The 72,089-nt window shown below is 37.5% G+C and overlaps 2 protein-coding genes across 2 annotated transcripts; both read left to right on the forward strand.

Annotated features, from left to right (window-relative positions):
• The first annotated feature begins 4,752 nt into the window (after window positions 1-4,752).
• Window positions 4,753-18,053, forward strand: CD5L (CD5 molecule like). The gene is made up of 6 exons (XM_069062851.1): window positions 4,753-4,897; window positions 5,954-5,980; window positions 10,184-10,495; window positions 13,122-13,448; window positions 16,059-16,379; window positions 17,628-18,053. The coding sequence occupies exons 1-6, from the start codon at window positions 4,870-4,872 to the stop codon at window positions 17,633-17,635; spliced, it is 1,023 nt and encodes a 340-aa protein (XP_068918952.1). The 5' UTR covers window positions 4,753-4,869; the 3' UTR covers window positions 17,636-18,053.
• A 7,566-nt stretch (window positions 18,054-25,619) lies between these two features.
• On the forward strand, window positions 25,620-53,450 carry LOC138141998 (olfactory receptor 10R2-like). The gene is given in 5 exon segments (XM_069062920.1): window positions 25,620-25,635; window positions 32,730-32,829; window positions 44,134-44,197; window positions 44,200-44,232; window positions 52,479-53,450. Coding segments are annotated over 5 exon segments (1,185 nt in total).
• Window positions 53,451-72,089: the final 18,639 nt, after the last annotated feature.

Genomic DNA, 72,089 nt, shown 5'->3' on the forward strand with positions numbered 1-72,089 from the left:
TTCTTATCTTCAGATCATCAAAATGGAACAAAATCCCTCTTAGGCCTTCTATACTATTAGACTCACTCTGTGATCCCTAATGTTAGGATTCTGAGGGGACTCTTATATCATATCCCCCTATTGGAATATAAATGTTTCTTCTTTATTTGGACCCTTATTTACTCTGATAGTTGCTTCATAAGTGAAGTCTTCCTTCCATGATTCTTTCACTCACAAGATCTGTTCTCTGTATTCAGACTGGCCTCCTTTCCCAAGGCATTTATCCCTAGAACAGAAATTATTATAGGTTTTTCATTATGTGTCCATCTCCCCTGATAAACAGTAAGATCGATGAAGTCTTTCTAATTAGTTTGCAAATCTTTGTATTTCCTCTTCTAATAATAATATCAATTCGCATTTATTTGAATTTATTCACTGATTCAGTCATTCCTTCATTAAGCAATGATCATCAAGTGTCTTACTCTATGTTTCCTCCCCCGAAGTCCTACATTCTACATCTTAGCCTGCCAGTGACCTTGAGATCCTCAGAGTGATACCAGTGGCTATGACAGATTCAGTTCTGGCAAATTTTATCAAACCAGAAAGATTTGACTAAAGGTTAGGGATACTCTAATATAGCAGTGCTCCTGTGAGGTATTAATAAAAAGATGACCACAAAAATAATTGTAGCTTTTATCCCAACATTCATTGTATAGTATGAAGAGGTAGAGAAATTCTATACAAAACTGCATAAGGTTCTATGAATGAAGTCGACACATGTAAAGGCTTCAGTGAAAAGTTAGACCCAGGAAAATATCACTCAAATGCAAGAAATAAAAGAGGTGATACTTTTAAACATCATAGAAGCACCTTATACCTATATATCATGAAAACTTTCTTTAAGAAAAGTATCAGAGGGTAGTAGACCTGGCAAGGACCAAACAAAATTAAGAAAATGAAGTTGATAATATTTTAAAAGATGGGACAAAATGCATTAGTGATGTGGGAAATATTCCTGAATCAGCTGCCTGGATACATAGTCCACCAACTTGCTGCAGCTAAGAGAAAAAGGAACAGAATGCTGAAAGAAAAAATAAAATTGTGGCAAATATATAGCATGTAACTAAAGTAGTCTAGTTAAATGAGTTATTAATGACCCAAAGTGGGAAATGGATAAAGGAAATCATAATCAGCATCAATCACAGTTTTTACAGAAGTTTTACTAACATACCTCAGTTTCCATAAAAAGAAGCCTGGAAGAGATGAAAGATTGCCATGTGGAGAGATGTAGCAGCCAAGGGACATACCGATTTCTTATATAAACTTGGCTTAACATTTTTTGCAGAAGGATAGTGAAAGATTAAAAGCATTTTTGACTTCTTAAAGCCCTGAGAGGTTTTAAGGAGAGTTTGGCGAGAGAATTAACTATGCAGTGTCATTCTGAGGGCATTTAGGGATGAATGGAATAGAAGGAAAGAAGGGCAAATGGGAAGATATGTAAAGATTTTTATAACAGTTTCCCCCTCACATTTAGAACCTAACATCATAGCCCCAGACATACTTCTAGAACAAAGATTCTTAACCTCTTTTGTTTCATGGATTCCTTTGGTATCTTGGTGAAGCCTATGGATACATTCTCAGAATAATGGTTTTAAATCCATAAAATAAAATACATTAGATTACAAAGAAAGACAAAGGCTTTAAGTGAAATAAAGATTTTTTTCCCCTTTCAAGTTCCCAAATAGTCTGAAATCTATCTATAGACCTCTTAAGGGACTTGAGGTTGAGAACCTCTGTACCAGAGGAAGTGAAAATAGCATTGAACACCAAAATGGGAAAATAAACTAGATGAGAACAAATATATACAGAAAAGGTCCTTGTTGAAGGCAACACAAATTTTAAGGCATTGAGAGATCAATTCTCAAGGTATCTGAAAGAGGAAAAGACACAATAGCATGGGGGAAAATGCTTAGACCTTATTGTTACCAAAAAAGATTCCCAAGTGAACATCAACAGCTACCAACCCATATGCCTTCCTTCCTATCTATATAAACAGTTTATGAGAATAATCAACATATGTCTTGAGGACATCCTTGATAGAGGCAATTAGATGAAGTGGATAGAGTGCTGGGTTTGGAGTCTGTTGCGCCAATGCAATATTCACAGTGCCCATGATCGCTATAAATATATCTTCATAGTGCTCAATCACAAAATATAACAAATTCTCCATACAGAAGACAGAAGCAAAACATTTATTCAAACACTAGAAAATCAAATCCCAACACCAGGAAACTGAATTCATCATAGCAACAGAGAAGTTAAGGCACCACAATGTAGCAGAGAGCCACACCATCCTTTAGCCTTTCCACAAACAATATTTGACCAATATTTACTCACAAGCCTATCTGTCTCCCTCAGAAACAAACTCTCCTCCCAACCATCTAGCAGGCTTTGACTCCCAGTTTCCTGTGGGTTCTACTCCACCCTTCAGCAAACTCTTCCCACCATAGGCTCCATGTAACCACATTCAGCATGTTAGGGGGTAGATTGTATTTTCAAAGCAGGGAAGGTTTTCAAATTCCCTTAGGTTTATTAAGGGGCAGGGAAGATCTTCAAATTTCTGTTACCATTACAGAGTCAGGAAGATGTGAGTTTCATAAACTTACTAGTTTAATGATTCCAGGCAAGTCACATAACTTCTGCACAATAAAACGTCCCCTCAAAGGGTCTCATCCAATAAAGTGTCTCCATTAATATGTTAAAATTCTAAGATTCCTTGAAAGATAAAAACAAAATAAATAAAATTGTCCAACAGTCCTTCATTCATAGAAAGTGAGGCATGAAATAGACTTGCCAAAGGTGTTTATCTTTATCATGGAGGGGATACAGTGGAAAGTCTACATTTGAAGGGGAAGGAGGATCCCTGTAGATGGTGAAGTCTTTAGATATTCCTCTTCATATATGATATTGTTCTGGTTACATCAATCTCCAGAGCTTGGCAAACCATCCTGTATGAGATCCATAATCATTGCAAAAAGTTGGACCTCCCTGGTGTAAGGGTTATGGGATTTAAAGATCTTCCATGCCCTGTTGGACTTGCTGACGTAGCAGGAAGGGGCAGAGCAAGAGGAAGCGGAAGCCAAACTAGCATTCCTGCGGTGGCTGGCGGTGGTGGTGGCGACGGAGGCGGCAGCAGCAGAGGCAGCGGCAGCGCGAAGCCCTTTTTGAGTTAGGACTGCTAAGGACTTTCTGCTAAGGACTCCTGCTGAGGACTACCAGGGGCCGGAGCTGCTGGGAGCGCTCTTCCAGGACACTGGGTGGTTGCTGTGCGTGGGGAGAGGAGGACCTTTGCCTGAGGTAGCCTGTTCTGTTTTAAAGGCTTGAAAATGTGGGTGCTTTCTACTTTATCTACCTGTGCCAATGTCATAACTACTCTGATGGCTTTCACTTTCTGGTTTTGGGACTCAGTCTTTTGGTATCTTAATAAATTTTCTAGTTTATTTCCCCATATGGCAAGCATGATGTATTTTGTGATGGATAATTATATCAGCATATTTGTAATCTCCATAGGCATTGTGAATATGGCATTGCTGATACACCTGGCCACACAGAAAAAACAAACACGAGTCAAAAATAACTTTTGTCTAAACGATGCTATTCAGCTGGATGAGCTATGTTGAGAGATTGTCAATCTGTATTTTTATCTTTGATGGACATTGCAACTGGATGGTGAGTTGAACCTGGAATTAAATAGAAAGAGAGAGGCCGATTTCTTTTGGGAAAAAGCAAAAAGATTTGCTGCATCTAAACCTGCACCTGAAACAAAGGCCCATTCTTTTAATATGAATGTTCTTCTAATGATGCTCTATGTCTGAGTCATGGAACACTGCATCAACTGAAAAAGTGTTTAGCTTCATTCAAAAGGCATTGGACCGGTGTATAGTGGACGTGAACAGGTGATAGATAACCCATTACAAACAACGAATTAGGCACAAGAAATTCTATAAATAATGTCATCGAAGAGATATGTGAGTTAAGAAGAAGATGGGCAGGTAAAAGAGTAAGAGTAAGATGGAAACAACTCAGGGAGATCCTGTGTGCTCCACTAGCATCTTTGATAAATGAAGAAAAGGCTCCCACCATGCTGAGAGATCCTTGTGGTAAACTGCTGGGAGGGAATGGCCAATAATCATGCATGATGCACAAGCAACCTGCATCCTTGATGAAAATACCCTTCTAGGTCAAAGCAGAGATCCTATGAATGCTGCTACACTGTGCTTTTCATGGGAAAAATCTAATATTTGGTATTTTATTTTTTCCCCAGTTACCTGTAAAAACAATTTTTAACATTTGTTTTTAAAACTTTGAGTTCCAAATTTTCTTGCTTCTCCCCTCCCCCAATTGAGAAGGCAAACAATTTGATAGTTATATATGTGTAGTCATGCAAAACATTTCTATAATAATCATGTTGTGAAAGAAAATATAGATCAAACAATAAAAGCTTCAAGAAAAATGAAGTTGAAAAAAGTATGCTTCAATCTGTATTCAGACACTATCAGTTCTTGGGATGGATAGCATTTTTCATCATAAGTTCAGGGCAACAATCTATATAAAAAGATGGAAGGAAAGAAGTCTGAGTGGCAAGCTGTTCTCTTTCATAGTCTTTGCACCAGCCCCCATCATTTTCCTTCCTTCTGATATATGCTAAGCTCAGCGAGCCTCAGCTCCATGCAGCTCCGCCCACTGACCCCTGATCATCTGACATATCTCAGCCCAGTACTGGGTTAGAGTACTTAATTGCCCACTCTCAGAGCTGACCACGAGTTGCTTGCCTCCAGGCCTCCTTCTGCCATTTTTCCGACCCTAGGTCAAATTCACACCAATCAAACCATGGTTCCACTCTTCTTCCTGATAGTTGGTAAGTGCTCTTAGTCTGTTCCTTCCTGCCTTAAGTTTCTCAGTCCTTGCAGCATATACCTTGGCATAAGGTTGAAAGGAATTCATTATTGATCATGTTGTACATATGGGAGACTGTTCACACAGAAAACTCCAAATTTCTCTCCTCTTAGGTCTATGTGTTTGATTTCTTTCTTTTGAAGTTGTTACATTTTTTAACCTCCAGGCCTATATATAACTTGAATATAAATATGTAATATAACCACCAGATCTTTTCCTATCTTGTTTAGAAGTCTGGCCCAACTTGGGTTTGTGCCATTTATTTTTTTTTTTATCCTAAAGGAATTCACCCATGCCTATTTTTTTTTTTAAAGCAATCGGGGTTAAGTAACTTGCTCAAGGTTACACAGCCAGTCATATCTGGGCGTGGTGCTGAGTATCTGAGCCCAGATTTGATCCCCAGATCATCCCGACACTGGAGCCAGTGCTCTTACTCGCTGTGCTACCTGGCCGCCCCTTCTATTTTCTATTCATAGCACAAAGAGATGGTCTGAAGCACTTAATGCCTGGCACATAATTATCACTTAATAAATATATATTGATGATTGACTGAGGCACAGGTGGAAAGAAGCAGAGCAAAGAAATTAAAAAATGTGCAACTTCTTTATGTCCTCTTATCTAATTTCCTTTTTCGTGGTTCTGTCCAGGCTGTTTTTGTTTCCTGTAATTCCCTTTCCCACATCATTCCTCTTGGTCTATCTGAATCCTTCAAGGCATAGACTAGACCCACCTCTTCCACAAAGCTTTACCTAAGTACTCCAGAGCCCAGGGATCTTCCCCTCCACTGAGGAACCAGAGAATGACTTGTCCAGTATCACTCATTTATATCAGACATTATGTGCTTTTATGTACACATCTTGCCTCCCTAATTAGCCTGTAAGTGCCTGAAGGACAAAGCTTTTCTCTTGAGATTCTGTGGATCTCCTCAATGTACATAGGTTAGTTAGTGTGGGCTCCATATTAGGGTTCATGAGTGTTTCTTGATTGACTGATCTTTTTCCCTCTATTCCTTCCCCAGCCCTAGCATCTGGACTTGGCTTCTCAGGTAAGAGCTTTTATTTAGTCTTGGAACCCCTGAAAAATTGATCTCCCAGCTAGAGGAAAGGAGGTTTTAAAGATTCCTGAGTTCTGAGGAGACATTTGGGGTATCACAGTCCAAGGACAACCACCAGAGAGAAGAATCTGTGCCCAATACAATAGCTTTCTATTTTTACCCTCAAGGATAGGGGAAGGAGAAAGTGGTTTCTCATAATATTCCTTCCACTTTTGCTTCATCCCAGCATTCTTTCACCACAAGCTAATGACTTGGCTGCTTGAATTCAAAATCTCTAGAGAGTGCGCAGGTGCAGATTAGGTTATGGATCCTCAAGCTCTCATTACTTATTAGTGATTCATTTTAGGCCTCATATGAGACTCTCTTACTAACTCACTGGGTGATATTTAACAAATTACTTCCTTCTCCTCTCTCATTCTCAGTTTCCATTTCAGTAAAATGAGAGGATGAACTTAGGTGATTTCACAAGTCTGCTCCAGTCCTGAGACTTCTGTGAGGCTCTGGCTCTTAGCCCAAAGTGCATCCTTTCTCCAGCCAGCACACTTCTATGTCCCCAGTCGCTGGGTTACTAAGTCTTTCCTTCTTAGTATTCTAGGCCTACCCCAGGCCACAGCAATTAGGAGTGTATTGTGGGGCTTAAGGAGAATGAAATAAAAGGCTTGTATCAGCCCATGTGGGTAATATGATAGAATTGATCAGAGTCTATTGTCTATCAGATAGATAATCTCCTAAAAATTAACAAAAAGGATTCCCAAGGAGCACTGAGGGCCTTGCTGAAGTACTGGAAATAACCTAGGAGTCTAGGAGGCAGGAGAGAGCTGGGATTTAGTCCTGGTAATTAAAAGTCACTCCATCTCTTCTTCTCAAAAGGAGGGGGACAAGGGAATCTGAGGTGTTATCCAGAGAATCTTGGAACCCAGGCTGGGTTAGGAGGCAAGGGAATACAGAAGGAAGTTGATGGACTGGGAGAATACAGAGCATTGTGGGACTGAAGGAATAAAAGCAGGTCCAGGGGGAAGGAAAGAGTGGCATGTGTAGGTAGAAAGCGTTCCAGGTCTTGTCCCAGTGACCTTCAGATCCTGGTTATGTTTGCGCTTCAGGGGTGCAGGGGTAGATCGGAGATAAAGACGAACAAGGTCAAGGACCTAGGTGGCTAGGGTGTCCAGATGGTCATCTTCCTGGACTTTGAAGAATTGTTGTTTGGATGAGGCAAAGGGTGAAATGTCCTTTCTAAAATGTGAAGGGTCATACATTTGTAGTTATTATTATACAAGCTATTAATGTAATGATAATTATCTCCTTATTATATTATTATTAATTATTATATTTATATTAATACTATTATTCATGTTATTATTGCCTCTTTATTCAAGGGGAGAGATTTAAATATCAGCTTGATATCAAGCATACTCCTAATCCTCAATCTATTTATCAAATTCTTCATAGCTCTTGAACATTTGTGATCTTAACCATAATGAGTACCAACAGCTTATTTTTTAAACATTTTACAATTTATAAAGATCTGTCTTAAAGACATCCCTGTGAGGTAGGTGGTATGATAATGAGAATTTTTATTTCCATTTTACAGATTTCCATTTTACATTTTATTTCCATTCTACAGCACACTGAGAGTCAAAGGGTTTAAATGACTTGCCCAAAGTCAGAAAACTAGTAAAGGATTTAAATTCAGTCATAATTTAAAACCAATTCTTCTGACTTCTGGTCCAAAACTCCTTCCCCTTTCCGGCTACCTCTGTGGGAACCTAATGACAATTCTAGCTTCAAAGCAGCCACCCACCATTTTCTATTCTGTCCAGGGAGAAGTTAAAGTGTTACAAAGGCCCATGGTCTCCATGTATCCCTCCGTGAGTCTCCCTAAAGACTGGTGTTCCGAGGCTCTGGCTGTTACTTCTCACAGTCAAGAAGCCTGAAACCTATGGGTTCATCAGAACCAACCCTGGATTGTGAATCAAATAGGAGCTTTTCCCCTCCAAAAAATTGAAACCAGTATAGCTTTGTAGGGGAGGAGTATGGGGATGTTGAAGGAGTGGATGGGATTAGAAATAGGACAGAGGGTCACCAAGAGTTGGACAAGACTAAAACAAGTAGACAGCAACAAAAACTGTTAATTATGTGCATAGGAGTCCCTGATGTTTTAATGATATGGGAAATTCCTGGTGAAGAAACTTTTTCCATCAGGGTAGGTCAGCAACTATTTAGCAGCTTTGAGTTCCAGAAAGTTGCCTGGGATACCCCACCCAGGGTCACAAGGTCAGGATATGAAGGCAGCATTAGAACTCCAGTCTTCTTGAATTCTTTAAGTTTAGCAGATTTAAATAGCCAGGGCCACCAGGGTGTTTTCCCCAGGGTGGTGAATTCCCCCCAAGAATGGAAAGTTCGCCTCGGGGCAAAAGCACTTTTTTTTTTGGTGCCTGAAAGAGATTGTGTGGTACAGGGAGAGAGCCCTGAATATGGCACTAGAACCCCTGGGGTTTGGACCTTGGCTTTGACATCTGTCAGTGCAGAATCCAAAGCATCCAGTTCTCTGAACTTCAGAATGCTCATCTGTGAAATGAAAAGGGTGGAGGTCCTTAGAGGTCCATTCCAACTCTGAAGTTATGATCCTCTAAGTAAAAAGACCAGGAACTGAGCCTGGTGTTTGGACTGGGGTGCAAATCTGGCCGGGGCAATGAGAGGGCTGCAAGATGGTAAAAACGGGAGCAGGAGCAGACTGCCTCTGGGAGAGCGGCTCCACAGTCTTGTGGGATTGTTGGATAAAAAGGGAGAGAAGGAAGCAGGATCCAAGCTCTGACTGGGGGAGCAAGGCTGCCCTGGTCCATAATGATGGGGGTGGCCATTCAGGTGCTGCCTTGCAGAACTATATTGGAGACAGACTAGGAAACTTCCCCACCCTCACTTGTGATTGGATGGAACATCAAGTGGGGAAAGATGGCTAAAGGGAGGCAGCATTTCAGTCCTTGCTAGAAGGTCCCTGAGTTTACAAACTTTTCTTTCCTTCTAAGTTTTTCTCAGACTTTCCTGCAGGAATTGAAAAAGAAACCTGGATTGAAAATAAGGTGAATCTTCCTGTAGAGTGAGGAGGTAGTTTAGGAGTATGGGAGATAGGGATTGGGCTGCTTCAGGAAAAGGGAGATATTTCCCCAGGTCGGAGAGTTCTGGGCTGAGACCTCCAGTGATGTCTGCCCCGGAAGAAGGATGATCACAAAGGGCAAGGGAGAGGAGGGCAGTCCTTCAACCCCTATTGGAGCTGTGCCTTCCTGAATGTGCTTCTGCCTCCCATACGAGGAACCCCAAAACCAAAGGGAGCCCTTTCTTGCTCAGATGCTTTTTCTGAATCATGAGAGCTGCTGCCTCTGCCCTAGAAGAATTGGAACCTCAGGGATTGAAAGCCAGAGGAGGGAAGAGACAGATTCTCCAAGAGAGGTCAAATTTCAATAAGTAGGATTAATTCTATTAATTAATTAATTCTGTAACTAATTACTTATAGATTAATTCTATAACTAATTCTATTCCTCTGTTCCCTCTCCTCTACAATGATGGCATTGGACAAGGTGGTCTCCAAAGTCTTCCCTAGCTCTAAAAGTTTATAAATCTATCTGCTTTGTGCTCTACAATCTACACCTCAGGTCAGCTTCAACTTCCGCAAGAGTTGCATGAGCCTTCCTCTGTGATTTCTTGCTCTGGGGTTTCAGTTTCCTGCTCTGTTAACTCTGAAAGAGTGACTCTAAGTAATTCCCAAGGTCCCTTTGATCACTAATGTGACAATTGCGAGGAGATGAGGTTAGCATATCTATTTGTTACAAGGCTTAATACCCAGAAGTAATCAGTCAACTTGGACGCTAAGTATGAAAACATAAGTGACTTTAGCACCTAGCTGTCAAGAATGATTAGTTTAAAGAAGAAGCTACCTGAGGGCAGGTTTCCTCAGCAGAGGGAAGTCTCCCAAGCAATGGCCTTGATGTGTGCTGATTTTTTTTTTCTCCTCCTGCAGAGTGGTTTTCTATTTCCCCCAAAATGAAGGGGAACTTTTATGCCAATTGTGCCATTGTTTGTCAGATTGACCGGAGTGTAAAAATTTCTAGCTATGGTTCTGGCTGAGTATCTCCCCAGAACTGCCCTGTGGGATCATTTCCAAGGTCTCTCATTACATCCCAATGATCTGGTCATTTGCAGACCTCCCTAGTGTGCGCCTAGTGGGAAGCGATAGCCGTTGTAAAGGCAGGGTGGAGTTGTGGAAGAATGGGCAATGGGGCACTGTATGTGATGACCATTGGAACAAAGAAACAGTGGCCATAGTGTGCAAGGAGCTCCAATGTGGACCAGTTGTGAGAATACGGGCTGGTAGACTCTATTTACCAAAAGCCCAGAAAGATCAGCACATCTGGAACCCGATGTGCCAAGGGACAGAAGAGACACTGGCAGAGTGTGAAGAAGATGTTGTAGAATGTGATGATCATAATGAAGATGCCGGGGTAATATGTGAAGGTGAGTTATTAATGATCAGCTAAGGGCTTGGGATGGACCCTGGACAGAAAGAGGGAGGAAGGGAGAAAGAGTACTGGAGTAAGAAAGTGAGAGAGAGGTACAGAGACAGCAGGGGCAGGGGGGGGAGAGAGAGAGAGAGAGAGAGAGAGAGAGAGAGAGAAAGAGAGAGGAGGGAGAGAGAGAAAGGGGGAGGGAGAGAGAGGAGAAGAAGACGATGAGAGGGAAGGAAGGACAGTGAATATGGGATGGAGAGAAAGATAGGGAGGGAGGAAGGGTAAGAGAGAATGTAGGATAAAATAAAAATAATTGTTATTATAAGGGTGCTTTTAAGGTTTACAAAGTGCTTTACTCAGATCAATTCTATAAGGTAGTACAAGTTTTTATCATCAATTTATGGTTGAGGAAACAAAGGATCAGAGAGAGTGAGACTTTCCCAGGGACACACAACTGATGAGTATCAGAGTTGCAATATGAAAACAAGTCTGACTCCAAGCCCAATAGTCTTTCCAAAACATGCTGACTGTCTGGGTTTCATCCCTTCCATGTTTCCTTATATTTTTATTATCATTTTCTACTCTGGCCCAGGCCCACTGTGTGACATTGAGCAAATCCTTTAGAATCTTTGAGGCTTTTTCCCTGTTGGAAGAATGATTGGGTTTTGATAATGCCTGAGCTTCTTTACAGATCTCCATCTACAGAATGTCCCTAAAGTCTGGACACATAGGAAATCTCATTAACTATGAATATTTTCAAGAAATCAAATGAATGAAATTTTCAACAGCATTTTATTTAATTAGCATAAATTTTAGCCATGACAATTTCATATGGAATAAAAGCTTTCATTAGCTATTGGGAACTATTTTCCATATTAATAAAATTAATTTAATTAAATTTGTGATGTCTTCCTATGAAATCTCATTTATGCTAATTAAATAAAATGCTGTTGAAAATTTCATCCATTTCATTTCTTGAAAATATGTATAGTTAATGAGATGTCCTTTGTGTCCAGACTTTAGGGACACCTTGTAGCATCCTATAAAATGCTCCATGGAAGAATCACCCTCATTCTCCCCACTCTTCCCATTCCAGGCCAGGTGCTCTATCCACTGCACCAACTAGCTGTCCATACCTCTATAATAACCCTATTCAATGCCCACATCCTGAAAGGAGTTTTCATCAGTTAAATTTCCCAATCCAACCTAAGATTACTCATTACACACACACACACACACACACACACACACACACACATATTTCTGAGTGCCTATCTGTTTGATACTTCACATGTGTCAGTCAGTCAGTGAATGATAGTAAGAGGAAGGGTGAGACATTTCTGTCCTCAAGGTATTCATAGTTTAGTTAGGAAGAACAGGATACACACATATCAAAAAATAATTCATACCCACTTAACACATATTCATAATATCTACTGTATATATTTCCCTCTGGGTAAATGTACGTTTCATGAGTATCAAGACTTTCTGTGTTTATATCTATTCTTTCTTCTCCAAGAACTATCCTACATTGCTCTAAACAAGTCAAGTATAGAGTCCTGCCCAAAAGACCTGTATTCAAGTCCCACCAATTCCCTTTTTAAAAAATATTTTATTCCCCCCCCCCCAACTACATATAAAACCAGGTTTTAACATTAAGTTGTTTTTTTTTTTAATTTTGTGTTTCAAATTCTCTTTATCTCTCCTCTACCTTCCTTGAAACTGAAAGCAATCTGATCTAGGTTTTACATATGCAATCATATAAAACATATTTCCATAGTAGGCATTTTTAAGTCCCACGTTTCCAAGCTACCACTTATTAGCTATCAGATTTTGGACAGGTCATTTCTTCTCTCTGAATCTCATTCTTTAAGTGAGAGGAATGGATGAGATTATCTCTGAGTTTCAGGGAGTGGCAGAATATGGCTATGGCTTGCTTTGGAGCTGCCCCTGAGCCCTCCTTTCAACACAAAGCAGCATCAAGCTAAGGAAATCTATACAGAGTATAAAAATTATAGACTCTCAAAACCAAGTCATAAGGTGTTCAGCTGAAGAGGGGGAAGGAAGTCAGGAGATGAACAGCAGGCATGTGGGCTGAGTACAAAGTCAACAGAGCCTGGAAATAAAGAAAAGGAAATGCAGTCTAGCACCACCTGACTAGACAGAGGTGAATCCCATAAGATGATGCCTCTATAAAGTGATGGGTTTGGACCATATCTCCAAGGTCCCATCCAGCCTTAAAACTACAATCCTATGATCTTTGTGACCACAGATCATTCACTTAAAGCCTCTAGGCCTTAATTTTCCCATCTGTAAAATGAAGAGATTGAACTAAATGAACTCTATGACCACTTCCAGTTCTTCATCCAATGACATAGCTAGGTGACTCTACCACTTTTGTTGTTATTATTTAAACCCACTGCTTTTAAATCCTTAGAGGCCTTATTTTTCCAATCTGCAAAGTGAGGATATTACCTAGACCTACTTTATAGGATTGTTGGGAGAAAATCAGTGAAATAAAAATGTAAAAATGCTGTGAAAAGCCAAAGCAAATACATAAATTGTTGCTAAAAAGTAGACCCAAGATTGCAAACCTAACGTCTTGGGTTCTTTTTACTGTCTTATTTTTTAAGAAACTCTACATTTTGATAATCTCCAACTGGTTGATGGCCCTAGTCACTGCATTGGTCGATTGGAGGTGAAATATGCTGGGAAGTGGGGTACTGTGTGCTTTGAAGGTTGGACCTTCCAGGGTGCCAAGGTGCTGTGTCGGGAGCTAGGCTGTGGAAGACCCATTCTGACGAAGGGCTCTTGTAGCAAGGATCAACAGGGCACAGGAGACATCTGGCCAGGCCAAGTGGAATGCCAAGGGTCAGAAACATCCCTGAATAACTGTCCATTTGCACTAATGGGGAAGAACAACTGTTCCCATAAGGATGATACCTGGGTCCAATGTGAAGGTAATGCTTGGGATTCTAGGATTTAACTCTGTTTAAAATGAATTCATTTAATCCACTGTATATTAGGATCCTTAAGAAGATGGAGACTTGATTCCCTTTTTCAGGAATATAATACTTTGCCTTCAGAAGGTCAGGGAGTGGTAGTCAGTTAATAGTAGCTTCTGAATTGCATGGAAGTCCAAACTTGTTACATATTTACCCATAGTCAATTCTGAATTATCTGTTTGGGCCTTATCGACTTTAAGTATTCTTGTATAAATTGTTCATGAGAGACCAGTTTCTCTCAGCTAGCCAGAAAGTTTCTTTGTTCTCTTTAAGGAAATATTTGCAAGGAGCCAGCGTACCTTTTCTCTCAGCTCACAGGTTCTGGGATCTGTGAACTTGTTTTTATTTGTTTGTTTAATATTTTGATGATTGTATTTCAAGATCTTTTTTTTGTATTCCTATGTATTTTATTTTGTGCATTTAAAAACATTATTCTGAGAAAGGGTGCCTAGATTTCACCAGAATATCAGAGGGGTCTATATAAATGCTAGCTATTTATTATTTATTTGGGAAGGCAAACTTTTTTTTTTAATCATAGAAGACCAAGATAAGACTTGTGTCAGGAAAGAGAATGAGTCAGCTCGATGTGATGAACTGTTACTAAAGCTTACTGTTTTCAAAGCACTATGCTTGGCTATGGGGGAATTAGACATGGGGTTTATGTGATCACAATTGATTTGGAGAAATGTGACACATACACCAATAACTTAAATAAAACATAAGGAATAATAATCACTTAAGAGAGATAGAAAGGGCTAGGTTAAATCTGAGGGAGAAACATCATCACTAGCTATAGTCCAGGCCCAATTAGTAAAAATAACAAATCCTCTGAAGTAGTTTAAATTATAGAAATACCCACTGCACATCTCCACTGGGCTAGAACCAACCACCATATTTTACACAATTATAGCTTCAAATAGCATTATTCCAAATACTTGTGACCACTTGAGGGGATTTGTTATTTGTAAAAATCAAGACCAGACTATAATTGAATTAGAGATGGCTTTCTAGAGCATATGAGCTAGAGGATGGGCTTCCAGCAGAGGGTTGGCATGTGGTATGTAAAAGGGACAGAGACTAGGTCACAGAGTCACTAAAATCTATTGTTTAAAAAATTCTTGGCACCCATCTTGTCCACTTCTCACTTCAACAACATACAAGACTCCCAACAAGTCAACAAATCAGCATCCACTCTGCTTGAAGACCTCCTTGGAGAGGGAACCCATTTCTTCTCCAGGCAGCCCATTATACTCTGGGACAGCTCTAAGTATTAGGAAATTTTATATATATTTCTATCCATTGATATTTATCACAATAGAAATTAAAGCATCTTAGTATTATTACAAAAATAGCTTGGGGTTGTACTTACCATAATAGAAATAAAACCACCTTAGCATTATTATGAAAATAGTTGTGACTTCCTGGACCCTCTGAAAGGGGTTGTGGGGTCTCTGGTACATACTTTAAGAAACTGATTCCACTCATTCTTTTTATTTTATTTATTGTATTAATTAGGGAACGGGGATCTAGAGAGAAGGAAGAAAATGTATTAAATGTGCCAAGTATTTTACAAATCTGATCCTCACAACAACCAGCTAGCTGTAGTATAGCAGACTGAGCAGAGTTTCAAACAATCACTAGCAATGTGACACTGGGAGGGAAAGAAGAAGGAAAGAAGCATTTATTAAGCGCCTGCTATCTACCAGGCACTGTGCTAAGTGCTTTACAGATATCTCATTTGATCCTCATCACAACCCTGAAAGATAGGTTCTATTATTATTCCCATTTTCCAGGTGAGAAAACTGAGGCAAACTAAACTGAGGTTTAGTGATTTACATGCAGCTAGTAAGTATATAAGGTCAGATTTGAACTCAGGTCTTCTTGATCCCAGACTCAGCGCTCTATCTACTGTCACCTAGTTTCCCTAAGAGGTCTTACCTAGTTGCTCCCAGAGGTGTTGTTACTTGCCCAAGATCATATACATAGCAAGGAGCAGAGCTTAGATTCAGCTATAAAACCAATTATTTGCCCCCAACACTATACTATTATTTTTCTATCTGAGCCTCTGTAAGATAGTGATAAGAGTACGTGCCCTGTTTATTACTTGAAAGACTTGTGGGTCTTAAAGAGGAAACAGCTCCATGTTTGGCAACAGAGGACCAGATTTGGAAACTTGGTTCTGTTACTACATTTGGGGCACAAACCTTAACCTTCTTGGGCCTCAGTTTCCTTATCCGTAAAATGGGGGTAGGGGCAAAAATGAGATGATTTCTAATATTCCTTTCAGCTATCAATCCTATCTCTGACTTGTGGCTACTCCACAGGACTGTAGGGATCAGATGACGTAATGAATATGAATTAGCCTACAAATATCAGTTCCTCTGGTGGCCTGGGTTATCTCTGAGGTCTCTTTCAATTGTAAGTCCTCGAATCTATTGTTATTGAAACCTAATGTTATTAAAGAAAAGGAGAATCTAGTAGAAGAAAGAAAAATGGGCACAAAAATGTCTCCAGTCTTTTAGGGTTACAGCATCCACTGCTTGTTCATCTCTGTCTCACCCCCAGAACGCTTTGCCTTGAGGCTGGTGGATGGAATAAACCATTGTTCAGGTCGTCTGGAGGTGCTCCACAAAGGCATTTGGGGCTCTGTTTGCAACGATGGTTGGGGGGAAAAGGAAGATCAGGTGGTTTGCCAGGAGGTGAACTGTGGTAAGGCCATCCCTCAGAAGCCCCGAGCTAGGAGGAGGTTTGGCCCTGGGAAAGGCTCCATCTGGTTGGATGATGTTCGCTGCAAGGGGAAGGAGACGTCCTTGGAACAATGCAAACACCGTTTCTGGGGCTACCATGACTGCACCCACCAGGAGGACGTGTCTGTGATTTGTTCTGGTATGTCTGAGGAGCAAAGAGAGCCTACAGGGCAGTGGGTGAGGGATACATGATTAAACTAATAGAAGGAGGCAATATCACCCTCTTAAGTTCAACTTGACCCACTCCCTTATCCCGAGAAGGCTCAACTCCAAGAACACATCATTCTTCTGTCGGCAGACTAGTGGTTGTAATTGAACCCCACTAATGGTTGGGGTTGGAAAAGGGGAAGAAATGACAGTCACAGAATAAATGCAGGCTGTCTAGCATACTCCCTTCTTTTTACAGATGGGGAAACTGAGGCACACAGAGAGGAAATGCCTAACCTGAAATTGTACACTTACAGAACTAAGACTAGAACCCAAGTCCACCTCCCTCCTTGTCTAGTACTATTTTCCCACCACCCTTTGCTCTCCCTAATCAATCAAAACCAAGATTGTGAGAAAGGCCTACAACTCTACCCCCACTCCCTGGACTTCCATGGTCTACATCTGGGGCAGGCCCTTGGATCACATTAGAAAAACCTAGTTCCTATTTCTATAGGATGGAAATTCCTAGGACAATGAAGTGGGAAATCCCTAACCACAATCCCCCAAAGCATGGCTGGTGCTCAGGACCTCTGAAACACATACCCAATTCTGGGACCTGGAAATGACAATGCTATGATACCAATAACAATCATTTCTATATCTATAGTCCTTTAAAATTCTACAGAGCACTTTCATCACAAAACCCTGTGAGGTGAACAGTGATAGTATTATTATCTTCATTTTACAAATAAGAAAATTGAGGCTCAGAAAGAATAAATTAATTGTCCCATTTGTACAGGTAGTAAAAGCTAGAGTCATAATTTACAATCATTTCAATAAACAGGCAAGTGTATCCTATAGGATCCGTACCACCCTCTTTTTGATACGGCACTGACAGAAGGAGAACTATGAGTGGTGACTTCGGGGATGGTCCCCTCTTTCCTGTGCTATAACCTAGTTCTCTTTAGATTACCAGAGAACAATCCATAAGGACTCATTGAATTTTGAGTTAAAAGGAACCTTAGAATTCAACTAGTTTCCCTCTCCCCCAAAACACACGTCCCATCATTTTATAGATGAGAAATAGTCCCAGAGAGATTAGGTCACCAGAGATTCTAAGGCATGCCCTCTGCCTCCCAATATAGTGCTCTTTTGGCTACATCAGACTGTCTTTCCCCCTCGTCCCCGTCCACTCCCTCTCCTCACAGTCCCCTCCCTTACTGTCTCGTCTTCTTTACAGAAAAATAGGACCCTTCTTTGGAGCATAGAGCTCAGCCCGATCCCAGGAATGTCTCCTGCCAGGCTCATGGATACCATCTCTCATGGCTTCTGATGGACCAGAAGGCTCTATCTGCTTCTCTTTCAACTTCTGCTGAGGAGTCTTTCAGCCTGGGTCATGTAATCTACTACTCTGAGATCAACCCTTTCATTTCTTCCTGAAGTCATACTGTGTGAGGACAGAGGAAGGACAAAGCTGCTAGGGAGCTGCATTCCTGACATTTCTAGTCTCCTCCTCTGCCTGCAGACCCCTTGGCACAGGCTCTAACTTTCCTTCTCTCTTTTCAACCCACCTGAGATCCTCCAGTTCTGTCTCATTAGGACTTTTCCCTGCTGAGTCGTGAGAACAAGACTTGTGCATGTAAATTAATAAAAGCATCAAAAGAAACTGGGTATTAGTCTCTTTCATATAGACTATCAGAAGTTATTGACAATATTTCCTTAGAAGCATTTGGCTCTACTTAGAGCTTCAGATCTCATCACAGCAGGGCCTCTTGCCTCCCCTGGGCTCTTTAAGGTCTTAGATCCTTGGTCAAAAGGAAAGGCCCTGGCTTGGGGTGAAACATTTACTGGGGGTACGGATCATCTCCTGAGATCCAGGACTGGCTCATTCACTCTGAAAAGCATTGGTGTTACAGCTATAATGAATGATCCTTCCCCCAATTTGTACATATCACCTCTTTCAATAATACAGGGCTCTTCAAACTTTTTTTAAAAATTTCACAACTGCATCACAACATAATTGGTTTCCTTTGTAACACTATATATTTTATTCTATGCATTTAAAGACATCTCAAGGAATCTGTAGATTTCCTCAGATTACCCAAGAGTTTCATGACACAAAAAATGTTGATAACCCCTAATGTAGACGTAAGTGAAATGGATCTTAAGTAAATATAGCTACCCTACAAATATACACTAGACAATTGTGACTGATCACCCCTGGGAGATAAGTAAAAAGAAGAAAAATCAGAGAGACTTCAGGGGATGTGAGGACTTGACCCATAGACAGCTCTTTCTCTTTAAAATATAGCTAACATTGCTAGTATTTCTATAGCTCTTTAATGTTTAAAAATCACTTCACAAATATTATTTCATTTTATCCTCACAAAAACCATGGGAGACAGATGCTATTGTCTGAGAAAGATACTAAAAAAATAGGGCCCTGGGTCAGTAGAAAATGTCTTTGGGGATCCCTGAATCAGAGTGATGCTAGATGTAGTCAGTTTTAACAATTACACCTGAGTTCCACAAATAGCCTTTATTGACCACATCCTAAGTGCCATAGGGTAATATAATGATAATGACTCCTGTTAATGCAGTGCCTAAGGTCTATAATGCTCCTTATGAGCATTATAATATTTGAATGTGGAGACTGGGGGCTTTCTAGAGCCATCTAAGAGACTTTATTGTCCCACATGACAAAGACTTTGTGACAGGTGCAAGGAATGCTATGTATCCACAACTCATCCCAAATTCCAGAGAATACCTAAGAATCACATACCTTCTATCCTCTGATAACCACAGGCAGTAGAATCCTAGTAAATGTTTCACATTTGACTCTCTGGGGGAAAAAAAGTCTCTGTGTATATGCATATGCATATATATACATATATATGTGTGTGTGTATACATATATATGTGTATACATATATACATGCTATTATCTAAATAAAGAACTCACACCATTTATATCCTTTATGTTAGGAATATTTATAATATATATAATTACATATATACTGTAATGAATGAATGTTTTGAGAGAGTTTCTGGGTAATTAACAATCAATTTATTAATTATGGTTAGTAAATAATTAATAAATTGAAGTCAGTGACTTCTCTCAGCAACCAAAGATGAATCATGGAGGCCACTCAAATGGTTAAATGCCTTTGGAAGAGGGGTTATTCCTGACAGGTGGAAATCAACTCTGACTGGTTGACAATTAAAGAGAGAATGAATACTATGAGGAGAGGTGGACTTACCCTAATCAGGGGCTAGGGAACCTGACTTTGATCATGTCATCATTCTTGGACAAAGAGACTCATCTCCACACCCAAATCTTTTGCCTCTAGGAATCTAAATAAAAGGCTCTATCTTCCTAGCAGTGCTACCTTAGTAGAACAATGGGCTGGAATTCACCTAGATTACATTCTTGTTACCCTTTAATTAGAACTAAACTCTTCCAGTTGGATGGGTTCTTGCTCAAGATTGAGGAGAATGTTAACCCAATCTCATAATCAACCCTGTCGTTTAGAGGCTGCTTGGATCTAGTCTTTAAATAAGGAAGTAAAAAAAGAAAAAATCTACTAATAACTGAACCTATTAATAATTGATTACTACTAATAAAAAGAGGATCTTTGCATTCTGTATTTAAAATTGGTTATTAATATAATAAAAATAATCATTTTCTCAATACATGTATGTAAATATGTACACATATGCATATGCCTACAATATACATGTAGGTACTTACACATATAGGTATATAAATATATTGCATATGTGTATGTGTATTTGTATATATACACACATGTACTTTCATATAAACTATATGTGCATATTCTATGTCATATGTATATATGCATGAATGTGTAAACATATGCATATATGCACAGTGTTTATATATCTTAACTTATATATGTACATTTATACATAAGTATATGTATTGTAGATTTTACTGCTGCAGAGAATATCAGTGATATGACTTCTTTGCTGAATTAGGCAGTAGTTTTTGAATATTGGAAGAATATTTCCACAATTTTTTGTGCTAGTCATGATGCAATAAGTATAGACATGACACTTTTAAATTTAACCTGCATTATTAATATTTTCTCCCTCACTCTCTTAAGTCTATATAATCAACAAAACAATAAATCAGGCCCTGATTTATAGCATTTGTGGATATCCACCAAGTACATACTTTCACTTTGGCCACTTTCAAGCTACCAACAATTGGAAGGAGAATACCATTACATAGTATTTTCAATATATGGATACAATATATGGAAATAACCTCAAGAACATAGATAATAGTAAAATGTATCAAAAATAGTTGGGAAGTAATGATTTTAAAGTACCTGTTGCTTTTTAAAAACTAATTTATTTAATTTTAAGTTTGTATGTTTTAATTTTTCATTATGGCCTCATTTAATAACTGGCTCCCAAAATTTAACAATAGGCTTTTGTGAGCTGGTATGACCAGCTCCATCCAGCACAGCACTGTGGCCCAGGCATCCTCACATCTATCCTTGTCTCTTGGTATCCTTCCATCCTGTCCTCCAAATACATCTACTTGCAAACTCCTGCATGAATGTAACAGCAATCCTTTTGTATTTTAGGTTTTGGGGAAAGCGGGATTACTGGAGGTAGAGGAGGTGATCAAACTCTCCTGTTTGTTTTTCTCATCATTTAGTAGCAAACTTCCCAAATAGGTGATTTTGTGTTAAATCAGAAAGTCCCAATCAAACAAACATATCTTAAGCCAAACATATTGGAATAATATTTTGGGGTGCAGTAAACTGGGCTTTGAGTCTGTTAAAGTACTTAAGCATAGCTGCTAATGGAGTTCTAGAGTGTTTTCAAATGGGAATGTCCCATCTATTACCAACTAGCGTAAAAGTCCACAGATAAAGTAGGAGCCCCAAAGGTCTAGAACTCCATTTTATCATGTGGGCTGTGATATTACTAATGGTTTTCCTTGCTTCTCAACCTCACTTTGAACTTTATTGAACTTTCAAAAGTGGAGAGAGAGGGTTTTATCTGTTACCTCTGTTTCCATATGTACATTTGGGGATCTTTGAGGAGATACCTTTATCCATGCATTGTCCCAAGGCAATAGGGAGAACCTTTTACATGGCTTCTCTATCTAATGGATTTACAACTAGTGAACAGGGAGGGATTCCCTGGATTTTAGAAACGCAAGGTCAAAAAAAACATGAACCCCCAAAACATGAACACTGAAACATTTAAACAGAAGTAGGGCATAAGGAAACACATACATCTTACCACCTCAATGGTTGGTCGTTGTTCTTTGTGCTCAGTAATGACCAAAATGATATAACTCTGTTGGAGTCAAGGTATAGTGTGTTAGACTGTGGTTGATTGGATCAATATGAGCTCCAAAGGCTCTGCCCCAGATCGGTCACAAACAGTCCATATGGACATTTGGAGTGGAGATGTCTTGCATTTCACATTTCTTTTGAGCTGCTGCAATTCTGCTTTGCTCATAGAGTAGAGTACTTTTTTTTGATGAGGGTATGTCATGCCAAATGGTTGGTTCTGTGCCAGTATCTCCCATGTCTAACAATTAATTCCAAAGTTCTTTAGAGAGACCTTGAGAATGTCCTTGTATCACTTCTTCTGGCCTCTATGTGAGCACTTGCCTTGTGCGAGTTCTCTGTAAAATAGTCTTATAGACAAATATACTCTTGGCATTTGAACAACTAGGCCAGCCCATTGGAGTTGCACCCTCTGACGTAGAGTGTGAATGCTTGGCAGCTCAACTCGAGAAAGCACCTCAGTGTCCAGTACCTTATCTTGCCAGATGATATTCAGACAATCCTAAGACAATTCAAATGGAAGCCATTCAGTTTCCTGGCATGGCGCTGGTATAGTGTCCATGTTTTAGAGGCATGCAACAATGAGGTCAGCACAACTCTACAGACCTTCAGTATGGTTGGCATCCTAATACCACTACTCTCTCACACTTTCCTTCAGAGACTCCCAAATATTGAGATAGCTCTGGCAATGTGTACATCAACCTCATAATTTATGTATACTTCCCTGGAAAATATACTGCCAACATAAGTGAACTTATCCACAGCATTCAAAATTTCTCCATTTGCTATAACAGATGGTTCTACATATGGATGATGTGGTGCTAGCTGGTGGAGAACCTCTGTTTTCTTGCTGTTAATTATCAGGCCAAATTTAGCACAAGTGGCAGAGAATGATCCATACTTTGTTGTATCTCAGCCTCAGAAGCTGCATTGAGTGCACAATCATCTACAAATAAAATGTCATGCACCAACTCTCCCTCCCCTTTAGTCTTGATGGTAAAATGGTATGGGTAATTTTTTTTGACATGGGCACAAATTGAATTTAAGTGAGGTGGAGTTGCTAAAAGTCATAGGCTTCACTATCTTCCAGAGTCATTGAAATCCAGTGGTAAGACAAAAGTCAAGGTGACTGGTGATGGTTTGGGATGCAGTGGATGACCTTGGCATCTTAGATATCTAACCAAGTTCTAAGCTCTCCACAGCCACCTTCATGGTCACTGAAGCAAATTGTTGTCAACCTCCCATTCCATCAGGGGAAGTCTTCATATGCTTGAGGCAGACATCCCCTCCCCAATTCACTGACAGGTTTGAGGCCCCTCATTTACCCTCAACCTGGTTTAGCCCCTCTGCCAAAATGCTTTACCAAGGTGTGGCCTCAGTACATGCTACAGCTTCTTAGAACCACAGGTCAGAGTGGTGTGAATCAGGTGGACACCAGCATTGGAAAGCAGCCCTTTAGAGCTTGGTAGCCCTCACACCAGAGGTGCTAGTCTTCCCTGGACACCCTACACTCTGCCTTACTATTATATACGTGTATACATATAAACCTATTTGTATATGATTGGAAAGTTCTAGTTATCAGGGTTTCCCAGTTTTCAACTTCAGAATACTCATAATAGTCACATGTAAATTAGCTGCTGGGAAACAAGACACTTCAACTATCTTTGCCTTCAGTAAGTACTTTTGCCTCCGGAGAACTGTTTTCTCTTGGGTCCTCTCAGTACTTTTATTCGAGGGACTGTTTCCTCTCAGGTCCTCAGAGCTATCTGATTCTCCCAAAGGATTTCTCTCTAAGGGCTTCCCTCTCAAAGGTTCTCTCTGTGTTTCTTCCCCTTTCCAGGAATAACATTGTTCAAATCCTAAAGGGGCAATACTTTATGTAATGCAAAATATTTCTTAGTTTTGAAACATTTCATAAGGAAAATGTAAAATTCTATTGGTTTCTTTGTGAGAAACCTATTTTTAAAAAAAATTTCAATACTTTCTAGGCAAACAAGCTTTTAGGCTTATTTCTCTGACATTTTAGATTTAACTAAAAAGTAAATAATACCACTGATAATATACATCAATAAAATAGAAAAAGGAAGATTAGTGAAAAGAATATGCAAGTAGAAAATTAGAAAATCCACAAAAAAGAATAAATCTTAAAACATAGAGCAGAAATAGGAAAACAAAAGACAGAGAATTGATAAAACTAAAAAACTCAATGAGAGAACATACATTACTTGGGAAAGAACTCCCTATTTGACAAGAATTGCCAGGAAAACTTGCATACAGTATAGCAAGAATTAGGTTTAGATCAACATATTACCAAGTAACACAATAAGCTCAAAATGTACGTGGAAACTTAACATTACAGGTCGCATCTTTAGAATGGTGTAGAAAAAAATAGAAGAGAATCAGATAATGTGATTTTCACATGGTTAGGGGGGGAGTCAACCAAATAAGGCATAGAAAATATTGATATTATGATTACATGGAATTGAGAAGCTTTTGCACAAACTAAATTGATGCAAGTAAGATAGGAAAAGAATCACTTGGAGAAAATAATTTTTCCATCAAGAATATCTCATACTCAAGATAGAGAAAAAAACAAGTATAAAATAAGACCAAGAGCCATTCCTCAATGCTTAAATCATCAAATGATATAAATAAATAATCCCCCAAAATTCAAACTATGAAGTTATATGAATGATTGCTTCAAAGTACTATTAAGAGAAATGCGTATGAAAAAAACCTCTGAGATTTCACTTTATTGACAAAAAAATGACAAAAATTATCAAATTGCTCCACTGTATCCCAATTAAACACAAAGGCCCAGACTTCTCTAATAACTAAGCCAACTAAAAGTATAAACTAGGTATGAACAATTCCTTAATCAGTTTTGAAGAATGCGGTGTTCTGATTATTAGATTAAATCACACAACACTATACAGGAATATTGATATTCATTTAAAGAAATGGACATATATTTTAAGCCAGGATTGAAGATTCAGAACTGAGAATTCCAACAAGAGATTCCATAAGACTTATTTCTTTGTTCTCCATTGACCAGAGGATGACTTTATAAACACTGAAAGATCAGAAGATTTGAACTTCTAATGCAAGTTAACAGCAGTGCCCCTGGAGCATTAGTGCCTGATAGTAATGTCCATATCCCTATATCAAAACCTGAGAAGCACACTGATAATAAATGAAATAGCTGAGAAACGGAAGCTTCAAGATTAGCCACTGGAGTCTAGCAGAAGTAAAAGAGGTCATTCTTTGCCTCATTTCTTACTTAGTCTTAGTCACTGAATGGGTGTTGCTTCAGTCTAACTGAGACCTTTAAAGACCTTAACTTAAAAAGGCCAAGGTCTCCCACTGCATCTGGGACCATCTCCAGTCATCCTGATCTATATCTTGCCACTGTATCCAGATGACTATGGAGGAGAAAGTGAGGCTGATGATTTTGCACAGTCCTCTCTCACTTAAATCCAATTCACTTGCAAGCCATGGCATCACCTTCCTGATGCCATGGTTTTCTTTGAGAATGAAGGACAGACAACAACAACATTTAAAGGGCACTTCATTGAGAACTATATAAAGGGAGAAAAAAAAACCAGGAATCATAGTTTGCTACATGTATGCTGTAAAATTGAGCTCAGTTTCCCCATAGACCTTTTGTGTATTTGTAGGAGAGTATATTCCAGACTTTAAAGTGATTATTCTTAGTACCAGTTGTTATGCCAACTTAGTAAATATACTTATTCTAAACTCTAATTAAGGCTGGCTAATTCATAAGCCATGGGGAGTATAACAGATGCTTACAGGAAACACATAAGCATCAGTACTAGAAACCTCAGGCCCTTGGGATTTCCACTAGATTTCTAAAGTAATCAGCTACCTTCTGGAGCCATGGCCAACAATGGAGGTATGAGCTGTTAAAGTAGGTCCAGAGAGGATGTCAATGTTTGAAGGCTTTTAGAAAGATAGAAGATAGCTAGGTGATTCAATGGATGGAGCATTGAGCCTGGAGTCATGAAGATCTATGTTCAAATCTGGATTCAGACACTTACCAGCTGTCTGACCCTGGGCAAGTCGCTTAACCTCTCTTTGCCTTAATACACTGGAGAAGGAAACAGTAAATTACTCCAGTATAGTCTGTGGGGTCATGAAGAATCAGACATGAATGAATGACTGAGCAACAACAGAAAGATAGGAACACTAATATACTATGGAAAACATCAAATGAATCTGGAAAGCAGTTTGGAATTATTCTAAGAAAGGGGATAAAATGTCAATATCCATTGATCTAGAAATCCCATAGCCAGGCATATACCCCAAAGGGAGTCAGAGACAGGAGTGGTCCCACATTCACAAAATAATAATAGCAGCACTTTTTATAATATAAAATAACTAGAAACCATGCAGATGCTCATCAGCTGGAGATTGGCTAAACAAACTGTGACACGTGAATTAAATGGACATTATTGTGTTAAACTGATATAAAATGAAATAAGTAGAACCATAACTAAAACACTGCAAGTTGAAAGAATAACAACAGGAAACCCAACTAAAGTCTGAGTTTTCCCTTCTCCAAGATAAGCATGCCCAGTTCCTTTAATCTTTATAGTAATATGGCATGATTTTCTTTCATTGTAGCTATTCTTAATGATATTTAGTGTTGTGGGTATGCATAGGTGGGTCTCTTCCTTCCTCCTCCTCTACATCCTCATTCTTTTTTGGTTTAAAATCTTTTTAATAATATTTTCAAAACACACAGAAAATATGCTCATACCACCCTTTCTTTTTTTTTCTTTGTTTTTTAGAGGGCAATCGGGGTTAAGTGACTTGCCCAAGGTCACATGGCTAGTTTTTGTGTTAAGTGTCTGAGGCCGGATTTGAACTCAGGTCCTCCTGACTCCAGGGCGAGTGCTCTATTCACTGCATCACCTAGCCACCCCATTTACCACCCTTTCTTGATTGCACTTTATGTCTGGTCAGCCAATTGGGTTCCCCGTATTTTAATACTAGGTCCTGATGTCCAAATCCCATTAACAGACTTCAGCTTTTTTAGTTAGTTAGTCAGTTCTCCACATCCATTTTTCTCCTTTATCTTCAATAAGTAGCAGTAAGGAAACCTAATCTGTTGTTCTATGGTCTTCTATTTCTTGTTCAAAACTTTACAATCAATGGATAAAATTCTCTACCTGACCCAGAAGTCCAAGGGAGCTTGAAGGAAGGATGAAGAGCTTTCATTTCCTACCTAAAAAAGTAAGATAATTTCATTCTTCCTCATTCTTATAGACCACAGTGTGGGGTCAACAAGAATTAGTCTCCCTCATTCTGTCGCTAATCATCTTTCCCAATCAGTGGTGACTAATCTCGACTTCTCTGTGACCTACCAGCAAACTTGTGTCCTTCAACAAGGGATCTAGTTAATGCTCAGCTCCGTGGGAGGTACTCTAATTCAGCAAATCAAACTGAGGGTCATCCCTGGCATTTAATATGGACAAATAACTACCTTGGTCCCCTTAAGTAGTGAGTGAGGTCACCAACTCCTCCCTACCCTATAGTTCTTCCTCTGACCCTTACTGGATGATCTCCCACCAAGTAACTTCTGTAGCTCTACTGCCTGTTTCCCAGGGCACCCACATTTCTCCTCTTTAGGAAATACCTTCAATTCATTTTCTATCTCCAAGTCTGTACTTATCCTTCTTCTGCCCAGCCTTATTTGTGAGATCGTTTATTCTCAGCACTCCTAACAAGGGGCAAATTTACTTTCTGACTCTTTGGATCTATTTTTGGTTTTCCATTGAACTCCTTCCATTTTGTGGGGTAAGGTGGGGGTAAGAAACACACTTCATTGTCCTTGGTAACCAAGAGTATGGAGAGATGTTTTACCCTACCCTTTTCTAAGAAAGAGAGACCAGTTTATACTTGGAACATAGATAACTATTGTTGGATGTGTCAGAACAACAAATGTCACACATTCATTGCAAGTCACTGCAACAGTTGCTCTGCTCTCCATTATCACTGAATCTTTCTCCTTCCACTCAAGTCCTTTCATTTTTTCCTTCTCCTACTTGAATTCCTATGAAAATCCTTATCTGGCCCTTTTCACAATTACAGCACCTTCATGATTCCAAATCACCTTCATAATTCTTTTTGTTTCATTTCTTTTTCTAAAACTAGCCTCTCTCATAGAAAACAGAAGTGAAACATTTCACTTGATTATGGAGTTAAAATGCCACTGTTTTTTAAATAAATGAGTGAGTGTATTTGAATAGGCAGGTTATACATGGAGTTACAGATGGGCACAGGGCATGGGCAAGGTGTACTGACACACCCAGACACATGCTCTATGCCTTCTAATATATGAAGTTGTACAGGAGATATGCTTGATCAGTTCTACAAAGAACAACTCATGTTTTCTCAGCATGTGCAGGGGAGGAGGGCTCTTCATAGCTGAAGCAGGACTTTGGGGTTTCCTCTTTTCTTATTCTACCAAAACATTTTAAAAATTATTTTTGCTTTATTAAATATTTCCCAATCACATGTAAATTTTTTAATAATGACTTTTTAAAATTTTGAGTTCTAAATTTCTTCTTTTCCTTTTGTGCCTCCCCCCTACTTGAGAAAGCAAGCAATTTGATGTCAATTATGCTTATGAAGCCATGCAAAACATATTTCTATATTAGCCATGTTGTAAAAGAAAACACAAACAAAATAAAACAATAACAATAAAGAAAGTAAAAATATGCTTCAATCTTCATTTAGAGTTCATCAATTCTCTCTCTGGAGATGGACAGAATTTTTCATTGTGGACCTATTAGAATTGTCTTAGATTATTGTCTTGATCAGAGTAGTTAAATCTTTCATAATTGATCTTCCTTACAATATTGCTGTGTACAATGTTCTCCTGGTTTTGCCCACTTCACTTTGCATGAATTCATATAAGTTTTCCCAGATTTTTCTAAAATCATCCTGCTTGTCATTTCTTATAGCGCAATAGTATTTCATCACAATCATATATCACAACTTGTTCAGTCAATCCCCAATTGAAGGGCAATTTCCTCAATTTCCAATTCTTAGACACCACAAAAAGAGCTGCTATAAATATTTATGTACAAATAAGTTTTTTCACCTTTTCTTTTATCTCTTTGGGGCTCCCACTGTATACAGTTGTTTATATTTCCAGTTGTCCTGATTTATATCTTGTCACCGGATCCAGATGGCAAACTCTTTGAGTAGGAGCTGCTCTACTGGGGACCCAACGGGAACAGCGGGGCAACACAATTCCTTCCTTCCTTCCTTCCTTCCTTCCTTCCTTCCTTCCTTCCTTCCTTCCTTCCTTCCCCTTCCCTCTGTCCACATAGGGTATCATACCCTTACCTTCAGGTGCTCTGCCCAAAGGAATGGAAATTTTGATCATTGAAACCTTGCAAAATATCTTGGGGTTTACAGGCTAGATTTCTTTCTCTGGCTCTTATTGATTGGTCAACTATAGGCCCCAGGCTAAGCCCCACTTGGTCATTGTTGTGTCTCTGACTGGCTCAGAGTGACTGTAAATAGCAATTGTTTATGTTTTGGCCAGAATCCCTGAGAGTCTTTCCCTCCCAGATTGATTTTGTTTCTGTTTTTAGACTAGGTAAAAGAGGCCATTCTCAGCCTCATTTCTTACTTAGCCTTAATTTACACTGAATGGGCGTTGCCTCAGTCAAACTGAGACCTTTAAAGACCTTAGCTTAAAAAGGCCAAGGTCTCCCACTGCATCTGGGGACATCTACAGTCATCCAGACCTATATCTTGCTATTGGACCCAGATGGCTCTGGAGGACAGAGTGAGGTTGGTAACTTTGCACAGTCCTCCCTCACTTAAATCCAATTAAGTTGCATTTCTTGCATTCCCCCCCCCCCCATGTCATGGTCCTCTTTGAGAATGAAGGATAAGCAACAATGATTTCTTTGGGATACAGACCTAGTAGTGATATTATTGGGTCAAAGTACAGATTTATAGCTCTTTGAGACTAGCTCCAATTGTTCTCCAGAATGATTGTTCTAGTTCACAGCTCCACAAATGGTGCATTAGTGTCCCAATTTTTCCACATCCTCTCCAGTATTTGTCATTTTCTTTTTCTATCATGTTAGCCAATCTAATAGGTGTAAGGTGGTATCTCAGAGTTGTTTTAACAGGTATTAGTAGCAATTTAGATCATTTTTAATATGACTATTAATATCTTTGACTTCTTCCAAAACTTGTTTGTTTGTATCCTTTGACCATTTATCAACTGGAGAATGGTTCTTATTTTTATAAATTTGGCTCAGTTTCCTATATATTTGAGAAATGAGGTCTTTATCAAAGAAACAAAAAAATTTTCCCCTTAGTTTTTTGCTTTCCTTCTAATTTTGCCTGCATTAGTTTTGTTTGTGTAAAAACTTCTTAATGTGATGTAATCAAAATGATCTATTTTACTTCCTGCAATCCTCTATATCTCTTATTTAATCATAAACTCCAGACGTCTACCATATCAAATTTTTCTGAGATTCTTTTTATCTCTTTGATTTCTTTCTTATTTGTTTTCTGGATAGATTTATCTTGTTCTGATGGGGGAAAGTTGAGGTTCTCCACTAGTCTTACTGTCCATTTGCTCCTGTAATTCAGTTAACTTTTCCAGTAAGAATTTGGAAACTATGCTATTTAGTTTTTTGTGTGTGTGTGATATATAGTATATTTTATTTAGTACTGATATTATTTCATTACTTATGGTTTTTGACAAAATGTAGTTTCTCTGCTTATCCCTTTTAATTAAGTTTATTTTTACTTTTTCTCTGTCTGAGATCATAATTGTTGCTCCTGCCTTTTTAGTTTTCACTGAAGCATAATAGATTCTGCTCTAGTCTTTTTTTTAACTCTATGTGTGTTTTCCTGTTTCAAGTGTGTTTCTTACAAACAATGTATCATTGGATTCTGGTTTTTGATCTATTCTGTTATGCATTTCCATTTTATGAGTGAGTCTATCCCATTTACCTTCTCAGTTATTATTACTAACTCTGTATTTCCCTCCGTCCTTCTCTATCTCTTTTTATCCTGCCCCTTGTTTAAAATCTATTTCACTTCTGTTCATTGTCTTGTTTTATTTGCCCTCCCTTTTATAATCCCCTTTTCTTTTATCTCCTTCCCTTCCCACTTCTCTGTTTGGGAAGTTACAGTTCTATACTGAGTGTGCATATGTATATGTATGCATGTATGTATACACACATATGTATGTATATATGTTCAAGTGTTATTACCTATTACTATTTTCCTTTCCACTATAAAAGCTCTTCCTTACATGCCCCTTTTATGTAAGATAATTTTCCTTATTCTTCTTCTCCCTTCCCCCTCCTTTCAGGATATTCCTCTTTTTCACCTATCCATTTTTTTACATCATCCCAACATAATCAACTTGCTCCTATACATTTTTTTAAATGTAGAATCTTTCTAAATGTCCCCAAAATGATAAAGATACATGCATCATCTCCCCATATAGTAAGATAAACAGTTCAACCTTATTGAAACCTTTATGATTTCTCTTTCATATTGTCCAGTTACTTCCTTTTCTTTTGACTACTAATGGCTGAAGCTCAAAGACCTGATAACACCACATTACAATCTGGAGTCCAAAGCATGTGGCTTTTGCAATCACTGTTTCTGCTTAACCACGACTTCCTCTGTCCCGCCTAGTCCCATTTCTCAACTTTTTTTTTTAACATTTTCATGCTACAGTTCTCTCAAGTTTGGCAACATACTATATAATATGGAATTGGTTTTGGAATTAGAGGATCTGAATCGAAAGCCCAGCACTGCTGCTCACTATATCAGACAAGTTACTGAACCTCTTTAAGTCTAACTTTTATCATCTGAAAAAAATAATGGGTTGTACCTAAGGATCTCTGGCATCTCCTTCAAAACTAATTTTTAAGAAGAATCTCTTTAGTCCAAAAGAGTTGGCTAGGTAGCTGGCAAAAAAACTGACCAATTAACTGAATTAAAAACAACAACAACAGACCAGGCATCTGAGAGATAGAATGTCTGAACGTGTCTGATTCCTGGTGTTTTACCTAGGACCAGCTCTACAGAGAAGGTCTGCAGAGCTGTTGTGCTGGCCTCATTGTTGTATGCCTGTGACATCTGGACAGTATACCAGCACCATGCCAGGAAAGTGAATCGCTTCCTTTTGAATTGTCTTAGGAAGATTCTGAAGATCGCCTGGCAGGACAATGTATCAGACACTGAGGTCCTTTCTTGAACTGAACTGACAAGCATTCAAACTCTCCTGCAGAGAGTGCAATTCCAATAGGCTGGTCACATTGTCCAAATGCCAAATGTGTACTTGTCAAAAAGACTATTTTATGGAGAAATGACACAGGGAAAGTACTCACATGGTCGTCAGAAGTGATACAAAGACACTCTCAAGGTCTCTCTTAAGAACTTTGGTATTGATTGTGTGACATGACCCAAAGGGGATCATGAGCTGTTGGACACAACTGGAACCAACTAAACAACACAACGACAACAACAAAAATATACCAGACATGGACTCAACTAACAACTTGGGGTTTCAAATCCTATACTTGGCTACCAAATTGCTTTTTTTATTTCTTATTTGTCTTTATTTTGTAATGATAAGACAGTCTCCTTCAGATGTTTTAGCAACTAAGCTTGTACAATTAATAATCTCACCAGTAAATCTGATTTTATCACTTAGACAACCAGCATCACCACATGTCATACCAGAACAGATGCTTTCTGGGTTTGTGTTTTATGTTCTTGGTAGCAGGCTATACTCCCATATTTCCTACTTCCAAACCCTGACTCATATTCAAATGATGCCTACATTTCACCAGTCTGACTCCAACAAGGTTCACCCATTATTTAGTCAAAAACATGATACCCTTTGGAGCTCCTATTCAATTACCAACAAATTCACCTATATTCTCAGTCTTTTCAAAGAACTTTAAATTTTGCACCTTTTTCCTTTAGCAGACACCTGGCTCTTCCCCAGAGACATAACACATCTTCCAACCATCATCATTGTGGCCACTTCTCCCCCTATAGCCAGTTCACTGGGCCAGGATGAGGGGTAAACCTACTCTTTGTCCCCAAGAACTATTTACTATTCTTCTACCACCATTACCCAATACTCTTTCCTCTTTAAAGATCACTGCAATCCTTTTGCATCATGTGTAGTTATTGTTTTTACTACCATCTACCAGTTTATATGAAAATTTCCCAACTTTTTCACTGACTTTAGTAACCTATCTCATGATATTCTTCTTCACCTCATCCCTTGACACTATCATCATGGACTTCAATGTTTAGCAAAAACCTGTCTTACATTTAGACTATACAATTCCTAAACTTCCTTAATGTTGGTGATTTCCTTCCCTGCCCCCCTTCCACTCCACACCAGCATGGTAATATTTTAGACCTTACCATCTCTCAGGATTATACCACTTTTCAGATATAGAACTTTGTAATTATTTGCCCTAACTACTGTCTCCTATCTTTTATTCTCCTGTTTCATTCAAACTGAACCCACTTTTAACTCTTACTACAAACTTCTGACCCTTTATCAATCACTATTATCTCAATTTATCATCCCTTTTCCCCTTCTTTACCTTTCTATTCACACATCAATCAAAAGGAGAGATTCTTTAGTCTCTGAGAAATAATTGAATTCCTGCCTCCCCCCAGACACAGAATTTTCCCATAATTACATGGAAAACAATTTGATCTGTGTAATAAAATCTCTAAAGATGTTGTCAGGGATGAGGTGGGAAGATCATTGGTGTTTCCAGGTTCAGCTTTGGAAGATGCTCAGAAAGAAAAAGAAAAGAGACATGTGAATAAAAAGACATTTAGCACTTGTTATGTGTCTAACACTGAGCTCATGGTAGAGGATGCAAATAGAGCAGCAAGACAGTCCCAGTTCTCAAAGACCTCCCATTATAATTATAGAGTCAGCTTCAAGGAACTCAAATATAGGAGGTTTTAGATGCAGGGCAGATGTAAAAGCCTAAAGATGGATTAAAAGGGCAAATCAGCAGGGTAGATGGTAAGGTCCAACAAACTTACTGGAAGGATTGTAGCTGGTAGTTTCCTGCTCATCCAAGCAGAGAGAATGATTTTGCCATGACTGATGATTATTGCAAAAGCATTAGTGGTCCTAAGGGTCTTAGCAGAATGTAGCTGGTGGTTATTTTGGGAAATAGAAAAAAGATAGGAGAGTCAGCATGCAGAGGGTCAGGGACACAGCATTATGTGGGAAAATGGCAATGAGAGCTATGATGGAGGAGGGGTAATCCTTCAAATGTTCTCCATTGTGCCTGTTCCTGCTTGTCCCACTGCTAAAGAACTGATTCAGAGCTTATAGTTATGTCAAAGGGAAACTGCAGTTGAAAGATATAACTTTGAAACGATTAGAACTTCAATCAAGTGACTGGGGTAGATTTTATGTGACCTCAACTTATAGAAAAACATCTGAAAATGATCACAGCTATTTTGATGAATATACCAAACCAATATTTCATGCATATAATGGTATTCTGTTAACTATGGCTAATCCAGATTATGAGAAGAAGCATCAGGAGTGACTTTACATGGAAGATTTCCCATCTAACTATGAGGAAAATGAAAGAGACTTAGAACAAGTGGCAGATTCATACATAGATGACATCGTTAAAGGCTTAGGTACCAAAATAGAAAAAAAAAAAGAGAAATAATTTGTCTAAAATCAGAATACAAGTAAGAATAGTCAGATTATTTACTGGGATATTCAGTTTGTTAGTCATAAGGGGATCAGAAAAAAAAAACAGAGGAAAGCAAGAAAATATGTTACATTAATATCAAATTAAAGATGCTGAATTTTGGTTACCTAAGATAACTATGAGTAAGTAGATGGTACAGTGGGTCTAGAGTCAAGAGGATCTGAGTTCAAATGTGACCTTTGACTCTTACTAGCTGTATGATTCTTGGAAAGTCAGTTAACCTTTGCCTGCCTCCATGTCCTTATCCATAAGATGGCAGCAATAGTAGCACCTAGCTCCCAGGGTTTTATTGAGGATAAAATAAGATAATATTTGTAAAGTGCTTACCACAACATTTAGCATAAAGTAGGTTCTTAATATATATTTACTAACTTAATTTTTAAAAAATTTGAGATATACTATTTTAATTTAATTTTTTAATTTTAACAGTATCTGCCCAAAACAAAATTATTCTGTCAGTGCTAATGCAGAATGCATATGCCCACATATGATACATATACATAAATACAGCTATGTATGTATAGTCAGAAAAAAAGACATATGAGAAAATATCAATAACCACTTACCAATGTGCCCACTTTCTCATTTTTATATAAAAAGATATGGCCCATACTTCGTAAGTATATTAAAAAGGAAAAGACAGATTTTTAATAAGCAATATTCCATAGTAGACTATATTTTTTACCATCACACACTTAACTGAAAAATGTAGAGTGTAACATTCCATTGTACTTAGTGTTTCAGGTTATTAAAAGACTTTGATTCAGTAGAGTAAAATACTACCAGAAAGAAAACTTCTCTACCAATAAGGTTTCTGTCATACACTTCAAAATGATGACATTCCTTTGAAAGCTATAACAACAAAGACTGATTTATTCGATGACTCCTTGAGTATTAATATCAAGCAGGACATAAAATAAGATAATGTGTGCTGACTGAAATATGTTGACCACTGTCTTCAAGGGGAAACAGCCAAGGCTAAATTGAAGGTTTACCTATAACAGAGAAGATACTCCAAGTGTTGCCATTTGTGGCTCACAATATGCTGAACCTTGAAATATTGAATAGCCTCCTAAATGAGATATTTAACCATTCAAAAGAATTTGTAGTAATTATCTACACAAATATAACAAGTGGATAAAGAGGGCTTGTTTTCTTAATTATGGAATGTAGTTGGATGAATCACTCATAGTGCTTGTCCATCAGTATGTTTCTCTTGGAATAAACTGTAGATATTCTATTATTAGCTGGAACCCAAATTGATTAGGAGCTGGACAGCAGGTTGTAATGCCATTGGAAAATTATAAAATTCTTTTACCAATGACTGAGTTTCTCCTTGAAATAAAGGCCCATAGGGGGAGCTAAGTGACACCGTGAATAGAGCACTGGCCCTTGAGTCAGGAGGACATGAGTTCAAATCTGACCTTAGACACTTGACACACTTACTAGCTGTGTGATCTTGGGCAAGTCACTTAATCCCAATTGCCTTGCCTTCCCTCTTCCCCAAAAAAAATTATTATAAAAAGAAATAAGGGCCCATTTATTTAATACCAACAATCACTGGTTGACAGTGTATAGCTGTAAGCAGGAGTGTACTGGAATCAGCTTCAACTGGCTTCTGAGTACAAATTGTTAAATATTCAGTGTGAGCATTTTCACCTCATAAATTAGCAAACACTACAAATCAGGGATTTATTTACTGTTTTGCTGAGTATTAGAACCTAAGAAAGTGATGGAAAAATATTAATAATATAGATTAGTCTTAAAAAGTGTTTTTCACATTTTTCTTTTTGAAGTGCTAGTTATTAAATGTTTACTCACTTCAACTGTTGGTTTCAAGACATGGAACATTACAGTCTCCAAAGAACTGAAGATGAGGATCACACAAAGAACAATGCCATAGTGTATAGTGAATGTGAGAAGGTTCCAATGCACCACAAACAAGAAATTAGTCCAAAATGGATAAATGTTGTGATAGGAAGAACACAGGATCATTTAAAAAAAAAATAGGAACTTGTCCCAAAGTGAGATTGAGGGATTTCCTGTGTGTTCTATTAATATCCTATGCAATGTCAAAACAAGGTAAGGAAAGGCCCTGATACACTGGGTGTACTCCCTGTGATGAACATGTTAGAAGACAGATTTACAGGAAAGGTAAACATGAATTAGTTGTGATCTCCGGTATTAGAATACAGAGTATCTGCAGTATAATCAACAATGACAACTTCACAAATCCATTGCAATATTAGAACGCAAATACATATATATAAATCTGCAATATGCACACATACAGATCTGTGTTTACTTTTCTAATATATACATAAACACATATACATTATACATATATCTACATGCCATATTGCCAGTGTTCCGATCATTATCCTCATGCCCCTTCCACTGGAACCTTGGACTCTGAGCCTGAAAAGCTGGGCTCCAATAAAATAACTTTTGCTAAATCTTGTCCCAAACCAACCTACATACCACTTCCCAGTCGTTTCCATACCATGCTGCTTGAACTTAGGCAATTATCCTCACTTCCCACCCACTGGAACCTTGGACTCTGCCTCTGGGGAGTCAGTTTCTGATAGAAGAGCTGTCTCCTCATTTTGTTCTGAACCAGTTTTCCATGACACTTTGCTAGTGATCTCTTTAACAATATGTTCTATAATTTTCCAAGAAATCCAAGTGCAGCTCACTGATTTATAGTTTTCAGAATCTATTCTTTCCTCTTTTTGGAAAATTAGACAATTTGTCCTTTTTCAAACTTGTCTTTCAAATATCACTGACAATGGCTCATCAATCATATCTACCAGTTATTTTAGGATGTAAGAATATAGTTTATCTGATACACAGGCTCTTTAAGTTATCTCTCTAAGCAATAGATTTTCTTTATCCACTTGGTCTTTCTTTTGTGGGTGATCAGACCAAAGTCTTCGGACTAATTATCTGTCTCTTCCAGGAGGCCACACAGTCTTCTAAGGCTTGATTTATCAACATGATGTCATCAATAAAAAGGAGGATCTGGGGAATTCAGTATCCACAAGGAATCCTTCTTGAACTCTGTGCCAGGTCTCCTCAATGACAAGGGTGAGCCCCCAAGTTTTATGCTTTGCTTGATGATTATGGTCTGAAGATTTGCTGAATGAGACTTGTCCATTACATCTTTCAAGGAATCTTGAATGATTTTGTTGTATGAATGAAAGAAATATTGTTGGAAGAGAACCTTCAAACAAGGTTATCCTGAGGATGTTTAATGATGAAAATGAATAGGGGAAAACAAGCAAAAGAAAGATGAGAAAGATCTGCAAGAGATTTTATTTTAGGTCTTTTCCCAATCAAGGACATTAGAGCTGCTATACTTGAGTTTTAGCACTATCGTACCAAATATTCTTAAAGAAGAGGCATAAATAATATTAAAGAGAATAAAGATAAGAAAGTCACCTTGATTGAATCAAATATATATGTATACACACATATATGTATATATACACATACACATACATATCATATAGGAAATCTATGTTGTATTGACATTACTTTGAAGGTATTGAGAGATCAAATTTTTTTTTTAAAAAAGAATCTGTTGGAGAGAAAGATTTCAAAGATACAGAAAAAATTCTAAACCTTATTAAGTGAACCTACGAAACATCAATAACTGCCCATTATATTTCATATATATATATATAAAATCTGAATCATCTACACATATATCAGGACAACCTTAATAAGTGAATTATCAGGGAACTGGCAGGTTTTCACAAATGATATTCTACCATGGACCACTTCTTTACCATCACTAAACTGACTGAAAGATATACAAAATATTATCAGTGATTGATTATTAAAAATTATTTTGTTTGACAGAGAAAAATGCCACTTTAAAGCAGGGGTTATTAACTTGGGAATCAAGGGCTTGGTTTTTAAAAATACATTTTTTTTAAAGCAATTGGGGTTAAGTAACTTGCTCAAGGTTACACGGCCAGTTATTTTGTGTGGGTGCCAAGTATCTGGGGCCGGAACCAATCCCAGGTCTCCCGATGCTGGGGCTGGTGCTCTTACTCACCGCGCTACCTGGCTGCCCCTAAAAATACATTTTGATAATTATATTTAAATATGATTCATTTCCCTTTGAATTATATGCATTTTATTTTATACATTTAAAAGCATTACTCTGAGAAGACATGACATAAAAAGGATCTCTTTCTAATAGGTAATGAACATGTGCAAAATATTGAGAAAAATATTATCAAATAAGCTACAGAGATATATTGATTTTCCCTAGAACCACATTGCATATTTATACCAAAAATTCAAGATGTTTGAGGGGCCAATTTTGTTTATACAAAATGACTTATACATGTATATTTTATATGTATATATGTGACGCATATATAATGGCATATACATAAAAAACAATTTATGCCAGAATTAACTTTTTTTTTCAAAGTTGCTATAATGGTGGACTATGGTATATCATAACTAAATTAACATATTTTTCAAGAAAGCATTTGACAAAGTATCATGTTATGTTTGTGAAGAAGATGAAAAGATATGGGCTGGATAATAGTACAGTTAGATGAACTAGAAATTTATCAAAATGATTGTATCTGAAGAGTACTTACTAATACATTGATGATAACTTGAAAGGACTCTAGAGAATGCCCCTAGCATTTTTCCTTGGTGCTTTTAACATCTTTATTGGTGACCATGATAAAGAGATATATGGCACATTCATCAAATTTACAGCTTACACAAAGCCGAGAGGAAGTGTAAACACGAGCCAGAAAAATTTTGACAGGATACATTGATGAATTAAACTAAAGACTCTGAAATTTAACATAAATGTGCAATCTTCTACTTAACTTCAAAAAAACCAACTCCAGAAATCTAAGATGTGAGGAAAGTAGCTAGATAGTAGTTTAGAAAAAATTTATTCAACACACATATACATACAAACATATGTGTATTAAAGCCACATGTAAGAGTTCACATATGTTTAAGCACGTAAATATATGCATATGTATATAAGCCTATGCTGTGTGTCTATATGTTCGTATAATACATGGCATATACAGATATAATATACACATATCTGTGCATGTGTATTTATGCACATATATCCTATTTAATGCACATGTGTATGTATGTTTATATATACATATATGTATGCATTTAACTCTTCATACAAATCAATAGTATGAGGCAGTAGCCTAAAAACATCTTATGTGACCATAGGGCAAATTAAGAAAGACATATTGTCCATTACTAGGGAGATGGTTGTCCCACTTATTATTACCTGGTCAGGCTACAGCATATGTGTTCAGTTGTAGACACTACATTTTAGGAAGGACATTTAAAGAACAGCCATTTAAAGATAGAAGGCCTTAGAATCATGTCATATGAAAACTGGTTAAAGAAACAGGGGATGTTTATCCTATAGAAGAGGTTCTTAACCTTTTTCATTTCCTAGACCTCATGAGGAATGGGGATTAAATTTGATTGTTTAGTTGTGTCTGACTCTACAGGATGCCATTTGGAAGTTTCAAAGCAAAGATTTTGGAGTGGTTTGCCATTTCCTTCTCCAGCTCATTTTATAGATAAGAAAACTGAGGCAAACAGGGTTAAATGACTTGTCCAGGGTCACACAGCCAGTAAGTATTTGAGGCCAGATTTGAATTTAGGAAGATGAAGATGAATCCTCTTGACTCCAGGCCAAATGCTCTATTCCCTGCACCTTCTAACTGCCCAAATTTGTAGCATAAAGTTAAAAACAGTTGCCTAAAAGGGGGTGGAGAGGAGGAGGGAAGTCGTCTTAACAGAGTCACAAAAAGTAGAATGATTGGTTTGGGGAGGTAGGTTCTTCTCTCTTTCCTTCCCAACCTCCTATAGTTCTTTGTGAGTACATGCTAGATGACTGCATTTCAGGGGTATTGTAGAGAGGATTCTTGTTAGGGCATGGATTGGATTATCTGGCTTCTAAAGTACCTTCTAACTTTGAGATTCTAGGCACAGAAGGTGAATCAATGGTCCCTTGGATAGGAGGGCCTGACTATGGCATCTGTACTGCCACAAGGTACCTGGGTATTATCCTGGGATCTGACAATAAAAGTAAACCACAAATACACCACACTAGAGGGCATGCATGGGGATTTTGGTAGCTTGGTCTCTTATCAGGGATATAGGAAGTAAAAACCCAGGACAGCAATACAGAAAAAAAAAAATGCCCTTGATAATAGGAATAATGCTGATAATGTCACATTTTTGTAACGATAAAACAAAATATACCCACATTGGTTTCATCACAACTACCTTATGAGACAGGTATTATCCCTATTTTGTCCCTATTTTGTATTTTATATTATTATCCCTATTTTGTAGATGAGAAATCTGAGTCCAAGAAAAATTTAAGAGGCTGACTTAGGGTCAAGCAAACTAGTTAGTGTCAAAGTTTGGACTCTACATAAGGCTTTCTGACTCCAAGGCTAGTACTATTTCCACCACATTATGGTGCCCTAACTGACTGCACAGATAGTCTGGCTGTACCTTTCTGTCTCAAATCATTAGAGCCCACACCACTAAACCTCTCCCTTCTGAAGAGAATCTTCCCGTGAATGACAGGCTTTAGCTTTCTTACATGAATGTACCTGTGGGACTTAATTGGCCTCCCTGGATGTAGTGCCCCTACCTCTCCTGCCCATAACTTCAGTCTTTCTGAAATGAGCTGAGGCTGAGGCTGAAGCTGTGGAGACCATGGGTCTCCAGGTTGGGGAGGGATGTCTGAGCCTCCTTTGGATATCTGCCTGTGGCCACCTATCTAACTAATTTCCTATAGAAGATTTCCCCCACTCCTCCCCATCTTCAACACAGAGATATGTTAGCTCCCTGAAGCTGGAAAAAAAAAAAAAACTGAACAACTTTTGGTATCACTTTGCAAATTGATCTTAGACATACCCCACTTCTCTCTGCTGCCCAGTTACTCATTATTGCTACCTCTTCAGGCTCTATTCTGCTAGTTCTAGACAGTTCTGAAAATAATAGGATAATATATTTGGAGCAGGAAGAGGGCCTTTGATGCTAAGGAACACAGCCTCCTAATTTACAGATAAGGAAACTGAGACACAAAGAAGTTAAGTGACTTGCTGAGATTGTTAATGGAGGTGGGATTAGATCCTGGGTCATCCTGATTCTAACTTCAGTGCCTTACTCACTATGCTCAGCTACCTTCCCCTACACATTGAAGGTCAAAAGCTACCTTTTTTCCTTTGGGTTTACTGGCTAGATTTCTTTCTCAAAGACCAAGCCTTAAACCCAATTCACTCTGGAGATCATGGATTGGATAGGTCCCAGCCCTAGCACAGAGCTAATGTAAATACTAAATAGGAATTGTTTCTCTTTTGTCCGAGAACCCTGAGGGTATTCCCCTCCCAAGTTTGCTTTTCTTTCTTTCTTTTTTTTTTATTAAAGGGGCCATCCCATGAGTAATTACTTGAAAAGACTTATTCACTGAATGGGCACTATCTCACTCAAAGTGATAACCTGAAAAGACCTTAAGTCTAAAGGGACCAGGGTCTCCCACTGCATCCTGGGCCATCTCCAGTCCTCCTGATGAATATCTGGCCCCGGACCTAGATGGCTCTGGAGGAGAAAGTGAGGCTGGTGACCTTGCACAGGCCTCCCTCACTCAAATCAAAGTCTACTGCAAGTCATGTCATCATCTCCCTGATGTTGTGGTCTTCTTTGAGAATGAAGGACAATGAAGAACAACAATGCTCAGCTACCACTCCAAGGGAAGCATAGAAATGGAGATGAGAACTACCCAAGTCGACCCAGGATCTCATAATTTGAGAAGGTAGGAACCAGGAGACAGGAAAAACTCAGAGGGAACTGCCACAGACTTGATGATGTCTTTACACATGGTACTCAGTAAGAGCCAACTCCCTAGTGAGAACCAAAGAAACCTGTGAGAGGAAGCCAAGAAATTCTTCTAAGTGGCTTCTTTTCCCAATTTGACCACAGAGCTTTGGTATTCGTTGTTCTAGCCTTGGTTGTCCCCACTGAATGCCAGTCACTAATTAAGGAAAGGAAGGACCTGGGTGGTAATGGCTCCCCAGGGTTATGGCAACACAATTACTGATCAGGGTATGGGAATCATTCTTGACAAAAGACGACAACATTGATGATACTAATTGGGACACTGTTTAGAGGAATGTCCTTGGAGAGGAGGCTGACTGGGGAGGGACACTATGCAAGGGACTGAGGTGAGAATAGTAGAACAGGGGAACAGCTAGAAGAAGTTAGGTCTCTTTCATCCAGCTATAGGATTTCTGAGTATGGCAGGAGGGAGGCAGAAGAGTTGGAGATTAGGGATAGTTTGGGGAATTGCACTTGGGAGTGATCTGCAGAAGAAAGAGAGACATACCCAGGAGTCATTGCAACCAAGTACTCACATTTGTGGGGACCTGAGATGCGCTTACCTAGAAATCTTGGGGTTCTTTCTCTTGGAATGAAGTTGAAGATGTTGGTTTGTTAAGGATTTTAGGAATCTTAATTCACATTGGGACTTGCCAACCATTAATAAATACAAAAACTAGTTTCAAGACTTAAAAGTGTTTTATTCCTTTCATGGGTGGCCCAGCTCTTCTCTGACCCAGTACCTATTTATCTTCAGTCACTGACTGGGTTTTGGGTGAAGGAATGCTACAAGGTAAGTAGATGGGGGGTGGGGTGGATTGCTGAGAGAGAAGCAAGCTGTTAATGGAAAGCAGGAGGCTAAGGGAAAAGGAGATCATGGGAATGAGGCTTAGTGAGAGGGAGAGTAGGGAAGCAGCTTGGAAAGATGGTGCTGAGCTGGTCACAATGAGGGCTTTATGGCCAATAGAAGTAGCTTCCAACCCAGCTTTAATTACTCCTAGCTTTGGAGGTCTCTTGAAAACTTTTCTATTGAGAATTTTGTCTCTTTACCTTACCTTCCCCCTCTACCTCTCATACAAAATGCCTCATTATCCTCTTTTCTTACTCAGTCTCTTCTCTCCAAAAATATTTTCCCAATCCCTCCATACACTTGCATTGCCCTTCTAAGTCAAAGATTATATCTCCCTGATCTTTACGTCTTAAATGTGTGTGTGTGTGTGTGTGTGTGTGTGTGTGTGTTTTGCTGGCATGAGTATAGGGAGGAAATCCCAGTGTGGAAATTCTCTTCATTGAAGCAAATTGGCAACAGGTCTCTAAATTGAAGACTTAGACAATACTATTGGTTCACTGAGAGGTTAAACAATTTGTCCTTGGCGCATGACTAGTTGGCATTCATCATTGCTAGTTGGTACTTGGCATTCATAACTTCACGGCAAGCCCTATCTCCTATGCCATGCTTCCTTTCTAATCTTTCAAACTTCTCCAAAGCATGGTTCCTCTAGTAAGACTCCCTAGGTTGTTATGAGTAGCAATGGCTTATTCAAGCTTCTGTGAAATGCATTTTCCCCAGTAATTCTCCACCCATTGCCACTCTTTAATGCCAAAGGGAAATGGCCTCAGAGGTCTAATGTGTAATTGAAAAAAAAAAAGCAAAATTCCAAGAAAATAATGGTGAATAAGTTTGTAACATGACTGCTTTGGTCTAGAAAGCCGGGTTGTCCTTGGATCCCACCTTCCTATTTAAATCTGGGAATGACTCTACCACAGACTCAATGTCAGAGATGAAAAACCAGATCATTAATGAGGTAAGGGAACCCACTGGGCTGTGGAAAATCATGGCAATCCCTCATGCATCACGCTGTCTCAGTCAACCATTTGATCCTTCAGCCAGCAGCACCGTGGATTTTACCTTCTTTGGGCACAGAACATAGTGGGGCCATGCTGACTCAATAAACAGCTCCGGTCCCAGCTTGGTATGGAAATGGAAAGAGCACAGAACTAGGAGCCAGGACACTGGTTCTACCTATTACCAGATACCTAAGCTTAGGCAAGTGACTTAGGCAGGAGCCTCTTAGCATTTCAATTTCTGTATCTGTACATTGGGAGAAATAACACTCGAATTGTAAACCTAGTAGGATTGTTACAAGAATCCAGTTAATGGGTTTGAAAGTGCTTTGAGAAATCTGTCAAGTACTTTAACAGTAATGGAAGTAATTCTTATTATCCAGTATTGGGGTTAATGGTGGGAGAAACAAAATAAATAGAGGACTTAAAGAGTTTACAGTCTACTTGAACAGATATATCTTCTGTACATGGAAGTGGTCATCAAAGGAAGGATAGAAGGAAGGAAAGAAGGAAGAAGAAAAAAACTGAAAGAAGGAAGCAAAGAAGCAAGTAATTATTAAGTACTTACTATACTCACTATGTGCCATGCAGTATACAAAGTGCTTTATAACTATTATCTCATGAAGACAAGGAGAGAGAGCCTTTGGTTCTCTCCACCTAGATTGGCATCATCACCCTGCATATCAAACAAGGTAAGGAATGGATTAGCTGAAGAGATGGAAGATACTGTAGAGATCATCTAGTGCAACCCACTCATTTTGTAAATGGAGAAACTGAGGTAGAGAGTGGTTAAGAGATTAGTTCAAAGTCACACAGCTAATAAGAAGCAGACCTAGGATTCAAACTCATCTGCTTGCTCCAGATTCAGTATTCTTTTAGCTACATCTCTCTGCCTTTTAGTAAATCTGCATACGGTACTTGACTGCTCCTTAGAATAGTCAGTTCTGGAACCCACAAGGAAAAGATACATGCTACTCTTCATCTTGATTAATGAATAGAATCTGGTAAAGGAATTCATTCTTGTGAGCTACCATATAATAATCATTCTAGTGGGACTAAGTTTTGTATGTTGGTGAGAAAAGGAGAACCTAGAATAATAATAATAGGCTCAATGCATAGTATTTATAGAGTATTTCTTTTACTGAGAGTCATTTGTAGCATAGTGGATGAAGAGCTGAATTCTGACTCTGGAAGACTTGGGATGAAGTCCTACCTCTCACACTAACTGGCTGGGCAGTCTTGGCCAAGTCACTTAAACTCTTAACACTCTAGGCAATTTTCCAAAAATATATGTTACAGAAAAGGTGCTGATCTGTACTGGTAGAGATAATAACTTCTCATCTGAGACTTTTATGTTTCAATGAAATCATAACCCCAGTCCTTCTCCCCTTCGTTATTACACACTGGTGAGGCATTTAGTATAAGCATCAGCACTCATATTTTACAGATGAGGAAACTGGTCACATAGTTAATAAATAGCATGATGGGTACCTGTAATAGGAATGTAAATTTTTAAGATCTTCCCTGCCCCTAGGCTAAAGTGCACCTGGAGCCTGGGGTGGGAGGCTTGTTTTTCAATAGATACTTCTTGATTAGCCAGTGAGTCAATAAGGTTGTTACATTCTCTGAGCCAGGAGAAGGCTATATAAGCCCTGATGTGAGGCTTTGTTTTGGGGGCTCACGTTGAGAAGTGTTCTGTGATTTGATCTTGATTTTGGGAAGCCGTTGTCCAGAGCCCCCCAGTTTGAAAAACCCAGATGTTGATTTGGTATGGATGTAATGGTTGGACAGTTTGGAAATCTGTCTATTTGATCTGTTTCTGTCTTGATAATTCTGTCGGTATACTTTGAAGTTCGGGGTGCTGACCTTCTTCCCCTGAACTAGGTAAACGATACATGTTTGACTGATTAAAGTAAGCTTGTTAACCCATTTTGAGTTGCTTTCCTTTGTCAAAGCAGATCCAAGAACCTGTGTTGGCAGCAAACCCTGAGGATGCTTGGGGTGCTTGCTGCTACAGTACCCAATCCCAAATCTCTTGATTCCAATCCCTATTCCACTATAATAGATTGTTTCTCAATAATTCCAAGAGGGCTACTGGAAAAAATATGGATGACAATGAAAAGAGAATGACATTATTTATTCAAATCAACCAAGGCAGCATTGCAAAATGAATAGAGGACCAGCTTCTGAGTCAGGAAGATGTGGATTTAAGTCTTACCACTAATGCATACTGGATGGTTGACTAGGGGAAAGTCAATTAATTTCTCAGTGTTTCCAGGAAAATCTCCAACACAAGAAATAGAAGAACAACCATTGATCTACTTTGGTAGTGGGAATTTCCTCACTGGGAGTTCCTTAAGCCAACTCTGGGCAAACAGCATACTCTACAAGAGTCTAGTCCTATTCTTTGAGTTAAGCACCTGAAAACCATATTAGAAGAAAAAGCCCTGTGTGTCCAACTGGCAAAGTATGAGAAAAAATATTTCTGAGAAAAAGTGGAAAAAGAAGACAGCTCAAGTGAGAAAAGGAAGTCCAGTAAGTCAGCAAATCAGAAATTGTCTTTTGTGGTGGGTTTTGAGTAGTACTGGAAAGGTCCCTACTTCCCCCAAATACCTGACCCTCCCCATATACCTGGAAGCCATGATACCTAAAATTCTAGCATTCCATGATTTTAATGAGGTATTGACCTGTCCAGGGTTCTTCTTTTCAAAATACAAACATCCATTCATTCATTCAACAAAATTTCTGAGTATTATCCTTTGAGAATACAAAAATAGAGAAGATATAATCACTGATTAAAATCTAGTAGAAGAGATTATATGCAATACGAAGTAGCAAACAGTTAATGCTTTGAAAGAGGTGCAAGCAAAGTATTTTAGGAGTTCAGAGGAGGAAGAGGTCATTCTCTCTCTGAGAGTTGAACAATGTCCTTGTGGAAGAGGCAACATTAGAACTGGGTCTTGAAAAACAATGGCGTTTTCATAAGGAGAGACACAGGGAAGGAACATTGTCCATGAGAAGAAAAATTGTCACCAAAGGGCAGCATTATGGAGACAAGAGATTAAACTGTATAATGAATTAATTCCAACATGCTGAAATAATATTCTTCAAGAATCAGCAGAGCTATAAGGTAGAAAACAGGTTAGACTTGTCTTGATTGATTCTAGAAGGTAAAACTAGGTTAAATGGATGAAAATCATGAGGAGGCAGATTTAGTCCTGATGTAATTTAAACCACTTTCCCAACACTTAGGATTATATCAATGGACTTCCTCAGGAAATAATGAAGTTACAGAAGACTTTGAGCACAGGTTGGTTACTTACATTTGGAGGATATTACAGTGGGGATTCGTGGTTAATTTTTGGTCCAATACAGTTATGAGTTTTTTTTATTCTATGCATTGAATGGAAGGAACTGGGGATGCTTAGCCTAGAGAAGAGGATTGGATGGTGATAACTGTCTTCTGCTGTTTGAAGAATTGTTATAGGAGAGAGAGTTTACACTCTCACAACTTGAACCTAGAAGGTACAATTGAAACTAAGGGGTAGAAGATGGACATAATTTCATTCACTATAAGGAAGAAGTTCCTAACAGTGAAGACTAAGTATGGATTGTTCTGTTTTATGAGGTACTGAATTTCTTGTTATTGGACGTGCGTATATAGAATCTGCATCCTTGGGATGCAACAGAAGAAATTTAAGGTTTAGGGGAAATTTTGGTCTAGAAAATCTCTAAGATCTCATTTAATTCTATCATTCTAAGATTCCAGGAAGCACGTGGAAATCCAGTACTGGACAATGGTATGTTAACGTTGTATATTATAAGGGGATGAGGGCATCAAAAGATGAGGTAGGGACCAAAAATAAAGATTACTGTTCTAAAACGTTGCTGCAAGTTGGCCCAGAACAGTGCAAGAATCTTAGAAAGCAGAAAGAGCTTGTGTTTTTAAAACTACTTTTAAGGGAACTCAAAGTCAACTATATGAAACCTTTTGAGCAAACTAGTAGAGAATCAGTTGATGAGTATACATTTCTTACGTGCCAGGCACTATGCTAAGTGCTGGGGATACAAAAAGAGTCAAAAGACTGCCCCTGCCTTTGAGAAATGTACTATTAATGGGGGAGACAACATGCAAACAAATTTATACAAAGTAAGCTATGTATAGGATAAATAGCAAATAATTAATAGAAGGAAAGCAGTAGAATTAAAAGGGGTTTGAAAAGATTGAATGTAAATGATATATATAATGTAAATGATGAGATTTTAGTTGATTCTTAAGCTGGGGCACTTGGTAGGAGGAGAGGAGAGAGAGCATTCAAGGCCCAGGAGACATCTAGAGAAAGTACCCAGAACAGAAAGATAAAAGTGTCTTGCTTGTGAAAATAGCCGGGAGGCTAGAGCCACTGAATCAGAAGATTTTGGGGGGGGGGGAGGGGGGGGAAGGGGGAAAGGGGAAGTAAAAGTACATTAGAAAAGTAGGAGGGGTCCAAGGTAGGAAGAATTTTGAATGACAAACAGAATGTTTTGTATTTGTTGCGGAAGGCAATAGGGAACCTCTGGAATTTATTGAATAGGGGGGAGTGAGATGGTTGGACCTGGGCTTTAGGAAAATCATTTTTTTTTGGTTGAATGGGAGATGGAATGGAGTGGGGAAAGACTTAAGGCAAGGAGAACTACCAGAAAGCGATTGCAATAGTACAGGTGCATAAATCTTAACAGATTTACCTATATTCTATTTGTCATTTTAATGGTAAATCATAGCCTAATACTTTGATATACCACTTTTTCAACTATTAAAACATGCTAACTATAGATGATGTTTTGTTATTAAAAATAAAGCAGCTATGTATATTTTTGGACAGATAAGTGTATTCCACCTCTTTTAATAACATCCTTTCCTGACCAATGAAATACCCTTCGATTACCTCATTGTAGGCTGGAGGTGACCTTATGTTCTTGGAAGTTTTGCAATCTCTGAAAGAGTCTATGAAGTTAGAGCTGCTTCAAGTACAAGTTAAGTGATGGACTGCATGTTTATTATCTGAGGATTAATCTTTCTAATCAAAAGGCTAGCCATAGGATGAAGACATTTTGACTGCAGCAACTTTAGAAATTACCTTCTAAACTAGAGAGGAATTTTGATCTGAAATAGGAAAGGGAGAATTGATACCAATGCCATTAGCACCACCACCAGCAGCACCACCAAAAACGATAGCATATCCTATACTGGAGTTTTACTAACTTCCTTAGGATATAATCCTAGTAATAGGATCATTGAATGCAGAGGTATGATCAGTTTTATAAGTTATTGTACAGTTTTATTGCTTTCCAAAAAGATTACCTTTTTGCAATCCTACTATGCTACAGTCATTGAGCTGCTTTGAAACCACAAAGACCTGGGTTCAAGTTCTGTCTTTGACAGATAGGGTTGTGTGACCCTAGAAAAAGAACTTAAATCTCAGTACTCTCCAAGATTATGAATTGCAAAGGAAATACCAGTCTGCATTGCTAGAGGGAACTTCCCTTACTGGGTTTTTCCCTAGACTAATGGAATCATGGATTCATACTTACCTCTCTATTGCTATGATATGCAATATGATAGAGTGTGTTTCCCCATAGCCCCACCAACTTTCAGTACTACCATTTTAAATTTGGTTTGTATGATTTGATGTCTTTAAGATAGTGCTTCAGAGTTGTTTTAAATCACATGATTTTAAGACAATTTAAACAATTTTAAATGACTAATTTGTAGTCTCATTTTAAAAAATTACATTTTCATATCTTGTGACCATTTATCCTATGAGAAACTGTTCTTTTAATTTTATCTTTATAGAATTAAGCTGTCAGATTTTTATTAGATAACTTTATTATGATAATTTTCCAACGTTTCTTTTTTTTTAAATTTGGTTATATTTATTTTGCTGTATGAGATCTTTTTCTCTTACATATATTAAGTCCATTTATTTTGTCACCTATTTTTATACACATGATAGATAAAATGTTGGGTTTTTAATTTTTTTTTTTGGAGGGCAGTTGGGGTTAAGTGACTTGCCCAATGTCACATGGCTAGTTTTTGTGTTAAGTTTCCGAGGTCAGATTTGAACTCAGGTCCTCCTGACTCCAGGGCCGGTACTCTATTCACTGCGCCACCTAGCCACCCCAGATAAAATGTTTTCTAACTTTGTACAGTTGAGATAGAATTATTTTTTCTTCCATTTTAATAATTTGTTTTATGCTGATATTATTAATTTTATTATAATATATTATGAATTGTGGCTCTAAATCAGTTTTGGTCAAATGCCTATATAATCTTTATAAGAACTATTATTCCTTTCTGTGAAAATTTTGTAGTCTTTGGTTGATGAGACAGTGATCTTCTATATACATTTGGTGTATAAAGTACATGAAGAGGAGTACTGTGACACAGCCTAAAATGATAGGTTGGAAACAGATTGTGACAGACATTAACCGCCAAAAAGGAGCATGTGTCTTATTGCTGAAGCAACAGAAAACCACTGAGGCTTTGTGAGCAGGGAGCAATGTGGTCAGTCATGCTTTAGGCTTCTCAATTGGAAAACCATAGAGAGACTGGATTGGACATGGAAATATTTGAGGAAGACCCGTTTAGAGGCTATTGTATCAGTCCATGAGAGGTAATGAGGGTGTAAACTTCAGTACTGACTGTGAGTGGAGAGAAAGGGAGACTAGGAGAGATGCTGTGGGATACAATTAACAGAACTTGGCAAATGATTGTCTGTAGGGAATGAAGAGTGTCGGAGAGCAGTAGCTTCATGGTTGCAAATCTGGTGACAGTATTGACAGAAATAAGGAAGGTTAAGAGAATGAGGGGATCAGGAGAATCACATTTTAAAATTTTATGTATTTTATATTACAGCATTATCAGTTATTCTTTTTGTCAAAAAAGGCTGTTGAAATGTGATCTTTTTCTTGTATGTAAATAAAATTTCTCTCCATATTATATATAATCTACATGCATATCTAGCTATATTAGATATGTACTATAGATAGATGATATATAAGATAGATAGCTTGTATATCTGTTTGTGTGTGTATATATGTAGTATATAAATAAAAATCTCTGTATTATATATAATCTATATGCATATAGAGAGAGATTAGATATGTAATATGGATAGGAGATGTGTAAGAAATATAGTTTATATATGTGTCCATGTGTGTCTACATGTAGCATATAAATAAAGTCTATATGACATAAAATTTATATACATATATGATAGATCAGACATGTAATATAGATTATATATAAGATATATAGATGGGGCAGCTAAGTGGTGAAGTGAATATAACATTGTCCCTGGAGTCAAGGACCTGAGTTCAAATCTGGCCTCAGACACTTAACACTTACTAACCTTGTGACCTTGGGAAAGTCACTTAACACCAATTGCCCTGCCTTCTCCCATTAAAAAAACAACACCAAAAAGATATATGGATAGCTTGTATATGCCCATATATGTAGTATATAAATAAAAATCTCTCTATAGTATATATAATCTAGATAATCTAGATGGATTAGATATGTAATATAGATGATATATAAGATATATACTTTATATGTGCTTGTGTGTATGTATGTAGTATACAAATAAAATCTCTTTATATATCACTTATAGTCTATATACATGTATAGATAGATTAGATATATAATATAGATAGAAGATACATTATATGCAGATAGCTTATATATGTCTATGTGTATATATGTAGTATATGAATAAAAATCTATATTGCACATAATCTATATATACACATTATAGATTATACATAATATAGACAGGTAATATATTATTCATAGAGAGCTTATACATAATATATGTGTCTATGTGTGAATATTCATAGTATATAAATAAATTCACTCTATATAATATAGATAAGCTAGATATATGATATGTAGATTATATAATATATGTGCATCTAAGTATATATACATATACAATCTCATTTCTAATGGCTTTAATAATTTTCTTTCTCATTGTAGTTCATTAAAGTTTTGAAGCTTGATGATGTACTGTGGTGAATTGAATTTCTAGGAAGTTCAGTGATTAGAGTTTTGTGGGTTGCATTAGTTTTTCAGTCAACAAGTACCAAGGCCATTCTGAATGAATGAATGAATCCCAGTTTCCTTGGTGCATTGAACTGAGACTTTTTTTTCCCTTCCTCACTCTAGGTCATTCCCTGGGAGCAACTTCCTTTAGGGAATCTCACCATGGTTACTGAATTCCTATTGCTGGGTTTTTCTGACCTTCAGGAAATGCAATTTGTTCTCTTTGCTGTCGTTCTCTGCCTCTACGTGGTCATCCTGGGTGGAAACATCACCATTATCACCATAGTCCACCTAGAGCACAGCCTCCACACCCCTATGTACTTCTTCTTGGGTGTCCTTTCTGTCTCTGAGACCTTCTACACCTTGGTCATCCTACCCAAGATGCTCCTCAACCTCCTTTCTGTGTTCAGGACAATATCATTCGTCAGTTGTGCCACCCAAATGTTCTTCTTTCTTGGCTTTGCAATCACCAACTGCCTCTTGTTGGGTGTAATGGGTTATGACCGCTTCACTGCCATCTGTTACCCTCTGCGCTACCCAGTTCTCATGAGCTGGTGGTTATGCAAGTTGATGGCAGTCACTTGTGGTGTGAGTGGTTTTCTGATTTCAATGGTGGGAACGTTTTTGGTCTTCAGCCTACCCTTTTGCAACTCCAACAGAGTCAATCACTACTTCTGTGACATTGCACCTGTCATTCATCTTGCCTGTGGGGACCCCTATATCAATGAGGTGATCATATTCACTGGTGGGGTTGTGATACTCATGGTCCCCTTGACTTTCATCTGTATTACCTATGGCTTCATTGTCAGAACTATCCTGAGGATCCCATCAACTGAAGGGAAAAAGAAAGCCTTTTCTACCTGTGCCTCCCACCTCACAGTAGTTGTGGTTCACTATGGATGTGCATCTTTTGTCTACTTGAGGCCCTCATCCAGGTACACATCTGGCAAGGATCGGTTGGTGACAGTGACTTACACCATCATCACTCCTTTATTAAATCCTTTGGTTTACAGTCTCAGGAACAAGGATGTCCAGATGGCCATTCGGAAGGTGATAAGCTGGGGAGGATGTTCTCATAAAAAACATGTAACCTAGATATTACAGAATTGTATACAAATATCCCAAAGCTAAAGGTATAGACATAGCTATGGTTCATATGCTATTATCTGGTCTTGATGCTTCTCAAACCTGTGTAGAATTTTTTTTCTGGACCAGTTACTAGAATAAAGATCAAGTACTAGGGAAAGGTTCACTGCTTATTGTCATAGCTACTAAGGGAAGAATTGTGTTCAACCATCTAATACTCCACTAGACTCAGAAAGATCTTAGCATGGTTTTTTGTTTATTGCTTTTTGGAGGGGGAAGGCAAGGCAATTGGGGTTAAGTGACTTGCCCAAGGTCACACAGCTAGTAAGTGTTAAGTGTCTGAGGACAGATTTAAACTCAGGTCCTCCTGACTCCAGGGTTGGTGTTCTATTCATTGCGCCACCTAGACACCCCTTAGCATGGTTTTTAAGAGCTGTGAAACATGTCCTTATATAAATGGAGTGTAGGTGCAGGGCCGTTATTATTTCAGATATATAACTGGAGTTATCTTTAAAGGCAATCTCATAACAACCTTAAGTGTTACTGAAAAACTGGCCTTAGATATGTAGGAATGGTACCAACTACTGCTGTAAGACTCCAAACACCTTGGGAGTGTATACTCACAAACACGCAGACATAGACACAGACAGACAGACACACACACACACACACTCTTTTGCTTTCCCATGTCAGTTAATCTAATCAAATCCAAGTCATCACATTTATTAAGTGTCAGTAAGACATAATGCTAAGCAGAGGAGATTCAAAGATAAAGCAAACAAATCAACAAATAAGCAAAAAACATGGATCCTATCTTTATGGAGTTGACATTCTCTTGGGATCACACATGTAAACAGATACATATATGCAAGATATTTGAAAAGAAGGGGAAGAGAATTAACAACTAGAGCAATCCCAATAAGCCTAGAAAAGAAATTAAAGGCATAAACATAAGATGAACGACTATTATCCTTACTTATTGAAGACAGATGGTTTACTAAGAAAGCCTCAAATAATCAAAGAAATTTCAGTAAAGTAACAGGATTCAAAATAATCCCACAAAAATGAACAGCATCTCTGTATATCTAGTAGGAAGGAATAAGAAATGAAATTTCATTTAAAATGAGGGCGGCTAGGTGGTGCAGTGAATAGAGCACTGGCCCTGACATCAGGAGGACTTGAGTTCAAATCTGGCCTCAGACACTTGACACACTTATTAGCCGTGTGACTTTGGGCAAGTCACTTAACCCCAATTGCCCTGCAAAAAAAGCAATAAAATAAAATGACCAAAATATTGAATTAAATATCTGAGAGTTAATCTCAAAGGCACAGTCAAGACCTGCACAGATGCAAGTACAAAATGCTCTTCATTGAAATAGAGGATGATACAAGTAAGCTGCTTTGGGGGAGAGGATTTTCAGTTCTGCTAGTTCGTATGTGAGAACATAATAAAAATTATGATCCTACTTAAATTGATTCACAAGTTTGATATTTTGCCAATCAAACTAAGAAGGGCATATTTAATAGAAACAGAAAATTATGCAAAAATTCATTTGGAGGAACTAAAGACCTAGATTTTAAGTGAACTAATAACAGAGGGGGAAAGTAGGAATGGGGAAGAAATAACATTCCCAGACCTCAAATAATACTATAAATCAATAATCATCAAAATGATTGGTCTACATTAAAAAATAGAAAAGCACAAAAGCCTAACTGAGGAAAAGCCAAAATAAATTAATCTCCATAATTCAGTGTTCAGTTACTTGGGGAAGAAGTGCCACTTGTTCAAGAACTGTTGAGAAAACTGGAAAACAGTTTAGTATAGATTTTCATTTTATGCCACATGTCAGAATCACTAAAAATGGACCATACAGTCTGAGCATTAAAGTTCACACCAATTAAAAAAAAAATCTTGAAGAGAAACAGATCAGGAGCCTCAACATTTATATCTAGAAGAGAATTCTTGGCTTAATAAAAGATAGATGTAATCTCAGAAGATAAAATAGATAATCTTGATTGATCAAAACTTTAATGTTTTTGAATAAGCAAAATCAAAACCATTGCTTGAAGAAAAATCTTCACATTAAATATTGTTAATAAAAACTTGATATTGAATATATATTGAGAACTAAGCCAAATATGTAATCCCAAGAGTTAATCTTCAGAATAGTCAAATGATGTGAACAATCAGTTTCTAAAAGAACTATAAACTTTTAATAATCATATTAAAAATAACCCAAATCACTAATAATAAAAGAAAGGAAAATCAAAATAGTTTTGAAGATTGACCTCATATCCAGCATACTGGCAAAGATGACAAAAGATGCAAATAGCCAGTGCTGGAAGAACTGTGAAAGGGTAGAACACTAAAGTGTTGTTAGTAAAGTTGAGAATTGATCCAACCATTATGGAAAGTAATTTAGAATTATAGCAAAAAAAAAAAAAGTTACCGTAACATTCACACATTTTGACCCAGAGATCCCACTCCTAGGCATATAAACCATGGTTAAAGATTGATAAGTCCAGCATCTATCTTTCTTTTTTTTTTTTTAAGCAATTGGGGTTAAGTAACTTGCTCAGGGTTACAAGGCCAGTTATTTCTGGGTGTGGTGCTAAGTATCTGAGACCGGATTCGATCCCCCAGGTCATCCCGACACTGGGGCCGGTGCTCTTAGTCACTGCACTACCTGGCCACCCCATCCAGCATCTATCTTTATGTAATTGCAAAGATATTGAAACAAAGTAAGTTATTTATTCAATGGAACGGTGGAAAAAAGGTGGGCCAATACTTCTAACCATACAGTAGAAGCAAGGATTTAAACCTTGGCATCAGACCAAGGTCAAGCCAACTGTTGTACCTCTAAACCCAGAGTGGCTTCTTGAGTTCTCAGATTTAGTCTCCAGGCTCAGACCAGAACTGATGGCACATTGAGTTTACAGTTTTCTAGTTAGTTGACAAAAACCAAGATCCACAATCGTCTACTATCATTTCCAGTAAAAGAACAAATGTCCAGTTGTTTCTCCTAAACCCAAATCTTGGTCTGGATCCTAGAAAGTTCAAGAGGATGGCTATTAGACCATGCAAATGATCAGAATGCCACTTTAAGACCACCCAGAGAGAGCAGAAGAAATGAAAGAAGGGGGAAGAATGGAAAGGAGGGAGAAAGGAAAGAAGGAAGGGGAAAAAAGAAATAAGCATTTATTAAACACCTACTATGTTCCAAGTGTAGCACCCCAAATGCTAATATTGTCAGGAATCATAAATGCAGTTAAATAAGACAAAGAACCTGGTAGTGGTTTTATTATATTTTGATGATCTTTAAAAAAAAAAAGAAGAAAAAGAAAAGAAAAGATACACTAAGGAAGAAAGACAAAGAAAGGGTGGGGGAACCTAGTAAGATGCACAAGTGGAAGTCTATATAAATGAGGAAGGGGGTGGGAGGACAGGGATACAACTTTCTCTCTCTCTCTCTCTCTCTCTCTCTCTCTCTCTCTCTCTTTCTCTCACTCACTCACTCACTTTCTCTCTCTCTGTCTTTTTATGTTTCACACACACACTGTCACACTTTGATGCAGAAATACTTTCAACCCAATAAGGAAACAGAATTGTGAAAATATTAGATTTCATAGAACCCTAGAGATTATTGAATGGGAATGAAAAACCGTGTATACATTTATCAGCTGTTAATGACATTTTTACAAGAAGTGGTTATGTATTAAGGCATAAAAACTTCATGAACAAACTCAGAAAAACAGAAATATTAATCATATCCTTTACTAACAGCAATACGAAAAAGTTAAATTCAATGAAGTTCCCTTGAAGAAACAATGAAAATTAATAGGGACTAAGTAAATTCTAAAGAAGTGGAGTGGCAAAAAAAAAAAAATCATAGGAACAAGAGAAAACTTCTTTTAAGATAATGGCAACACATATTTTTGACATGTATGTAAAGGCCTTAGAGGATGCAATTAAACAAAGAAACAAAACCAAACAACAAACGTAACCAAAATGATAAAATTAACAAATTAAAAACCCACACTAAAAACCAAAATTCAAATTCTGAAAATCAAAAAGATAGTAATAAAAATAAAAGCAAAAATACATTCTTTAATTAATAAATATGACTAGAGATTTGTTTTGCTCAAGAAAACCAAAATTGTTGGCATCACAGATATAGAGGAGAATTAGAAAATAATGAAGAAATAAGGAAAATATTAGAAACAATTTTGTCCCACCATATGTCAATAAAACTAACAATTTAGATGAAGTGGATGGATATTTATAAAAATATAAAATGCACAGATTAACAGAATAAAGAAAGAATTTAAATAACAGAGTCTCAGAGAAAGAAATTAAGTCAGTCACAAGTAGGTTACCAAATATAAGGGGTCAACTTGGGGGGACAAAACCCCACAACTTTGTGATAAGTTGTATTTATAAGCAAATTCCATCAAAGATCCAAAGAACAATTAATCCCAATGTTATATAAACTCTTTGCAAAGACAGGAAAAAAAGTGATCTTAAAAAATTCCATCTCTAATAAGAGCATGAAATTGATACCTAAGCCAGGGATTGTCAAAACAGAGAAAGAAATATATTGACTAATGTCGTTAATGAGTGTGGACACAAATAAATAGAATGTCTTCAATGAGATTATAACAAATTATCACAAAACAAAACTAGTTCAGTATTAGAAATACTACAAACATAATATGCCATATTAATTACAATAAAAATTTTTGGATCATATAATTTTTACAAGATCCATATGTACATACACGCATTATATGTATATAGAAATATATATATATACACACATATATATGTACAAATATTTTCAAGTCTTTTTTTTTTTAGCTTTTTGGAGGGGGAAGTTAGGGCAATTGGGGTTTAGTGACTTGCCCGAGGTCACAAGGCTAGTAAGTGTGTTAAGGATCTGAGGCCGGATTTGAACTCAGGTCCTCCTGACTCCAGGGCCAGTGTTCTATTCACTGTACCACCTAGCCGCCCCTCAAATCTTTCTTAAAACCACACAAACAAACCTAATTTTTCCTACACTGATTCCCAGTTTTCCTTAGAATTTTTTGTAGGTGGGTCCTTATCCCAGTAACTAGGGGTCTCTATGTTTGTCAAGCAAGAGGGTACTTGATTTATTTGCTTCTGTATGTAAGGTACCTAACATGTTCCAGATGTTGTTGTTCAGTTGTTTTAGTCATGTCTGACTCTTTGTGACCCCATTTGGGGTTTTCCTGGCAAAGATACTGGAGTGGCTCACTATTTGCTTCTCCAGCTCATTTTACAGTTCAGGAAACTGAGGTAAATAGGATTAAGTGACTTGTGCAGGGTCACACAGCTAGTAAGCATCTTAGGCCATATTTGAACTCAGGAAGATGAGTCTTCCTGACTTCAAACCTGGCACTCTACCCACTGTGCCACCTACCTGCCTATCTTCCATAGATAGACTTCTCTATCCAATGTCAAATCAATTTTATGATTACTGTTCTTTGTAGCATGAGATGTGGTGCTGCTAGGTCCCTTTCCTTTCCACTTTTTTACATTGTCTCTCTTGAGAATTCTTGACTTTTTATTTCTCCAAATAAATTTCAATACTATTATTTACAGCTTTAAAAGTAATTCTTCAGTATTATTTATGAAATAAGTTAACTTAGGTGGTACTATAATTTTTATGATGTTGGCTCAAATGAGCCATGGATAATTAATGTTCTATCATTGTTCCCATATAGTTCCTATTTATTTTTTGGTAGGGAGACTACCAAGTACTATATACATTCTATAGTGAATTTAAATGAATTTCTCTTTCTAGATTTTCTCGCTGGGTTTTGTTGGTAATATACAGAAATGCTAATGAATTGTGTGGATGTATTTTATATCCTGACACTTTGCTAAAGTTATCCATTATTTCAACTAATTCTATAGTTTTTGTTAAATGGTGAGCCCTTCCCCAAATAATTGTGGTCTTTGAGTTTATTACATACTATGTTTGTTTGTATATGTTGAGTATATAATCTGTTCTCCTGATGGATCTCTTTTTAAAAATTTATCCATATTTTATTTATTTTGCTTTTTTGGAGGAGGAAGGCAGGGCAATTGGGGTTAAGTGACTTGCCCAAGGTTACATGGCTAGTAAGTATTAAGTGTTTGAAACCAGATTTGAACTCACATACTCTTGACTCCAGGGCCGGTGCTCTATTCACAGCACCACCTAGCCACCCCACTCTCTCTTTTTTTTAACCAGCACCAAATAATTTTAATGATTATTAAATTTTTGTTTATTTAATTAAATTAAATTTAATTAAATTAATAAATGATTATTAAATATTTGTAGTATAGTTTGAAATTTAGCTCTGATAGAGCTCTTTCCTTTCTACATTTTTAAAATTATCCCTGAGATTTTTTTACTTTTCATTCCTCCAGGTGAATTTTGTTATTTTTTTTTTCTAACTCCATAAAATATTACTTTGGTAGCTTGATTGGTACAGTAATAAATAAGGCATATTATTTTAGGTGGTTATGTACTTTTCATGACATTGACTTGGCCTCCCCATGAGTAAATAATTATTCTCCAATTATTTGTCTGTATTTATTTTTGTAAAGCTGTTTAATATTTGGATTAATATATTGCTGGGTGAATCATCATAGATACATTCCCCAAATACTTAATAACTTCTGTAGCTATTTTGAATGGACTTTCTCTTTCTCTTTTTTGCTGGGTTTTATTGTTAATATACAGGCATGCTGATGATGTATGTGAATTTGTTTTACATCCTGCATTGAGGTTATTTTTTAAATTAATTTTTGGTTGACTATCTATGGTTTTCTAAGTATGCCATTGTACTATTTCTAAAAGTGATCATTCTGCTTTTGTCTTATGTTATTTGTCTTATTTATGTTTCTTTGTCTTATGTATATTTCCTTAATTCCTTTTCTTGCTTTATTGCTATAGCTGGCATTTCTAGTGTCATAATAAATAATAGTGATAATAAAGAACTTCCTTTATTCACCTTTGACATTATTGGAAAGGTTTCAAGATTTCTTCTTTACATAAAATGTTTTCTCTCTTTGATTTAAATAGATATTATATTAATGAAAATTTGATTTATTCCTTTGATCTCAAGAGTTTAAAACATAAACAGGTTTTATCAATACATTTTCAGAATTTATTGATATAATTATGTAATTTTTGTTAGTTATAAACATATTATTAACATGTAATCATATTATTAACATTATATTGAACCAAATCTGCATTCCTTGTATAAATCCAATGTGATAATAGTGTATAAACTTCTAGTATTTTATTTCAACCCACTGGCTAAAATTTTATTTAAAAATTTTTTTTACATCAATGTTCACTAGGATTATTGGTCTGTAATTTTCTTTCTTAGCTTTGTGTCTTTTTGGTTTAGTTATCGAGACCATATTTGTATCATAGAAAGAGGCTAGAAGTATCCGTTCTTTTCTTATTATTAAAAATAGTTTACGTAGGACTGAAATTAGTTGTTACTTGATTATTTTATGTAATTTACTTGTCAATGTGTCTGGTACTGAAGATTTTATTCTTTGTGAGTCTTTTTATGACTTGTTCAATTGACTTTTCTAATACTTGGTTATTTAAATACTCTTCCTTCTTTTGTTAAACCGGGTATTTTATTTTTTTTATGTATTCACCTATTTTTTCTAAATTATTAGTTTTGTTATCATATTATTTGGGCAAAATGTTTTGTGATAATTTCCTCTATTTCCTTTTCAATTGTAGTGAGTTCTTGTTTCATTATTTTTGTTAAATTTTGGTCTTCCCATGTCTTTTTAAAATTACCTGTTTATTTGATAAGATTTTTTTGAGCTCCTAGTTTTCTTTATCAATTTGGTAGTCTTTTTCCTTTCAAAATTTTAAACTCTTCTTTAATTTTCATTAGTTTTTCTTTATTTTTTAGTTGGGGACTTTTCATTGGATTTTGGTCAATTTTTTGTTGTAAATTTAATTCCTAATTCATTTATTCTTCTTTTATCTCTTTGTCAGTGAACGTATTGAGAAATATGAATTTTTGCCAGAGAGCTTATCCTTGCTTCTAAAATATTATTTCTTGTCTTTTAGAATATTGTATTCTTAAATTCTCTTTGTTATGGTAACTGCTACATCTTAATTCTAATTATGGCTCCTTGATACTTAAATTCCTTCTTAGGTGCTTGTTTCACTTTTTCATTGACCTGAAAGCTCTGGATTTTGGATAGGAGTACTGGGAGTTCTTATTTTGTGCATTTCTTTCTGGAGTTGACCAGGGAATTCTTTCTGTTCTTATCCTAGGTCCAGTGATCTATCAACCGAGACATCCAGCTGACATTAGATTTAAAAGACTGAAAAAAAGAAGAAAATTTAGGAGATTAGCACTTTGCATCTGCTGCCCTGCTTAGTTTCAATTGCATGGAGCAAGATGTCCCTTCCAGGATAAGCTCATCATTCCTGAACTCATTACCAAATGGCTAACTAAAGCTTTTATTGATACCACCTCCTCAGCCTCCTCTTCCTTCTGATTGGAGGGCTGGAGCTCAGAGTACCAAACTCCTCCCAATGCCTTTCTTTACAAAGGACAGAAACTCAACTCTCAGTTTATCCCACTTTGTATCTCCTGCTTAGTCTGCTTTCAGCTCCACAGAACAACATGCCGGTGCAACTGTTATTCCTTGGTGTCCCATTCCCCTTACTCTTACTTTTGTGTCTCCTTTTGTGTGCTGTCTCACCTTTTAGATTGTAAGCTCCTTAAGGGCAGAGACTGTCCTTTTTATGAATGTAAGTGCTTAATAAATGTCAATTGGATTGGATTATTGAATTGGATAGCTAATATTAAAAAAAAATCTGGAAAATCTGAAAAAAAAAACCAATGAGAGATAATTTTAAATCATTGAACTCACGGGAATAGGAGGAAGTAATTAGAACTAAAAAAAAAAAGGCACCAGAATCAATTCTGATTGGGAAATCCAAGGTAAAAACACAGTCAAACATTTTCCCCTAGTCCAGTTTTGCATAGATAGATAGAGAGATGTTTATGAAACCTGAGGACAAGATTTAGTCAGGAGGATATTGTGTGCAATCTTCCAACATAGGGTCAGAACTGGGACATGCTTTTGTGAAGTAGGGCCAAAAAAAAAAGTTCTTCCATCCAGAATTTAGAGCCCTTATACTGGCCGGTGCTCTTACTCTCTGTGTATGAGTATTCCTACTCTCTAATTTACAGCTCTGTTGTTCCTATTACAAACCACCATCTCCCTATGGCCTCTTAGCAGAAGATCTCTTTTTATATTTAGTAACCCTTCTTATGAGCCAAAACTCCTTTGGGAGATAGTGAAGCTGTGTTCATTGCTTCCCTTCTCAACTTCTTGTAATTTGGTTTCTGATATTAACACTCAACTAAAACTTTTCTAAAAGTTAAGAAAGACCTCACATAATTGTCAAATCAATGACACCGTTCTTGAATCTCCTGCAGCATTACATTGTTGACCAGTCTTTCCTTCTGAATAATTTCTCAGTTTCTGTGATAACACTGATGTCTTTTGGTTTTCCTTCTACCTGTCAAGCCACTGCTTCTTCTTTTCCTTTGCTAACTCATTATTCATATGCAGATGCATTTGAGTATATCTTATGACTCTGGGCCTTCTCTACATTCTCTAGGTTTGGTTTTCTCATCAACTCCCAAGGTTCAGGCAACATGTCTATGCAGATTATGCCCTAATATGCATATCCAGCTCTTATTTCTCTCAAACTCCATTCCTATAGGTATCTTGAACTCAAGATATCCCACACAGAACTTATTAATATCACTCCCATTACTCTCATTCACTGACTCTAGACAAATTGACTTTTTTTTGCTATTTCCTACACAAAATTCTACCATCCTACCTTTGTTGGACTTTTCACAGGTAACCTCCACACCCAAAATGAATTCTTCCATGTCTTAGAATCCCTAACTTCCTTCAAAACTCAACCCAAATGTCACCTCTAGAACCAGGCCTTTCCTGATCCACCCCAGGTGCTTTTAGTCTCCTCCCCAACCCTATCACTTTATTTTTCACTTATTTGTATATGTATTTTTCCAGTAGTTTATAAGCTTCTTGAGAGCAGGAACTGTTGTCTTATTTTCATTTTTATATCCTTAGTTTCTAACACAGTAGTACATACCTAACAGTGTGAAATTAATAATACTTTTGGATTGATTGATTGATTGATTTCATAACCTCCCTGAATTCAGGTTGCATTCTTGTCCCCATGCCCTTGGACATCTCCAGTTAAGTCACCATAGTCTTCTCTAAAATATAATAAATAAGAAACTTACTGCTTTTTTTAGCACTTCTCTGTTTAATTCTGTTGAGACTCTCTAAGTCCCAACTGATTAGGTATGGGCTCTGGAAGCTCTCTCAAGCTCTCCTTGAGTCCTTGAGTCTACAGGCTCTGGGAATCTCCCTTGGACTCTGATTAAATCCTCTCATTTGATGAGGCATTTGCATGAGGCAATAAGCCTTACTTTGTGGCTGGGCCCAGACCTCTAACCTAGTTACTAACTACTAACTCTAGCCTAGTTACTAGTCTAGCCCTCCAATGTTCATCTACTTCCCACCCAAACCTAGCCCAACATTGTTTGTGGTCTCCAGGTGGCCTCCAGCAACTTCCCACCCTTAATCACTCATTGACCTCATTAACTCCTCCCCTAGACCACCCCTAGATTCCTCCCACAACCTTTTGTATACAAGATTCCTTCCTGTCTTCATGTTGGTGAGAGTACCATAGAATGCCATGTGGGTGAGAGTGACATAGAATAGTGAGAGCACCCGTAAAATGACCTAGGACACACTTGCTCTGTGTCTAATAGAAGCGAATTTTTAATCAACTTTACTTTTCTTTGGCTGAGAGAAGACTTGAGTCGAATTCATTTGGCAGGGCCTGGCGTGTTTTGGGGTCTCCAGAGCACCCCTAACCCTCTTAGTGGGTAAACCTCTTCACCAACAATGAATCTTCTCAACTGGCACCCAACTTGATGTATGTTTTTTTCAAAAAGAAAATAGACGAATCAATGTTTTCCTTTCTACCTGATTCTTTCTGTAGAGCATTCAATTGTGTTTTATTCAACTCAGTGCTTACTATGTGAGGGGAAATAGTATCTTCCCTTCTCTTCTCTATTGCTTGTTTTTGTCTCTTCTCTCTTTTTCTTCCCTCTTCTTTTTCCATCCAATATATACATTTACCTAGATCTCTTATCATCAATTTCCTTTTCTTTGCCTTTGCTGGTTCAGGCCTCAAAGGAAGGAAGATGAAGATGTAGATCTTGTATAAATATTGAAGAACTACCCACCTTGGTAAACCCTGAGCCTCCAGGGTAGAGTCACTGACCTGGAAAACAAGGTTTGACATCATTATTTTTTGCTTTCACTTTTCCCAAGTGACTTTGTAAAAGTCAACTGAAAGTAAGCTCTGTTGCTGCATTTGCATCAACCAGAATAGAAGTCTCCTCAGGTTTCTATGGTAACCAGACTGTGGGACCTAGCAACCCCAAATATGAGCATCTAGAAGGCTGGCCCCTCGATTTCATGCCTGGGGTTCCTCAACTCACCCTGTAGAACCCATTCTATATTCTCTCTCTCTTTTTTAAAGCAATTGGGGTTAAGTAACTTGCTCAAGGTTATGAGGCCAGGTATTTCTGGGTGGGTGCTAGGTGTTTCTAGGTGGGTGCTAAGTGTCTGAGCCCAGATTGATCTCAGGTCATCCCAACTCTGGGGCCGGTGCTCTTACTCTCTGTGTTACCTGGCTGGCCCTCTCTCTTTTTTTAACAGCCTTTCTCCCAGGTCAATATTTTACTCCTCTTTCCCCTTTGCTTAGCTGTCTCTTTATCACTTATTAGGGGTGGTGGGAAGAGGAAGGCAGGTTGTCAATACTATTGACTGAAATAAGGATGCTCCCAAAGTTATGGGGGAAGCCAGAAGTGTTGAGGTTTAAGGTTTAGATTAGGTGTTCTCAACACCCCCAAAATATCAACATGCTGGGACCTGCCAAATGAATTCTGCTCAAGTCTTCTCTCAGCCAAAGAAAGGCAAAGTTTATTAGAGATTTGCCATAAAGGGTAAATGTAAAGGCAATGTAAATTTAAGATCTTCCCTGCCCCTAGGCCTTTGATTGGGTTAAGTGCACCTGGAGCCTGTGGTGGGAGGCTTATTTTTCAGGAGATACTTTGTGATTGGTCAGTGGGTCAAGAGGGTTGTTACATTCTCCGAGTCAGGAGCAGGCTATATAAAACCTTGATGTGAAGCTTTGTTTTGGGGCTCACTTTGAGAAGTGCTGTGTGATTTGACCAGACAAGACTCCCCACCCCCACTTAGAAAACCCAGATGTTGATGCTTCCCTCTCTGGAAACTGGCAACATTACATCCAACTAGGTATGGATGTAATGGTTGGACAGTTGGAGGCCTGTCTGCTTGGTCTGTTTGTTTCTCTGTCTTCTTGTAAGTTCTGCTTGTAACTTCTGTCTGTATACTCTGAAGTTTGGGGTGCTTAGTTTTTCCCATTAACTAGGTAAATGATGTTTGATTGATTAAAGCAAGATTGTTAACCCATCCTGAGTTGCTTTCCTTTAGAAAAGTAGATCTAAGAACCTCTTAGATTAAGAACTTAATTAGATCTTAAGATCTAATTTCTAACTTCTTAAGATCTAACTTAAGGACTTAGATTAGATCTAAGAACCTCTTGGCAGCCACTCTGGGGATGCTGGGGTGGTTGCTGCTATAGTAGGTAGACTCTTAAGGAGCCAAAGTATCCCTGAAGCTTGTGTTGACAGGCGTGTCAGAATAATCTGACACAGAGTGAGTCTGCATTAGATTAAATTCTTAAATTCTCAGCACCTTCACAGAGGCATCTTATATACAGAAAAATTATGGGAGGGATCTAGGGTCTAGAAGAGGAGTTTGGGGAAGGTCTTGAGGAGTCAAATGAGGTCAGACTCCAGTAATGAGATTAAGGGTGGGAAACAGCTGAAGACTACCTGGAAATGACAGACAATGGAGGGCTAGGCTTGTTTAAGGGTAACAGATTTGGGTATATATATTTTGATAGGATCAAGGGTGGGAAGTAGCTGAACAATGGAGGGGAAGGCTAGGTTTGGGACTAGCTCTAATGAAAGGCTTATGGGTTCAGGTAAATTCCTCATCAAGTGGGAAGATTCAATCAGAGTTCTAGGGGTTTCCCAAAGCCTGTACCCCATCAGAAGGATTCTTCAGGACCTGGATCAACTTTTATGATGAGACAGTAAGTCTTCTTGTAACTACTTCTCTCCTTTTAATTTTTTTCTAATCATGTATGTGATCATCAGCAAAAATGAACAGTTCATAATTCAAAAAACAAAAAGAATGAAAAATGAAACTGGAAACTTCTGTTAGGTATAGTTTTTAAGTATATTTCATTTAATACAGTTGGAACAAAACTACCTTGTTTGTGCCTCCTTGGAAACTCCCCTCCCCCATTTTGTACTTATTTTAAAGTTTTATTGATGTTTTTTTCTTCAGACTTTCTCTCACTACCTCTTAACCTTCCTACCTCCAGAATCCTTCCATTGTAAAATGTAAGTATAGTAAAGCAAAACAATTCTACATAATGACCATATCTAAAAATGTGTGTCCAATTGGAAAATTCTGGTCCATCACCTCTCTGCTAAGAGCTGAGAGCCATCCTTCATCCTCAGTGCTCTGAATAGCATAGCTGGTAACAGTATATCAGAATTCTTTAGCTTATCAAAGTTAATTTCCCTTATATAATGGTAGTCATTGAATAAATTGTTTTCCTGCTTGTGTTCATTTTAGTCTGTATCATCACAAAAGTACTCCTGGGTTTCTCTGAAATTTTCATGTCTTATATCTTATGTTACAATAAAATTCTGTTACTTTCATATGCCACAATTTGTTCAGCCACTACCAAAATGAAAAATATTCTCTTTGTTACAGCAACAACAAAATGCTCTGTTGTAAATATATTTATATGTATGAATCTTTTCACTCACTTCTGACTTTTTGGGAATGTAGACCTAGGAGTAGCAACACAAGGTCAAAGGAAGTTAATGATCAATGAGAAAGATCCTCATATATGCCAGAATATTTGGTGTAGTACTTATTTTTTTTTAGTAGCAAAGTACTGGAAATGAAATGGATACCCAGTAACTTTTATTGCTGTTCAATTGTTTCATTCGTGTCTGATGCTTTGTGATTCCATTCAGGATTTTTCTTGGCACACTTACTGGGTGGATTTGTTATTTCCTTCTCCAACACATTTTACAGAGGAGGAAATTGAGGCAAACAGAGTTAAGTGACTTGCTCATGGTCACACAACTACTAAGTGCCTCAAGCTAGATTTGAACTCAGGAAGATGATTCTTCTTGACTCCAACTTGGCAATCTATCCACTGTACTACCTAGTTGCCCAGTGACTAGGAAATGGCTAAAAAGGTCATGGTGACAGAATGTAATGGAATATCACTCACTGTGCTGTAATAAATGATGAATATAATGAATGTGGAGAAGCATGGGAAGACATATAGATGATTTTTTTTTTAATTAAGTAACCAGAATCAAGAAAGCAAAAACAAATTACTACAACAATATAAACCAAAATAACAACAAATTATGAAAACCGAAGGCTAAAAATTGTGATGACTAAGGTTGTCCCCAAAGAGAGAAATGAAAAGGCACATGTCCCCTTCTTTGCAGAGGTAAGGGACTATGGGTATAAAACACTGCATATAATGTAAGACTTTCAATATATTGGTTAGTTTTAATGAAAATTTTTTTCTTTTTTATAGGACATGTCTCTTGTGGTAAGGGATGGACATATCAGGAAATGTAGGTGATTTTGAAACAAAAAATATAAAAATTAATTTATTTTCAAAGTGCTTTTTTGGGCAGTAATTTATGGAATTTTTACATCCTACAAGATTGATTTTTGTAAAAGTGTTATTAAAAGCAGACCAACATGTATACCTTTATGACTCTTATTCAATAATCACCTGAAAATTATACTCAATTTTCTAAAATTCTATTTGAGTCCTTAACTTATTCCCTCCTTTATCATTCTGTCAGATTTATCTAGCTCAGAAAGACATAAATTGAAATCCTTGATAATTATTGTCTTGTCACATATTTCTCCCTATTAGATTTAGATTTCTCCCAATTAGATTTTCCTTTAAGACCTAATATGCTAAAAAAAAAAAAAACCTAATTATATATAATTAAGTGTATGAAAACTTACGATTGATAGTTTTTAATTATCTAAAAAAGGTATTGTATTAGCTACTCAGTGTGCAGCTGGGAAGGTCTTTCTCTCCCTTCATTCTATTCTCAGTTGATACAGATTGAAAAAAAAGCCCTGAAGTAAATTATGTGAGATAAAAGGGAGGAGCAGGTTTCCACTCCTAAGAAAGAGACTCACCCCCTACCTTCACCAAAGCTAATCTTACCAATAGACCCATGTGTTTTCAGAACATAATAACATATTGACTATAGTATTCTCTTCTTCCATGTCTCTGGTTTATTTTTAGTTTGTTTCGTTTTAGTGTTTGCTTAGCCAAAAATTGGGGGAGGGCAATTATTATTATTGTAATAATAATTATTATCATAATTAACCTGTATATAGTGCTATGTGCCAGGCACCATGCTAAGCACTTTTCTATTATTATCTCATTTGATAAAAGATAATTTGTCTGTCACTCAACCCAGGGCTATTAAGCATAAGCAACCTAGTTAGGGTTCCCAGCAAGTTTCAAACCTCTACCCTTCTCAGTCTTCGCTGTCAAATTCACAATGCCATTGTTTAAAGGAGTAGGAGACTCCATCCCTCCCCAAACCAGTGAGAACAAGAAATACTCCATTTGAAAGCCTCTAGACTGTCTAGCTCTCAGGCTTCTGATCCTTCTTGGCCTCTGGAAGAGCAATGGCATTGTAGATGCCTTACACAAGAATCGTGCAAGAGAAGAGATGTAAAAGCTGTCACTAAAATGTATGTCTGGAAAAAGAATGTAGTGGCAATGTATATTCAGAGGAAGGAATAAACCCATGTGTACCAGTGATATGCACACCATATCAAGATACCTAGGAGGCCCCAATATACTGAGTGGATCCACCATGACAAATATGGGAGAAGATATGAACAAGGGTCTTACATAATGAGAAAACATGAAGCAGGGTTATGCTGGAGCCAGCTCACACTGAGTGGGAAGAGTTAATTGTAAATTTTTGTGTGAACGTTCATACCTTGGAAAAAGGCAAACAATTCCAATCAAGACTTGATGTTGTTGTTGTTTGAGCGAATTTAAGAAAGTGATGGAAAACGTTAATAATGCACATTGAACTTAAATGTGTTTCATAAGACATTTTTTTTTAATAGAGAGCAGGTTGTTAAACATTTACCAACACTCCAGTTTAAATGGCTCTTATCTATATCAGTAGAGGGGAGTAGGCACTTTTATGATCTTGTCAAAGCATTGAAGTAATTTATATTTCTTCTCTGAAGAACTGATTGCTCATATATTTTGACTTTATTTATTATGGAGCTGGCTTTAACTCATATAATTTTATGTTAATGTATTTTGGATATCAAACTTTTGCTGGAGGTGCTTAATGAAAAATAATAATAATAATAATAATAATTTCCCCAGTTTGTTTTTATCCTTCTTATCCCAAGCTAATATTTTATGATACATTGATTTTTTAATGACACGTTGATTTTTGTTGGAAAAGTAATCCTTAATTTAAAACAAACAAATCCATCTATTTTGCCTCTTTGAAATTTTCCAGTTATAACTTAAGAATTTATCCCCTCTTCAAAGTTGTGAAAAACACAGAAAACATGACTTTTAGTTTGCTTGCTTTTATAATTAGCATGTTGACACATTTGAAATTTATGGTTATGTATGGAGTAAAATGTTGGTTTTTATTTACATTTTCACTAAAGTAATCCATTTTAAAAACAGCAATAGTTATCAAATAATAAATAATTTCTCTAGCATTCTCTAGCATTTTCCAATCCTATTTTTGTTGAACATTACACCACTGTGGTTCTATTTATTGTCTAACTCCTTCCACTGATCTGTTTTTAATTTTTATCTACTATCATTTAATGTAATGTGTACTATATTAAATTATTGTATGTAGTTTATTATTCTTTTTAATATAAAGGGAAGGGAAAAATAAGATGGAGGCACTGAGTTCAGCCCTGATACCTGGCCACTGATACTATGAGTCAAAGAATCTGTCCAGCCCTCCCTGTACCTAGAAGCACAAAATCACACAATGTTAGAGCTGGAAGTCAGTTAGTCAGTCAACTAGCACTTATTAACTGACTATTATATGTCAGGCACTATGCTAAGTGCTGGGAAGATAAAGGAAGGTAAAAAGAAGGACAAGAATACTGATCCTAATTAACAGATGAGGAAACAATGCTAAAGAGATGGAGACTTGAAAGTTACACACCTGAATGACAACAGAACCAGGACTAGAATCTACATGGCTTGGTTCTGAATTGTAGTGTTTGTAGATTTCCAAGGTCTAAATGGTCTTGCTGAAAATTCAGCAATTGTCTTTTCTGAGCCAGGACAAGCTGGCTCCAGCATGTCCCTGTTTATTTCCCAATCCAGTGATTTTTTTTTTTTTTGTACCTTGCCTGAGTTCTGTAGAAGCTGGGTAAATGGTAGGGGTGGAGAGCTATGCCCAGTGAATTCTTCTCCTTAGGAAGGACCTGTAAAGACCAGATGCTGTCCTTGTAGTTATACATACCTGTCATATGCAGTACCTAACACCAGAGGGCACTCTGGATAACCACCATGTTCTCTCTGGATTTCCGAGGGCTGTGTGTCTCTACTCATCACATTTGCAGTTTCCAAGTCATGGACCCCTCACTCTTCCTTACCTACTCAATCCAATCATTTGCTAAGTCTTGCTGATTCTACCTTCACATATATCTCACTTTCATCCCCTTCTCAGTTTTCTCATAGTCTCCACTCTTGTTCAGGCTCTCATCACCTCTACCTAGACCATAAAAATAGCTTCTTAATTGGTTGCCCTGCCTAGAATCTCTCTTTTTTTTAATCTATCCTCCACACAACTGCCAACATGATATCCCTCAAGTACAGGACTAAACAAGTACTCTCCTATTCTGTCAGCTTCCTAACACTTGCAGGATCAAAGGCAAACTTCTCTGTTCAATATTTAAAGCCCTTTTCAAGTCATTCCAACCTGCCTTTCCTGTATTCTGACAGGTTCTTCTACCTCACACTCTACATTCAGTCAACTAGTCTTCTTGCTGTTCTTCCTACATTACATGCTATGTTCAATCTCCTCGCCTTTGAACAAAGTCTGTCCCCCAGTCACTCTTGATTCACCTCCATCTTTTAGCACTCCTATATTCTTTCATAGCTCAGCTCACACACCACTTCCTACATGAAGCTTTTCTCGATCCCCATTCTCCAACTCCATTTGCTCTTGCTTTCCTCTACTTCAAATTTCTTTGTATTACTTTGTGTACATTTTGTGTGGATGTCCATGTGTATAAGGCATATCTAGGAGATAATGCAGGTTTGGTTCCAGACTATCACAATAAAGCAAGGC

Source organism: Petaurus breviceps, unplaced genomic scaffold (genome assembly GCF_028583685.1).
Source record: "Petaurus breviceps papuanus isolate PSGF00001 unplaced genomic scaffold, PetGlider_PUasm1.0 90510, whole genome shotgun sequence".
Classification (NCBI taxonomy): Eukaryota; Metazoa; Chordata; class Mammalia; order Diprotodontia; family Petauridae; genus Petaurus; species Petaurus breviceps.

Bases quoted from the DNA above. Each gene is read 5' to 3' on its own strand.
- CD5L (XM_069062851.1), top strand. From the start codon at position 4,870: ATGGTTCCACTCTTCTTCCTGATAGTTG. The intron at 4,898-5,953 runs GTAAGTGCTCTT...TTCCTTCCCCAG, and splicing joins ACTCTTCTTCCTGATAGTTG to CCCTAGCATCTGGACTTGGC. The intron at 5,981-10,183 runs GTAAGAGCTTTT...GGTCATTTGCAG, and splicing joins ATCTGGACTTGGCTTCTCAG to ACCTCCCTAGTGTGCGCCTA.